General features: G+C 36.6%; 3 protein-coding genes across 3 annotated transcripts; all 3 read left to right on the plus strand.

Moving 5' to 3' along the window:
- Window positions 1-25,566: 25,566 nt before the first annotated feature.
- On the plus strand, window positions 25,567-27,725 carry LOC121240518 (omega-3 fatty acid desaturase, endoplasmic reticulum-like). Its single transcript, XM_041137973.1, has 8 exons — window positions 25,567-25,950; window positions 26,065-26,154; window positions 26,266-26,332; window positions 26,450-26,542; window positions 26,652-26,837; window positions 26,937-27,017; window positions 27,107-27,244; window positions 27,506-27,725. The coding sequence occupies exons 1-8, from the start codon at window positions 25,652-25,654 to the stop codon at window positions 27,695-27,697; spliced, it is 1,146 nt and encodes a 381-aa protein (XP_040993907.1). The 5' UTR covers window positions 25,567-25,651; the 3' UTR covers window positions 27,698-27,725.
- Window positions 27,726-34,548: 6,823 nt separating this feature from the next.
- Window positions 34,549-36,477, plus strand: LOC121240517. The gene is made up of 2 exons (XM_041137972.1): window positions 34,549-35,893; window positions 36,020-36,477. The coding sequence occupies exons 1-2, from the start codon at window positions 34,825-34,827 to the stop codon at window positions 36,382-36,384; spliced, it is 1,434 nt and encodes a 477-aa protein (XP_040993906.1). The 5' UTR covers window positions 34,549-34,824; the 3' UTR covers window positions 36,385-36,477.
- A 29,652-nt stretch (window positions 36,478-66,129) lies between these two features.
- Window positions 66,130-68,951, plus strand: LOC121240521 (receptor-like protein kinase FERONIA). The gene has a single exon (XM_041137975.1). The coding sequence runs from the start codon at window positions 66,292-66,294 to the stop codon at window positions 68,917-68,919; it is 2,628 nt and encodes an 875-aa protein (XP_040993909.1). The 5' UTR covers window positions 66,130-66,291; the 3' UTR covers window positions 68,920-68,951.
- The last annotated feature ends 3,138 nt before the right edge of the window (window positions 68,952-72,089 follow it).

The raw sequence follows: 72,089 nt of genomic DNA on the forward strand, positions 1-72,089 counted from the left end.
CTTGCAGTGGTGAGGCACGACTACCCCTCCCTTTGCATGTCTGGCCCCCTCTCATTTTCTCACTTTCTCTGACACTGTCCACATTTTCTTTTTGACACACTCCTCTCCATTGTCTCCTCCTTGTCTCCACTTCATCTCTCTTCTTTTGTCTTCTAGTAATAGTCATTTGGTGGACTAGGCCTAGTCTGCCTGGACTTGGGATATTTTGTCCCATCCAGCAACGTTGCACAACAATGTACCAGTTGGATTTTAAAATCATCATTTAAAGCGATTTTCCTTCGGGATCAAATCACAATCGTTGAGAATGGTAGGATCAATATATTTACGTTTTTATCATTTATATTCTCAAATGCTCGCTTGGAGGAGATGCATGCATGTGAATATTGCATATTAATAATTTTGAATGCCTGCATATATGCATGCATGAACGATACGTTTAAAATCATGTGGTGTTTTCAAAAGCATGGATGGCATGCAACACGTAATAAGTACGTATTTCCAATCTGAACGAATTAGAAACCAATCTTTGACGTTCAAAGGAACAAAAATATCTTTATTCAGAGCTACAGATCAATACATGATATACTCGTTCGATGAGTCTATTCAAATATGGTCAAAAGTCACTGCACGCATGCATGCTACAGACCAAGTGGCCGTTGTGATATTAATATCTCACAGCGAATCTAATCGAATATTGTAAAGATCGTCCCTCTTAATAATATATATGCTCCAAGATTTTATAAAAATAAATTTATAAATTAATTTTATGATATATTAATCAATCTTAAATTATTAAATACATTTTTATTATAATATATATGAGATATTTTAAAGAATTTGTTATATAATAAATGATTTAACTACAAATATATTATATTAAAATAAATTTATAAACTGACGTGATTTGATATGATACATTAAATTATAAATTATTTTTATTATAAAATAAAAATATTTTTTTGTTATGTATAAGAAGAGACGTCCCTATCGTGCTCATGAAAAGAGTTGTCATTTCCTACGATTCAGAAAGATTTGGTTGGGCTAGTGAATCAGGCATTAACATAAGGTTTCCATGAGCCTCATGTGGACATAAGTAGATCCTCTCAACCTACTGCCCGCAATGTTCCATCCTGTCTCTAATTTCCCTTCTCTTTCTATTTTTATTTTTATTTTTATTTTTATTTTTTTACTTGTTACATTTAATGTTATTTTTTTTTTTTTTTAGTTTTTAAACCTATAATAAGTTGTTCCATCTTTGTTGAAGATAAGAAGTTTTTATATTTGTGTATATATCACTACAAAAAATTTGACTTTTAGGGACAAAATTTGTTAGGGACGAATTTAATTTCGTCTCTAAAAGTCATTTTTGAAGACATTTCGTCTCCAAAAATACTTGAGCTACGAAATTCGTTTGAATGGAAAACTATCCATTCGAACAAGATATTTTGTGACGAACAAAATCGTCTCAAAAAAAGAAAATCGTTTGAACGGAATAAAATAGATTCGAACATGAAATTAATGTCCATTCGAATAGTATATAGTCTATTCGAATAATAATATTGGCCGGAAAATTAATTCATTTTTCCCGGGGAAAGTTAATAATTGTTCGAACGGAAATTTTTTCAATTAATTTTTTTATTAGTATGGATTTGTACATATATTTTTCCCATTAATTTGTTATCATTTTCAAAATATAAAAATGTGTATATATTATATATTATGATTTGCAGTGAGTTAAAATATTTATAAATTCATAAATTAATTTTATGTAATTAATTTCAAAACTTTATAGTGATTTCTTTTATGTTAAATTTATATAAATATAACTTTAAAGATAGTATCATTTTTTATATTATCATAAACAGCAAGTAAAATGAAAAAAAAATAAACAAAGTAGTAAACATGAAAAATAAAAACCATACATTAATTACATTTCAAATATATAATGTTCAATACAACATAAAAAAGAAAAATAACAACTAAAACGATCATTGGGTCCTTAGTAGATCAACATCCTCTTGCAACATTTTAATAGATCATTCCAGATCCCTAAGCTTCAACATGATGGGCTCAACGAACTCCACAAACAGAACTCGTACCTTATCCAAAGTAGCCCCAGGAGGCTGTCTCTCAACAGCAGCAGCACTACTAGAAGCTGGATCTATGGGAGGATCACTAGGCTGTTCTGGCGTAGCCTTCTGCAAGTGCCCCTTGCTCTTGCTGAATGTGATCTTGTTAATGGGCCTCATCTATGGTGACCTCCGCTCAGTAGCCGACACTGTAACCCCCGATCGGAATAGGAGTTTAGATATCAGCAGTGCAAATGGTAGACTACCTCCACTAGAAAATCGTGACTCCGATCAAATGCGGAGAAATAAATACAATGCCAGATAAATGAGATCCCCCTGTGCTATCCGCAACAAAAATCTGGCTCGATCGATCCCGAAATCAGTCTTGTGTTTTTTCGAATCGATGTTATAGCCAACAATCAAATTAAGCATTCTAAAAAATGCTATATAATCGACCTGTCGGATCACCTTGCTCCCATCATATGGAGGAGCTGATGGGTCTCGCACTAACTGACACACCTGATCGTCTGTGAGACCATCATCAAGTAGATCCTCATCCTCACTACCATCCGAACTAGCATCCGAATCTACATTCGGGGCTAGCGTGGAGGATGCGGCCGATGTGTCGGAATCAGATGGTGCAGCCGTTGGTCCCCGTCTAGCCACTGCAGGATATGCGTCGGCCACGCGCGGGATGTCAAGGAACTCAGCAATAATGCGGGGAGAGAAATTAATACCCACTCCCCAGACCGATAGGGTGTAGAACAGAGCATCAACACTAAGTTCTCCCATGACATGGTAGAACTCACCGACCATCTTTGGATATGCAGTCCCCCACTGTTCACAGATCAGTATCAATCTCCGCTCAGTGAAGATGGATTGTATGCTCCGTCCCTCCCATGAAAGATCGGAGAAGTCAGACAAAATGACTGGACGCTCGACAAGTATCAGCCTCGTCTCCTGAGCATGAGTTGCTCCACTGCTTTGGCTGGGCTGATCTCTCGCACGTTTTCTTCCGTTAGATGCCATTGATATACTGTTTAACCATAAGGAATGTAAGAATATAATTAACCATAATATTTAAATTATATTATTGAATAATTATAGTATATTGAAATGAATTGAAATAATTCATTTGAACGGGACATATTATGTTCGAACTAGTCAAATCTATTCGAATGGACTGTTCTGTTCATTCGAATAGGTAAAATTTGTTCATTCGAACGAATTTATGTTGTTCGAACATAAATAATGCTATTTGGCAACTAAGAATTCGAACGGACTAGAGTTAGTTCGAACGGGAAGAAGCCAAACAGCCATGGCTGAGTCGACTCAGCCTCGAACTGAAAAACTTCCTATCTAGATGTTATCCTTTATTTTAATCGGTATAAATGATTAAGGAGTAAAGCCTAATCATTTCTACCGATTATTTTGATATTATTTCTACAGAATACACCAAAATTGGTGGATTTCGGTTTTGAAATCCATACCCCCCAAACACAACCCATTTGTACAAAAAACTAAACAATAGAGGTAGAGAGTTGACCCATATCTCTTAAAAGTTTAAATGTGGAGTTGCTACGGCGGTTGAGTGTCAGTTTTCACGACAGAGATAAGGGGCAAACTTGAAGGCTCTCGGCGGTTGTTGGTTCGAATGAGAGAGTTTTGTGGAATTGTATTCGAACTACGTCTATAGCGACCGTGGCTTCTCGTTCGAATTGGATAAATATCCGTTCAAACGGTTATTATATTAATATATTTATAATTATATTACTAATAGTAGTGTATAATAATACTAATATTACAAAGTACAAAAGTATAAAAATAAAACTAATAATAGTATTATAATACTTTTAATTAATATATTTAGTATATTATTTGTAAATATATTTATTCTATTATACTAAGTACATACTAAGTACGTAGTAGATATAATTACAGTAGCTTAATTATATAGCTACTATATAGTTACTATATAGCTATAGTAGTTATTAGTTATATAGCTACTATATATAGTGTAAATATTATATATATAGTTACAATATAGCTATAGTAGTTATTAACTATAGTAGTTATTAGTTATATAGCTACTATATATAGTTATTAGTTATATAGCTACTATATATAGTGTAAGTATTACATATATAGTTACTATATAGCTATAGCTATTATAAGTTATGATAACTACACAAGTTAATATAATTAATATAAATATAGATATAGTATATATAGCTACTATATATAGTGTAAGTATTATATATATAGTTACTATATAGCTATAGCTATTATAAATTATGATAATTATACAAGTTAATATAGTTAATATATAGGTACTACAGTATAAGTATTATAAGTTGTAATAACTATTCAAGTTATCAAAAGTATTTGTAACTAGTTACTATTATAAGTTACTATAACTATACTTATTATATTTTATATTACAAGATAGTAAGTTATATAATATATAGTGCAAAATCAGGAGACCAAAAGTATATATATATATATATATATTAATAAGTACTATATATTAATAGTTAGTATATAATATAAGTATTATATTAACTATTAGATTTGTAGTACATTATATATTATCAATTATAATATAAAATAGTTGCTATAATATATATGTAAAAACTTCTCATAGTACTTCTCACGGTACTTGGCCTGTCATATTAATGCCCTATAACTTGTCACCTTGGAAGTGTATGAAAGATCTATATTTTATTATAACTTTATTGATACCAGGGCCAAGGTCACCAGGGAATGAATTAGATGTATATCTGCAACCATTGATTGCAAAGTTGAAAGAATTGTGGGATCAGGGTATCAGTACATATGATGCGGCCTCGTCGGGGGAGTTCAAGATGCATGTTGCAGTGATGTGGACAATAAATGATTTTCCAGCATATGGAAATCTGTCTAGGTGGAGCACAAAAGGTAAAATGGCTTGTCCTGTTTGCAATAAAGATACACAGTCTCAATGGTTGAGTCATGGTAGGAAATTATGTTTTATGGGGTATCATCGTTATTTACCACATGATCATAGATGACGTTCAAATAGAGCGATATTTGATGGAAGGGTTGAGCGCAGGGCATCACCTCTAGAGTTGTTTGGGAATGATATTATCGCGCAATTGAGGGATGTTTCAGAAAACAGATTTGGGAAAGATACAAGGATTCAAAAGAGAAAACGACAAGTAGTGGAGTTGAATTAGACAAAAAAAAGTATTTTCTTTGAATTGTCATATTGGTATACCTTGACACTGCGCCATAATTTAGATGTTATGCACATCGAGAAAAATATATATGAGAATATATTAGGCACTCTGATATCAATAGATCAATAGAAGGGAAGACAAAATATACAGCTAACTCTCGTAAACACTTAAAGGAGCTAAGGATAAGACCGGAGTTGCATTTGCAAGATAATGGGTCCTCAACTTATATGCCCATCGAATGGTATACATTTTCAAATGATGAGAGAAATAAATTTTGTGATTGGTTTATGAAAATCAAATTACCCGATGGCTATGCTTCAAACATGACAAGATGTGTTCGAACACATGATTGGAAGATAACTGGTCTTAAAAGTCACGATTGTCATGTATTTTTGCATCGTTTGTTGTCGGTTGGTGTGCGTGGAAAGCTTACTCAAGATGTTCGTACAACTCTCACAGAATTAGGAGGATTTTTCAAAGATATTTGTAATAGAACGTTGAAAGTTGATGCATTGTTAAAAATGGAAGCTAACATTGCAGTAATATTGTGCAAATTGGAGAGTTTGTACTCACATTCATCCTTTGATGTAATGGTTCATTTGGCTGTGCACCTACCTCATGAGGCTTTAGTCGCTAGCCCGGTTCAGTATAGATGGATGTATCCTATTGAACGATTTTTAGAAAAACTTAAGCGATCTGTGGGGAATAAAGCTTGTCTAGAAGGTTCGATTGCAGAGTCATATACTGATAAGTGGCATACCTTTTGTTCAATGTATTTTCGTGGGGCTGATACTAGATTTACAAAACCAAACCGAAATTATGAAAGTGGGCTAGAAATGGGAGTCTCATCGAAATTTACTGTATTTTCCCAGACCGTGAGTCCCATAGGCGCATAAGGGGGCTACAATCTATGTGGGCAAGAGTTTGAAAGAGCTCGATGGTATGTCTTGAATAATTGCGCAGAGATTGATCACTACTTGAGGTTAGTGATGATCATCTAAATCAATATTATCTTTAAGTTTATGTATAATAATATAGTAAAACTTCATATAAATGAAACATTCACATGAATATGCATAACGAACATATACAACTACTTCGCTCGAATGGTGTAACTGACGTAGAAAAGTCGCACGAAGAGGAATTTGTCTCATGGTTTGAACATACAGTATTACTATTAAGCCCCATTTTATAATATGAATTTCATACCACTAAATTCTCCTTTTTTCTATATAATATTATTTATTGATATTGATTGCATTGAAATATGGTGAAAAATCAGAAGAAATCTCACCAGAACTGTATGCTCTAGCATGTGGTCCGTCCAGGCAGGCCATCTAGTACTCAGGATGTTTGGTGCGTGGATATAGATTTCACACAACTGATAGAGAACAATATAGAAAAACTCAAAATTATGGGGTCGTAGTCGAAGGAAGCCATGAAGATGATAACATTGACTTCTACAGAATTGTGGAAGATATCATAGCGTTAAAGTACGTGGGGGGATATATGGTATGGTTGTTTAAATGTAATATGTGGGATGTCTCAAATCCTAGGTTGGGAGTGCGTAACGATGATTATTTTGTGAGTATCAATACATCTCGCATATGGTCTGAAGACGATCATTTCATTCTCACTTGCCAAAAGAATCAAGTTTTTTATTTAGATGATTTGGAGTACAGAAACCCATGGCGAGTAGTGGAGAAGTTTGCACCAAGAAATGTATAGGATTACATTCCAAAGGCAGATGAACCACATGAAGAAGTTGATAGTCTAGCAAATAAAAAAACATATCAAGAAAATGAAGTAGGCATCAATCTATTTGTTGATTTAAGCCAATATGATATGGTCCCATTGCATAGAGAAGATGTTCAACCCGAAGTAATTAAGGGTGAAATATCGGAAGAAGATGAATCAACTGAAGTGTCTAGTGAGGATGAGGGCGACTGGTCTAGCAAAACGAATAGTGAATGAATTTCAAATATGAATTTTTGTAAGTAATATTAACATATAAAAGTTATGATAACGTTTGATTGAATAATAATTTGTAACAATTTCACATAGATATACCTCCCAAACGCAAAGCAACACGTGTGCCACCCCCATCCATTATTGACATTCCGTGTGGTTCACCTGTCATGAATAGTGAGCCAACATCACAGGCCTAGAACAAGGTATTTTATCAAATTAACATATCATATTTTATTCTCAATTTAAGTAATATATCTATAAAATAAATTAATTTAATTAAAAATTTATGCTTTAATTACTGTATATATAGTTGTTGTAAGCAAGCGTCGAGATAAAGGCACTACGAGGGGTGTCTGCATAGAGAAAGTAAGGAAAGTTGGTAAAATGAAGGTTGATATTCCTGATGATCACACCGGTGGCTTTGGAGATTCAATAGCGTGGCTTGCTTCTTATGTCGGTACACTTACTCGCACGTATGCACCGATTACTACATCCTCTTGGTCTAAAATTTTCCAAGATGTGAAAGACCACATAAAAACTGTTATTTAGTAATAAGCAACATCTCAAGCAACTTAGTATATAACATGTTACTTTGTATTTATACTAATTGTTTATAATTTTTGAAAGGATGAGTTTAAGCTTAATTTTGGCCAAAGAGATGATCGATTAACGGTTGAGGAACTGATGTCAAATGCATTTCGGAGGTACAAAGATTGATGCCATGCACATTATAAGAAGTTCAGTACTACAATAGAGGCGCGCCAAAATCCATTCCAAGCAATTCCACCAAACGAATGTGAGAAAGTTTGTGATATGTTTGAAGATCTTGCTTATCAGGTAATATCGCAGCTATCTTTTTTTAATAGTATATCGCAGATGTATTAAACATATGGACTAATATTTTTTTAGCAACGGAGTATTGTGAACAAAGCAAATAGATCAAATTTAAAGATAAATCATCATGTAAGTTCTCGATCTTTCCATCGTTTGTCTAACAAAATGGTAAGTTATTTTAGTGCCCGTAAAATATTAACATATAATACACATTTTCTGATTTAAGTTATAATATACATTTTCTTTTTGCAGAAAGAAGAAAGTCACACTGACTATGATTTGACCCAATTGTATCCTAAAACACATAAAAATCGTGATGGTATTTGGGCTAGTCCCGAAGTAGAGGAAAATTATGTAAGTTTAAATTTATTTAATTTCATTGTCACATAATATTTTTGTTACTTATACTAACTTTAATGTTTTTATTTTTGTAGGACAAAATGATATCTCTTAAGAAAACTGTTACGGATCAATCTGATGCATTATCTGTCAACGATGCTCAGATCCTTTCTCAAATTCTTGGATCACGTTCTGGATATTTGAGGGGTTTAGGACGTTGCGTAAAACCATCATCATCATCATCATTATCATATTCTTGAGTCAGATCAAATGACGACAAGACCAAGGAATTGGAGGAAGCAGTACTTGAGATAGAACGATTGAGGTCCAAGGAAAAAGAGTTGCTGGCCCGATTAGATCTAGCACGGGATTTAGATGCGAGATTAGAAGAGAGGATGCAGTTGAATAACCAAAAAATGTTTGAACAATTCCAATCAATGATGTCCCAAAACTCTATGCCACCACCATAGTCTTCAAATTTATCTTTTCTTTCATTGTTATTATGATGTTCCAAAACATTTGAACGATTGATATTTGAATTACAAATTGTGTAATATTAATATGATATTCTTAATCAAATTTTGATCTGTATGATTAATACAGTTCGAATGGTAAATAACCAGTTCGAACGGTAAATTACCATTTATAATTTCATTCGAACCAAAACAGACCCATTCGAACGAAAACTAACCCATTCGAACGACAAAAGAGAAATACGAACGTTCGAACAATAAATTATTTGTTCGAGCAACAGTTATGTACAAAATCCCGTTCGAGCGGATATAATTTTTGAAAATAAAATTTCTGTTTGAACAGACATAATTTTTGTTCGAACACAAGTCGTTTGAAAAATTTATTAGTTCGAACGTATAAAATCTGTTCAAATACTCCGTTCGTTCGAAGAGAATCAAATATGGACATTAGTTCGAATGAATATTTCATATTGTTCGAATAAACATCTCAATTCAGACGGAAAAATATTCCATTCGAAAAATATATTGAGACAAAATTGGTTCGTCTCAAAATAAATTATCTGTTCAAACGGTTTCGACTGGATCTGCCTAATTTCATCTCTAAAAATGATTTTTTGAGACGAATTTTGATTTTCGTCTCTAAAAACCTTTTGAGACGGTCTTTCCGCGACAAATTTGAGATGAAATTTTTACGTCAAATATAATTTGAAACAAAAATTGTATTTTTTGAGACAAAATTTTGTCTAAGAAAACACAATCTCTTGTAGTGTGTGTGTATATATATATGTTTTGCTTTCTGGCCTACTATTTTTTTGAATTTTTAGGATTTTTTTAACTATACGTTTACAACTTTATTTTTAATTGATTTTTTATTTTTTTATTGGTTTTTTAAGATATTAGGTATTTTATATTTTTTTAAATTCATTTATAAAAATTAAAACCTAAAAACACTCGTATTTATTTTCTTCAGTGGTTTTTTTATTTAATTTTATTTTATTTCTAAGCGCTTTATTGCACTACTACAAATAGTAATTTTTGGGACATAATTTTTTCTAGTTAATTTTATTTAGTGGAAAAAATATTTAAATATTTAGCTCCTTTATCTATATATATATATATATATATATATATATATATTATACACAAAGCTTATAAAAAAGAGTTAATGTACATACAGATTCTATTTGGGGACTGTTCATGTAAACTCATACAGTTATGTTTTAAAAAAATTTAGATTTAAAATATTCTCCTTTTTAAAATGATATTTTTTCTTTTTTATCACATTTATCAATAAAACTGCACACGTAGTCTCCCGCTTAAGATTGCAAATAATTTTTCTTTATAAAAAAACACAATTAGTATCGATAATGGATGAAAGAATGGATCAGCTCATGATGAGAGCAATGGAAAGTTTTTCTAGCATCGAGTTTCCCTTTTTCACGTACTCAATCCCTATAACATAAAGACACAATATTCCATAATTTTGTCTCTTTTTTTAGCTATTTCACAAAAAGTAATTGAAAAATGCGTCGAATTAATTTCCTTTTTGTTTCTAAAACACAATATTCCCTTTTTACACCATTCCATCCTAGGATATATATATATATATATATATATATATATATATATATATGTGTGTATATGAGAATCAGAAAAAGCAAGCCGGAGCTGACTGAAGGAGAAGAGAAGGAAGGGAATGGAAGAGACAAGATATATTGCACAATAATTAAATTATGCAAGCACAAAATAAACAGGTGGTTAAACCAGCCATATGCATGTATGAGTATGCATAATCAATTGTAATAAACATATAAGCTTTTTTAAAATTAACAAGCTTAAGGTAATTACAGATGCAAGGTAGTGCAGATTTGCACTTACATAAATCAGGATAAATAAGGAGACTCAAGAACAAGATAGAGAGGGTTAGAAGTTTTCTCTCGAGTGAGTTCTGGTTTTTTGAGTTCTGCCTTAGCTTAGAACAAGGTTCTCCTTTTATAGTATAAGGAGTTCCTGTTTACAATTAGTAAAACAGTAAATCAATCCGTGAGTGAACAGTGAGAACTGTTTAGTCACGGGGCTCATGGTATCATCATTGTGTCTCTCCAGCTGTCCTCATGGGCAGCTGCTTTTGGGCGCAAGATGACAAATTAGCATTCGGTCGTCTCTATGTCTTCCAGCTGTCTCTGTGGGCGGCTGCTTTAGGCACAAAGTGATAATTATCTCAAAGAGGACTAAGGTCGGTCTTCTTTGAACTCAAGTAGTAGTCAATCATCTTCCAGCTTTGGAATGCCTTCTGAATTATGACCAAATATATTACTGTACGAAGCCTCTGAGGATGCTTCTGAATTCTCGTCTTTTTCAGAATTATCACTCGTAGACTTAGACAGTTGTTGCTCCAACAATTTTATTAAATTTTTTTTTGCCAAGTCTGTTGAGGATATTATCTTTAGCAGACTTAGAAGATTTCTTTGAGGATGAGCTGGTGGCTTTTCCTCTTGATAAAGCAGTTGGTGAATTAGGGGCCCGAACTATCAGGGGATATTCGGGGACTGGTGAACCAGATTTGATTGCTGGAAATTCCTTCTTGTCTTGTAGATCAGGAGCGACTTGAGGAAAATCTTTAATCATCTGGTTGATTACTTTTTCAGTATATCCAAACCTATCCCACCATTTTGTGAAATAAGCTCGGTCAATTATATGAGCATTTTTTTTCATAAGTCCATTTAAAGATCCACGGTAGTTTGTAGTTTTTGCAAAAATAGAGCTCATAAGGAAACATCTGTGAATGCCGGTTCAGTTTTGTACCAGCAACTTGTTGATAAAATGTAAAAGTTATGGCGAGCTGCTCAGGAAGATTCTGCGGAATTAGTCCGAATTGGTCCCACCATTGGAGAAACCAGTAAGGGAAAGTTCATTTGAATCTTGTATCAAAATTGATGAACCATGAATGGCTCATATCTGGTACCTGAAAGAACATGAAACGTTTCCAGACAGTTATGTAATCAAAATAATTATAACTCAGTGCAGAGTCTGAGAGTCTTTTGGGAGTCCATGGGTTTGTTCCGCATTCGGCCTCAATCATGACTCGAAGGATATAAGCACTGTGATAGATTAATTTGGTGGAATCATTCTTATCATAAATGGGTTTTATGACAAGAGAGTTGGTGAGAATCAGGATACTGGAATAATACTGGAGATTTTTGGAGGAATCTTCAGGTATCCAGTGGAAATTAGGGGGGAAATAGGAAGATGCTATTTTGAGCGGATCTGTTAGATTAGAACGGTTAGGTTCTATATGAAACAGATGAGTAATAAATGACTTCTTCAAATATTCAGATTTTCCTTTTGGGAGGAAAAACTGAGGAGTAATCAAAGTAGGACTTTTCAATGCAATTGCTTTCGCATATGGATTGAAATGTGTAGAAACCGTAGATGCGAAGGTTGCTGGTTGCACAATTTTACCAAGAGGTGTGAACCTATTGGCAATATCCAGTGCTGTTGAGGAGACACTGGGCACAATGGAGGATCCAGACTCATTCTTGATGAGTTTTATACTGGGTATTGGAGGTGGGGGGTTCACTCTCTGTTTCTCTTTTCCTTTCTTCTTGCTTACGCTCATGGTTGGGTGTCTGCAAGAACTCTCTGGTAAGAAAATCAGGGATAGAATTATCAGTGCCTTTGATGTATTCAATGTCAAAATCAAAAGCACTTAAAATACCTTGCCATCGTGCAAAAATATGTTTTGATGCAATGTTTTGAACATCTTGTTCTAAAACAAATTTAGCACTCATGCAGTCAATACGAAGTAAAAACTTCTTATTTAACAAATCAGATTGAAATTTAGAAATACATAGTACTATAGATAAAATCTCTTGTTTAATAGTACTATATTTTTCTTGTACAGGATTCCAGGTTCCAGAATGGAAGCGAACAATTTGTTCGGAAGAACCTGGTGAAACAGATTGTTTCAGAATGCCACCATAACTAATGTTTGAGGCATCTGTTTCAACGATTTTCAGAAGTGGGGATACCAAGGCACGGAAGAGTCTTGACATGTGCTTTGATTTTCCTCACTATTTTAGTATGGATTTCTGTCCAAGGAGGAGGATTTAAAAGAAGTCGTTTGAACAAAGGACGACATTATTTCCTCATATCTTTGTAGAAATCAGCAACATAGTTAAGAGACCCTAAAAATCTCTGTAACTGATTTTTGTCAAGGATGACATCAGGGAATTTGTCGGCAAAATCAATGGCTCTTTGAATAGGCCTGATTTTCCATTCAGAAATATCATAACCAAGGAATCTGATCTTGGTTTGGAATAGTTTGATCTTCTTTGCAGAAACGACAAGACCATTGAGTCTAATGATGTCTAGAAACGAATTCAAATGTTTCCAGTGTTCATCAATAGATTTAGAAAAAACAAGGACGTCATCTATATAGACGATGGTAAAAGCAGAGAACGAGTTGAAGACGTCGTTCATGATATGGTGGAACTCACTAGGGGCATTTTAAGACCGAATAGCATCACATTCCATTCGAAATGACCGAAGGGGGTTACAAAGGCTGTCTTGTACCGGTCTGACTCAACTATCTGGATTTGCCAAAAACCAGATTTGAGGTCAAATTTGGAAAAGACTACAACATCACTTAACCTATGAATTAAGTCATTTTTGTTGGGAATAGGGTACTTAATCCACTGTAAGACTTTGTTCAAGGGTTTGTAATTAATGACTAGACGAGGGGTGCCTCTCTCTAGTTCAGCATTTTTTCAGACATAAAAGGCTGGACAAGACCAATGGGACTTGCTTTTTCTAATTATGCCTTTTTTCAAAAGATCTGCAATTTCTTTTTTGCAGAATTCTAAAGTCTGACTATTCATCTGAATTGGTCTGGCTTTAGTGGGGATCGTGTTTTTATTAAAATTTTTGATATAGGGAAGAGAAACGATGTGTTTCTTCCTATGCCAAAAATCATTTGGTACATCTGAACAAACATCGAAAACAAGACGCTTGTTAAAATCATCAATTTTTGAAAGTAAAATTGGCGAAGATAATTGTTCAGAAATCTTTTTGTATCTTATTTCCTGTTGGAGGAAATTCAGATACTTTTGTTTTGCAGAAAACAAAGATTTCAAACTTTTATCTTGATCAATCTCTTGTCGAGATACAAATTTGAATTTGACCTTTTGACCAAAAGGGTCGGTAGTAATACCGTCTTTTTCAGTCAAAAAAGGGTATAAAGTAGAAATAAATGAAATGCCTAAATCACTTTGTCAGACATATTTTTGACTAAAACAGAAGGGATTTTAAAGCAAACATTGTTTTGACAAACATGAGCGTTGTTAAGCTCATATGTAATTTTCATTTGAGATCCATTTGCAGAAAATAATCTCTCAGAAGATTTTTCAAAGTATTTACTAGGAATGAGTCATTCCTGAATGCAATTCAGGTCTGATCCGGAATCAATCATAGCAACAACAGAAAATTGAAAATCATGGGCGACCACAATGGTGACCCTTGAAAACCATTTTGGAGGAATGGTATGATGAATTAAACAAATCTGGTTATCAGCAGCTAACTCATGTTGGCTTGAACCAGAATCATTTGTTTGCTCATTATCAGAAGGAATATCCTGATCAAGTTGTTTATCGATTTTAAACACTAAAAATTCTTGTTTTAAAATCTCATTTTCAGACTTAAGGTTATTTACCTCAAATCTGAGTTCAAAGATTTCTTTTTTAACAAGATTTATTTCGTGTTGTAAATCATTTGTAGAAATTTCTTTGGATTTTTTCTTTTGAAATCTCTCCAAGGTTTCTTGAAAACTAATCCTTTGCTTAGGGGGTTCTGGTTCTTGGCGAACCATAACCTTTCTTAACTTAAGAAGATATTCTTCTTTAAGCTCAGGATTTGTTATTTGAGAAATCAAGGTTAGCAATAGGTTTTCTTGTTCTTCAGATTTGGTCAAGGCATGAATTGTCTTTCCCTTAGTCTGGCAACAAGTATCATTACAATTGCAACCTAGCTTAGGACCAGTAGAATCTGGAGATTCAGTTTCTGAGTGATATTCTGAATCACTAGAACTGAATTCAAGGATATCAGATGATGAAGACGAAGTTATTTCTAGGAGTCGAAATAGTTCTTCTTTATCATTGTTATCAATATTCAACTGATTAAGCTTCTTTTTTAATTTTTTATCTTTTTTGGCTCTCTGAGGACATTTATCAGCAAAATGTCCTGGATTGCCATAAATAAAATATTTTTCTTGAGAAAAATCTTTAGATTTCTTTTTCTTAGAAAATGGCTTAGAGAATGGTTTTTTGTAAGTTTTCTTATAAAATTCATCACGGGGTTTTCTCCTGATACCACCATGAGATTTAAAAAACTTGTGCTTCCTTTTTGAGGGAGCTATAGCAGGAAGTCCAAATTGTTCACAAAATGTTCCCATTTCGTATTTGGCTTTCTTGCTATTTCTCATCTGCTCTCGAAGCATTCTTTGATCATTACACATACTAATACCAAGTTTCTTGATTACTACGCAAATATCACCATAGGTGTATGCGTCGTAATTAAGAGACCCAGTAATAGTAAGTTCATCCTTCACTTTGTAAGCAAACAAGCGAGGTAAACCATCAATAAATTTCTCCTTCCAATAAGGCTTCTGGCTATCATCCCGAAGCATTACTTTAGAAATAAAAACATCTTGGTACCATCTATAATCAGACATCTGATGACATCTAAGATTATTTAACTGGTCGCTGATGCGGCTAGTTATATCAGATGGTGTGCCAATAAAATGTTTTAAAATTGTATAAATCAAAGTATTAACTCCATCAGACTGAGCTGATCCAATGAATTCATCAAAAATAAGTAACCCTTCATCATTACACTTGACAGCGTTCTGAATGGTTTCCTTGGCATCTTTGGTTAGGTGTTTATCCCACCAGTTTCTTAAAACACCGGAAAATCCTTGTGTTAAAATCTTAACAATATCAGGTTGTCTGATACTGTTGTTCACATAAGCATTTGCTACAAGAGACATTTTATTCATGGTATTCATGATTTCTTGTTCAAAGAAACCATCAATATTCCACTCGTAAACCTTGTCGGCAGAGTAAGAAGATTGGCTTTGAAAAACTTTTTCTTCAAATTGTAAATCAGGAGGAGTAGGCCTGGAATACCAGTTCTTCGTCAGACTCATTGGTTTGGGTCCTTTTGAAGAGAATCTGGCAATTTCAGGTTTTAAAACAACATCTTGAAAATTCTTTTCAAGAAGATCAAGATCCTTTTCTTCAGAGGAGTGATCATTAGAAGACTCATCTGTAGTTTCAATCAGAACTTCTTCTTCTATTTCTTTGTTAGACAAAGCACTAGTAGAAGGCTGTTCTCTTTTTAGATCATTAAGTATTTGATCAATCTTATCTAAGGTCTTTGCCTGGGGATTTTTAAAATCAATTTTGGCTCGGCTTTCAGGTAAGATAATCAAAGGTTTTTCAATCATTTTCTTTGGTTGATCTGTATTCAAAACCAAAGGAATAGGATCAGGTTTTTCAACCTTTTCTTCAATCCGATCTAGCTGTTATCCGATCGTATGAAGAGCAAGATTCACAAAGTTATTTTGAGAAATAACCTTTTTTGTTTCTTTGAGAATCTTGTCCTTCTCAGGATCTCTGGAAATAATTTCCGAGATTTTGAAAGGTGAAGCAAATATCTCAACCCCTTTGTGGGTGGTGAGAACAATCTCCAAAGGCGGATGGCTAGACTAGACTACCATTTTGCCTTCTTCTTTGACAAAATCAGTTTTAACAACGTTCAAAGTATTGTTAGAAACATAAATATTTTCAACAAAATCAAAGAAAAGAATATGCTTTTGCTGCGTATTCATTTCTTCTTTCCATTTCCGTTTAACACGTTGTTTTTCTTTTTCAGAATACTTTGCATGATAGGCTTTTCGCCTAGCACTATTTTTTGAAAGTTTGGATTCTTCAAAAAGATAAACAAGATCAAACGTAAATGGTTTATTCAACACAGTTAAACTGTGATGAATTTGTGGTGCAACAAGAGCTATCATATTTGAAGCTGTAGGTGATAAAGATGAGTCATCTTCTTTATCAGCTTCATTATGAATAGGCTGGTCTTTAGAGGATCCAGCATCCTGTGCAGAGTAAAAAGCAGAAGTAACTTGAGAGGACGTAGAGAGTCCTTTCAATTTTAAAACAGGATTAACAGGTTGGGCAGTTTTAACAGAATCTTCCAGAAATTGTTTGAGATTTTGGTCTCTTCTTACTGGAATTTCTGACCCTGCAAAAGAAGAACTAAATCCAGCAAAAGAATTTCTTCTTAGCCCTGGAGATCTAGTCTGATCAAAACTGATTTTAATGGTTCCATCCAAATACTGTTGAATGTTACTTGGGTAACTGTCAACATGGTTTCGAGGGATTGGAGGAGCTTCTTATTCCAAAATCCATTCTTGGGGAAGAATTATGTCTTTCTAAAAAATCATTTTTGGAGTTGAAACATCCGCATCTGCGGTCGAACTCTGGATCAGAAGAGTTTTTTCCTGGATGGGTTTTGCAATTGCTTTTGGATTTAAACTCGTTTTTAAAAGACGATAATAAATCCTGTAAATCAAAGTAAGGGGTTTGCTACCCTTAAGCATATCATATCCAGAAGTTAAAATGTTTAAAGTCAAACATTTTGAAATATGCTCATCATCAATGGTAAGAGTTAAATCTGGGTAACAATTAAAATGGACTGGTCCATCCGTTAAAGAGGATTGGATCATTCCGAGAATACTTGTTTCAAAATTATTGAATCTGGCATCCCTAAGACAGAATAATACGGATGCATTGATACCTCTCCTTGTTAAAGGTTTGACAGCAATCTGGACAGATCCAATATGAATATATCTAAAACCTTGTTGCAAGAATTTTGTCATCTGTTCTTTTGGGAAGAGATAACATTTTTCTTGAGTTTTGGAAATAGCATAAGTTTGTTCAACAGTACGCACGCAAAATTGTATGTGTAGGGATCTTTCAAACCAATTGGTTCAATAGATCGTGCTAACATCAAGTTTTGAAATCTTTCATGATCCCAGCACAGCGCGACTCTGTTGCTTCAAAAGCACAGTCTTCCTCATTTACTATGTCAGGCGGCATAGCCGACCTGGAACTAATTGTTGAATTGGATCTATTTATCCAACTCATTTTGTCCTAGGACAACACCGACCATCGCATCTCAGGGGTCTGCGAACTTACCACTCTCGGCCCTCGGGTTTGAACCTATAGCTGCCCTACACTCGCCTCCCTGGCTTCAAAATGAGACTTACACCTCCGAATTCCTAACTTACTTGTCGAAAGATGATCCTGAACCAACCAAAGTAGAAACTCCGGGTGGGGGTTGTCAGAAAACAAAATAAGTTTAACAAAGAAGAAACAATTCACAATAATTATATATATATATATGTATATATATATATATATATATATAATACATGGCCATTCCATTGTTTTAATTGGAATTATATTAAATGGGTTTAGTAATCATTAACATACAGTACTAATTAAACAAGCTAATGTGAAGGATAAATCATCTACGTATAATATTATTCATGCAACCAAATTTTTGATTTTTAATATTTAAATTTTTTTTTTTGATTTTTTTTTTTTTTTTGCAAATTAGATCGTATTATGTCATCAGTGTAGAAGGTATGTCCTTTCACGTAGACTTGAGTATGGTCTTAACATTTTCTCAGAAAATCAACATCTAGATCTTCAAGTTTTGTATGGATTTGAAAGCTGAGATCTCTTTTTCCTCTTCAGAATAGCATCCAGAATTCAGATACAATTCTTTTATATACAACTGCCAGTGTGGAACCGATGCAGAACAGTGCCACGTCAGCTAATATTTTATTATTAAAAAATTAAAATTAAAATTAAAAAAAAAAAAAAAAGAAAAGAAAAGAGGGAAAAGGTAAGAAATATGCAGAATGGGAGGGAAATTGAAACTGAAATAAAAAAGCCCCTTGGTCGATCTGAACCCAGACCCAGAGACCCATCCTCCAAACGATTCCGTCCGTGGTCGCCGCCGTGGACTGAAGAACAGGTTGTTGCGGTCGCCGTTCGACACACATTCCGGATGTGAGCCGTCGACGTGGGTTTGCTCTTGGTCACTAGCTAAAGTTATCTCTTTGCGCGTGTATAGGGTATCTTAATTCAAAATTAGTGTATGGAGCTATCTTCCATTTAAACGGCTTTGAATTTCATTTGGTACCGAGAGGAACTGCAAGGGGTGCTCAAGGGAAGGTAAGAAATGATGATAAGAGATAAATCCGTAGATCTGCCGGTAAACAGTGACACCATTTTGATTTAAACGTTGTTTCAAACAATTGCAAAGTGTTAATGTAGAACTTACTGGTTTAAAACTTAAGCAGACTAAGGTGAATAGTTTGATAAAATTTATTGGGAAAGATTTTCCTTTCCTCTCATATTCAGAACGTAAAATAAATGATATTTGTAGTCTAGTTTGCTTACTCTACTATTCATGTTCAAAACTTACATGTGCTTTGACTGCTAGTACTGCTTCATTGAACAAAAATTGAGCCATTTCTTAGGGTTCCTAACCTTTGATCAATTTGCCATAAGAACCTAAACAGAGGAAAACAAGACAAGATTTTAACATCTTCGTCCTTTGTCGTATTACTTTGTGGATCTTGGATCCCTACGTGTGAAAACTTTAGGAGATTTAGTTTCCCAATCCTTTTCCTACCTTTGATTAGCAAATAACGCATTGAAGTTATTTCCATGTTGATGTTGATCTAACATTTATGAGGATGTAAATAATTGTGTAATTACTTTTATAGCTTACTAGAGATTGGCAGTTCAGTATCTACCATCTGCGCTCACCCTGTGTAACATGGTGTATTACACATTTCTTCCAAAATGATCACTTTGTTACATCTCTTTCTTATTCATCTTCATGCTTCATTAAACATTTTTTTTGTAAGTCATGCTTCATATATAAAGCATCTACAATCGTATGTTCTCAATTTGTGCGCACGTGTGTGTATCCGGTTCAGTTGCTTTCTTCTACCTTTATTTCCATTTGGTTTTTAAAGCTGGATGTTTTTCTTAGCTGTCTGATTTGTATCTATAGTGTTTGTTTTGGATTATTGTGGCCCAAAATTGTTATATTTTGGTCTTACATAGATTTTAATGTGGGAAATTATACAATATTGCTATGGACCAATGCCTGCGTGGTCATGGGTATGTTTTTATAATATTCTTCTTCTTCTTCTTCTTTTTCTTCTATATTGAAATTGAAGGTTGCCTTCCTTTTATGTCATTTACGTTTGTTTGAGAAGCATTTGAGTAGTTTGTGTGGTTGGTATTTTCATCAGTCCTACCAATCCTACAAGGAATTTAAGAAGTGCAAGGAATAATTTTATTTGAAAGTTCTTATATTTTTTTTAAGTGGAACAGATTATTTGATTGTTTCTAGAGATGAGTACATGGAATTTGTAAAGTTGATCCAAGAAGACTTGCTAGCCTTCTAATATGCAGGAGATCTCTTCACACTACAAACTTTAAATCATTGTCCTGGTTCCAATTGTTATTGCAGATTGATGCTGCTGAAATGATAGAAGAGGTTGAATCTGTTGAGCAGAAGTAAGTTCAGTTGTGTAAATACTCGGTTAGATTTTCACATGCTGTTGGTCTAGCATTTTTATGCTTAATGATCTCATTCCATTTCCTGCAGGGCCTGTAGAGAGAAAGTTGAAATGCTGAGGAAGAAGAAATTGGAACTGCAGGTTGCTAGGTCTTCCAGTGATGATGACAGAGATGAGAATTTTGCAGTTGGTTAGAGAGCTCAACACTTGTGAACAATTGGATTTTGGGTGTCACCGAACATAAAACTTTATTTTCATATAAATTTTAGCGCCTTTCATAGAGGAGTCAAACTATAAATTATTGTAAATATTTCTTTGAAAATGTGTAATTTCATGTTTGAATTTAGATGGATGACTCATTCATAGCCAGAGGTCTGTTTTACCACTCGAATTTTTAATTTTTAATTTTAAGTCGGTGGCTCATTTAGGTTTCAGCTAAAAAACAGAGTTTTCAATAGCCTTTGGCAGCTGCATTAATGTTACAAAGTGAATGAATATTGTGCTGCTTAATTTGCAGCTGCTGGATGTTTTTTGTTTTATTGAGCACATGAAGCTATATACGGGTGGTTTTGATTGGAGGAAAGATTGAATTATGGCTATGTATACGTATATGACAGGCTATTATGATGTATTTAGACTTATGGCAGTCTTAGAATTCTGGGCATAATCACTTCACCACACCTTTTACTAAATGATTGCACATGATACAATTATAACTTCAGGGAAAAACTAACATTGGGGGAAAAATTAGAAAAAGTGCAAGGTAGACTTTGCTTTCAAGAAAATTGAATCAATTCCAACACCTAACAGTACCAGTACCAACATTTCAGTTTGTGTTCCAACCCATGGAAGAAAATAGAATCAATTCCAACACCTAGCAGTTACAGTTCACATTTACACCACATAAAAGCCAATACAACACATTTCTGAATTCAGCAACTCAAAATCCAATGCTCATCAAATGGAAATTCATTCCACTACTTTTAATATTCATATAATTCTCTACAGGGATTTAAAGCAAAATTTCTTATCAGAGCCCAAAATAGAAAAACAAAATATACACAAATACTGTGTGCACGAACCACCTTATAAGGTAGATGGTTACTTAAACCAGCCAAAATAAAAACAATGCAATTAGCCACACTAGAGTATAGCCAAAGGTCTAAACAAAGTCAGTATAACAATTTAAGAAATCAATAAATCCAAACCAGCAAATTATACAGAGTCGTAGCTTCACCAACTTGCTTAGTGCGAGTTATGACTTCAAAGTCAAGTAGGACATCACAGCTGCAAATAAAATATAGACATCGGTCTTTAAAATTGAATAGGAAACAGGCTCTACATTGTTTTGAACACTTCGTAGAAATTGATAGAAGAGCTAATTTATAGATCACTGTGTACAACGACGCAGCACATGTAAGTGCCAACGTCACCCCAGTAATCGCTCCTGCTACTGCACTATTTTTCTGAATCAAATTAAGAAATATTAATTAATAATTAAGCTGAAATATATACAAAAAGAAACTGAAGGTAAGAAACCGAACTGCATGTGCAAAAGATCAGCCAATCCTTCTATATATATATATATATATATATATATATATATATTGGCCAAATTCCAAATGAACCAGAAAGTTCACTCCATAAAAGAAGAGTAATTATTTTAGGATGGAGGATAGATAGATATATATATATATTATAATAATAATAATGATATGATGCTTGCTGGAACATGCATGCAATTCATTACCCAATCATGAACTCCACGAGCCTCCTTTAGCCCATAAGTGAGACCTGAATACACTCCTCAACCAGTCCTGCAGGGTACAAAACAGCCACTAATCACTCCCCTCTTGTACGTACGCACATTGCATGCATGCATGGGCATCTATATATGAAATGAGCTAGGCGAATCAGAATAATTAACCAGCAGGTTACAATATGAGAGGGTGATCGATCTTATAAAATATTGATGATTTTCTAATATTATATTCAAGTAGAAAAGAACAATGGTTTCTTAAACAAAACTAAAGTGAACTATATTCTTATAATTAGTATGCAATACAGCCACTAGCAGCTTTTCCAATACGACAAACTCATCCAAATAAGTAAGAAGTTAGAAAATCATCAAGCATGTGCGTGCTTACCCCATTGTAAGGACTCTTTTCCGGCGTTCACCACCTGAGGATCAACAATAACGTAACAAATCAATTAAAATCAAAACATTGATACCAAGACACTATATCCTAGGGTGGGCAATAAATTTCCATTCAATCAATTACACAAGATCAGCAATATTCGGGTTAGTTCCTCTATGGGCAGAGGATGGACAAATTTTTTGAGGTTAGGGTTAGGGTTTCGAGTTAGGGTTAGGGTTAGGGCTTCACCATGTCCTACGATGCTTTGTGGGCTTCACATTGCAGATCTGGTGTTTGAGGACGACAGGGCTTCATGGGTTCAAATAGGGTTTGTGGTTCGGTGATGTGGTAAGAGCTTGAGATAGCAGGGTTTGTGGGTCTTGGGTTTGAGGAGAAGAAGAGTAGAAGTGCCTACCTGCTCTGTAGGCTTCAAATTTCCGATATGGTGGAGAAGACGAACCGGCTTCGTGGCTCTGGTGGAGAAGACGAATTGGGTTCGTGACTCTGACCAAACTAGAGCGGGTTCGTGGCTTAGTTCCTTGTTTCGACGCTGACCGAACCAGAGCGGAGGAAGACGATAGAAATGGGGAGAAGGGTCTGGATTGAGCGGGAGAACATAAAGGTGAAATATGAAAAGGCGAAATATGCAAGAAAACGAATTACGGGACTCAAAATGCAAACAACGCCGTTTTTGTGCCACGTAGGACACGATTCCACGCTGGTTCCCCAAACCAGTTGTAAGTAGATTTTTTGATGATATGCCATACATGCACATGGTTTCTTGTCCTCATGTTGAATGGCACTTCCTTGCTCTACAGTAAATAGTTGCCATCCAACTTTACTTTACCCAACTTTTTTGCAGGGACACACATGACCTATCAATCATTGATAATCAATGCAGCATGATTTGGTGGTTGTTCATTGAGCAGCATTACACTTATCGAAAATATGTTTTGAATATGTGTCTCGAAAAGTACACATTACTTTTTTCTTTTTCTTTTCTTTTTTTCATATATTTTTTTCATCATCATAAATATTTTTAAAAAAAATAAAAAAATTCACAACATCATTAAAAAATACTTTCTTAATTACTAAGTAAAAAAGTAAAAAGAAAAAAAGTCATTCGAGGCACTTTTGGAATTTCAAATTCGGGATCCAAAATATTTCTCTTGTTCATTACACTTCACCCTTTTTGTTTCTTTTTTCTTTTCCGGCCTTTTCTAACTCACTCTTCTTAATGGAGGATATTTTTTATAAAATAATTTATAAAAATATTATAATTTTAATATATGATTGAGTTGTAAAAAGTGTAACTGAAATTATTCCGGTTTTCCCATAAAATAAGCATGCACAATCCAGTCGACTGATGCAAATAATCCTCAAAGCAATTAACTTTTAAGTCTTGTTTGAATATAAAGATGGTTTCATCTCATCTCATCATTATAATTTTCTTAAATTCTAACACAAAATATAATAAACAATTCAACATTTTCAAATTACAAAATAATAATAATATTAAAATAATAATATCCTAATAATATTTTATTTAACTCATCTAAAATCATATCATTTCATCTCATCTTATTATTAAAAAAAGCCCTTATCACTTTTGGACTTGTTTGAAACGAAAAAGTGGGCAAAGTTACCATAAATATTGGTAGCAGAACAAATGGAAGGATTTTCTGTCAAAAGTGTAGAGACTTTGGATGGGAAATTTACACACCACAACATATTTGCCCATTTCTCACTAGATTTTTTTTTAGATGGTGTGAAATACCAACTACCTGATAGAACACGTCTGTCAAAAATGAATGACTCTTTTGTAGATGGTGTGAAATACCACAAATTCTCAGTTGGCTTGAGGTGGTAGCTAGTAGTACTACACGTTTTAAATTGCGCCGATTGATGGATATATAATACTTACCTCCAAGCTTTTGAAGGTACATTAATTAACGCTTACTGGCCAACCTTACCCTAATTCCACTTAATTAAATGCCCCGTTAATTAATTTCCTTCTCATGACCTAGGTTTTGAGATGTGGACCATGCAGGAAATAATATTAGGCTTTTAGAATTCTTTTTTGTATATTTGTGCACGGACCATTTAAGGGTACGTAGATTGAGATGTTTTCGTATTTTGATACGGTACGTTCGATTATAAAATTATTTTTATTGTGAATAAATCTAATGTATTATATAAAGTTATGTTAGTATGTGAATTTACTTTTATGAGATCTTTTTATGATTATAACACTTCTTTAAATAAAGTAATTACAATTACAAATCGATCTAGTTGTACTTTGACAAGTTAGTTTTTCTTTAAAAGATTGGAAATTAAATATCAGGCTTTGTACATTTTAGAATTCTTTTCGGTATACATTTTAAAAGATTGAAATGTTTTCATGACTTAACGTAATACGTTAGATTCTAAAAGTATTTTTATCGTAAATAAATCTAATATATTATCATATGACACCATATTAATTTATGAGTTTATTTTTATGAAATATTTTAATTTTACGAGTGTAACACTTTTAAGAGAATCATTTCAAACTGATCGAGTTGTACTTTGATAAGTTAATCTTATAGTCGATCATCAATTCCTTTTATATGACTTTGTGGACCATTTAGGGATGGCTTGAAATTTTGGAAGCCACATCTTTAAAAAGTCAATATAATTATGTCAACCTGCTAACGTGGGGAATCAGGTGTGCAATCGATTCTGTTCTACAACTTAACGGCAACTTGGGGCGCATCCAGAGATAGATTCTCGTGTCTATGAGTGTGCTGATCTCATGTTTTGCCTATAAAAGGGTATTCTTTATAAAGCATAATAAACCCTTGTAAATCTGCACCTCAATAGAGTTCGGCAAGCTAGCTTTCCGGCCTGTCTATTAATTTCTCAAGCCCTGCCAAGAATTAAGGAACCAGTTCTTGAAGAAATGGAGGGAGGAGGAGGAGGAGAGAAGAATGCAAGTGTGTTTTCTGGGTTTGGCCAGACTGATGTTTTCGACCCAAGTGCGCCTCCTCCATTTAAGATAGCTGAGATCCGAGCAGCCATTCCCAAGCATTGCTGGATCAAGAGCTCGTGGAGATCGCTGAGTTATGTTCTAAGGGATTTGTTGGTGATCTTTGCATTGGCAGCAGCTGCAATCTACTTTAATGCTGGGATCTTTTGGCCATTCTACTGGGTTGCTCAGGGAACAATGTTCTGGGCTATATTTGTGCTTGGACATGACTGGTAAATCGTATAATAATTGTACATTATTCTTGGCTTTGGAATTAGATTCGTGTGCTGTCATGGATGGTTCTTTTACACGCCTTTTACACTGCTTTTGGTTTCCGGATTGAACAGTGGCCATGGAAGCTTTTCTGACAATTCAGTGTTGAATAGTTTGGTGGGGCATGTCTTGCATTCTGCAATTCTTGTACCCTACCATGGATGGTGGGTTTGTGATAACTTTATCTGTTCACTTATCTTCTTCCAAATAATGGAAATATTTAGCTTTGAATTTTGCTATCATTTGATAAATCACACAGCTTTTGAATCCTACAGGAGAATTAGCGATAGAACTCACCACCAGAACCATGGGAATGTTGAGAATGACGAGTCATGGGTCCCGGTATTGTCTACTCTATTATTTTCAAAAGCTCTTATTAATTAGCCATGAAAATGGATACAACCAATAATATATAGAGCAAATTCTCAGTAATATGTCATGTTTCAATATCTTTACCAGTTGACAGAGAAGTTATACAAAAGCTTGGATTATAGTACCAAAATGCTGAGATTCACAGTGCCTTTTCCCCTGTTAGCATACCCTTTTTATCTGGTGAGAGACCTTTCCTTAACTGACTTATTACATTATGTTAGTTCTGAACTTTTGTGCTGTGAGGGTCTAAGAAGCTGAATCTTGTTCTTGCTGCTGGATTACATCTCAGTGGACAAGAGGTCCAGGAAAGGAAGGTTCTCATTTCAACCCAAATAGCAAGTTATTCGCCCCCAATGATAGGAATGATGTGATTACTTCGACTGTGTGCTGGTCTATAATGGTTGCTCTGCTCATCTCTCTTTCCTTTGCAATTGGTCCTATACAAATGCTAAAGCTTTACTGTGTTCCTCACTTGGTGAGTAAACTTTCATTTGCTTGATAAATCTATCAAAAGTTCTGTATAGTTCACTTCTCTAATTGTAAAGTGCTTATTTGAATCCACCATTAATTACAGATTTTTGTGATGTGGCTGGACTTTGTTACCTACTTACATCACCATGGCTATGAGCAGAAACTTCCTTGGTACCGCGGAAAGGTCCTGATGATAGGCTGTTAATCTGTATACCACATTTAAAAGTAGGCTTACTTCAAAACCTTAATCATTCTTTGTGTATGTTTTGACAGGAATGGAGTTATCTAAGAGGAGGGCTCACAACTGTTGATCGTGATTATGGATGGATTAATAACATCCACCATGACATCGGCACCCATGTCATACACCATCTCTTCCCTCAAATCCCACACTATCATCTGGTGGAAGCGGTACTTTCTAAATAGTCTTTGATCTACTTGCAAACCGGTGTAGAAGAAACACCTTCGACGCCGCTAATATGGCTAGATTTGAACTTTCTTTTACAGATCAAATCACGTATTATATTAGCAGTGTGGAGGGTGTACTTCCGATTGCAAATATATTTTTTCGTTTCTAAGTCACCCCAGAAAATAACATTGACTAGCAAATTATGGTTGCATTCTGATATAAGAGCAATTTCTGCTGGCTTGAATACCTCTACTATCTTGCAGACTGAGGCAGCTAAACCAGTGCTTGGAAAGTACTACCGGGAGCCAAAGAAATCTGGACCTATTCCATTTCACTTGATTCAGAATCTAGCAAGAAGTATTAAAGAAGATCATTATGTCAGTGACAGTGGAGAGATTGTCTACTATCAGACTGACTCTGAGTTGTATAAATCTTCTAGGGACAAGTCTAACTGATCCTAATTTCAAACCTTCTAAGCTTTATGTAACACCCCATTCCCGCTGGCTAGGTGTGTCATGTGTTTTTTATAAAATAAACTCGACAAGAGATCTCATATTTGATAACTGAAATTAGGATTTATTTTGTAGAAAAACTGTCTAATAAAAAATGTCTTCAAAAAATATTAAATGAATAATCTGAATAAAAATTTATGTCATCAAATAAATTTTATTCTAGAAGGTCTGAAACTAAAACAACTGCTCTTTCTAATCCTGGTCTGCCTGCTCATGATCATCAGCCTCACCTGGGTGATTAAAAAAACATGAAAAACAAACTAAAATGAGTTGAAGACTCAGTAAGAAATCCATCACAACGTAAACTTAATAAACATAAGGTTTTCATAAAAGTTTTCATGTGAGAACTTAAAATTCATGACTATTCATACTGATGCTTATGCTATACATGACTGATCTATCTGAAATAACTGACTGATTTGATTTAACTGACTGATCTAATTTAACTGACTGATCTGATTGGCCAACACACTTAACCCTATGTGCGAAGTTGTACACCGGCCCCACATCCTGCTGCAGCAAGGGGAGCCGCTGATAGTATTCTAGCATACTATAGTGGACCACGACTGAGTTCGTGGCTTGCACATCCACCCTGAAATTGAACTGCATTGGTACCATGCATCTCAATGGTCATCTTATTAACTGATCTGATCTTATCTTGCACTTTGAACTGAAGATAGCTTACGTGTCTTATACACATGAGATGCATGACATAATACGTACATAATTATAATTTCTGAATCTAAACATGATGCAGAATGACATGATCCTATGCTATGCTAGATGACATGTTTGCATATGACATGAGTGGTTTATAAATAATGGCTGTCAATGAACTGGCTTGAATAATATTTATATATAGGCTAAACTGTGATGATCCTAACTTATGATCAAATTACTTACCTCGCTATGTTTCTTCTTGAATCTCACTTCGTAGCTCGTCACCTATATGCAATATTAACTATCACTATTTTTTTCTAGAATCAACATGTACTAATATCCTACTTAATTAGATTCACAATCTAAAAGATAGTCAAATAAATATTTTGTTTAACACCATAATCGATAAATCCTAATATTTTAAATTAAGTCATAAAAAAAAACCTCAATTCTTAAAGTAGGTTTCGTTTCGTAACATAATTATTCAATCGTATAAGAAATCTAATAAATATTAATATTATTTAAATATATTTAACATATTCCTTATAAAATAGCCTTTAACTAATATATTTAATTAATTAAAAACTGACCTTTAAAATATTAAGCCCAATAAAATTACTAAAATTGTTGTTGAAATAAAATAAGATCAACCCAATTTAAAATACAAGTTCATTTAAAGATCATTAGAATTTGTAAGAGTTGAAATCTGGCTCATAATAATAATATTACTACATGAGCCCAACAAAAAGGATAAGGCCATCCCACGCACATAAAGGCCTAGGGCCCAAGGCCCATCAAGAAACTTAAGATTTTTCTGGAAGACAAGGCACACGGCCAACAAAACAGAGAGTTTGAGAGAGAGAGAGAGAGAGGAAGAGATCCTGCGATGGACTTACCGAGAGGGGAGTTGATGTGCGGCGGCTCAGGTGGCTGGCATGGGTCACGGCGGCGCGACAGGATGGTTCTCTGGGCAAAGAGGTGCGACACCGAGAGAGAAAGCGAGAGTTAGAGAGAGAGAGTGTGATCTGTCAAGCCGACTGGAATAGAGGGAGGAGGGTGGTGACAGTCCTGGGCTTACCGTGGCGGTGCGAGGCCGAAGGAAGTGAACTATGCGGCAGTTTCTGTGGCTTCTCGAGTGGTTTATCGGCATCCTGAGGTGGCTACCGTGAAAGAGAAGCAGGGGAAAGTGTTGTGTTTATTACTAGAGGGTCTCGGGTTAGTTCTATAGGCAGGGGAAAGTGAGGTATCGTGGTTCACAGGAGGGTGGACAGAGTTTGGAGTTGAGAGGCGTACGTGCATGTGCATGTGAGTGGACAAATAAGTTAGAGACGTGCATGGCTGAAATTCATAAAAGAAATTTTTGGTAGTTAGGAGTTTTATCTAGAATGCCAAAAGTGTTTGGAGTCTAAGATGAGTTTGAGGTTAGGATTATAAAATCAAGAGATGAGATTCGGTGGAGATAGAAAAAAAATTTTGATTTAAATTCAAACTAAAACTCTAGTAAAATATGATAAAATAATAATAATAATAATAATAATATTTGTAGTTATAAGAAAAAATTTACATAAAATTTATTTTATAGCCTAAACTTAGGATCGGGTTATTACACTTTAAGAGTATGATAAAAAGCCTCTGTTTGATTCATACTCAGATTCTTGTCTATGACGGCTAGGCTAGGGGGACTTCATGTTCTTTCTTTTAAGACTAACCTCTTCCCTACAGGGGAAGAAGGATTTATTGTTATGATATATATTCATTGCTCTAAGCTGCTCCTTCTGAATTATGTTATTACTAATGCTTGAATGGGATGCTGAAACATAATTGATTAACATCATGAATGCTAAATCAATTTCTATCTTTAAGATTAACAAGATAGGAATTATGAATTTAATCATTTGTTGATGAGAAATGCTTTAGCCAAAGATATTTTACAAAAATAAATCTCAAACTACTGATGTTTGACGTATTACGTCAAATTGTAAAATTAATTTTATTATAGAGTAAATATAATGTATCATATAAAATTACGTCAATTTGTAAGTTTACTTTTATAAATTCTTTTTGTGATTATATTACTTTTGTAAAAATTGGATTGAGCAATATTCGCTCAAAAATTGCTTAAGCGAAAAATGCGAGATAAACAATTTTTCAAAGATTTTTAAATTCTCTATGTGGCCTAATTTAACCGACCTAGCTAGGCATTAGTGGATGTCTATTGGCTTAATTAGTAAATTTCCACACAAAACATCTGATAAAATTCCGTTTTCATTAGCAATTTGTAAATTCAATTATTCTTAAAAAAAAAATCCTAAACCAGCATAATAGTTTTCTCTCCTCCGTGACAAGGAGATTGAGATCCTCTCTGATTCTTTTATAAATTGGATAAAAAGAGACATTACTCAAAACCCCCTCATAGAAAATATTATATATTATAAAGTTCACGGTGTGTACGACTATTTAATACGATAACTTATTTATCAATAAGAGAATTGAAAGAGATTTTCATGACAAGCAAACACAAACTACTTGGTTTCGTATATATTTATCTTTTCAATTTTCTCAGTGGTTGACATTCGAGAGATCCCATTTACACGCAAATGGGGCATCTAAGATGATGCGAACCACATCATGAAGGACAAATTATTATTTCTCTCCTGATTTTGGGTACCCGAGGAATAGAATATATTCGTTCCGTTTTGATGCAGAACGATCTCATCTTATTTTATCATTATAATTTTTTAAAATTTTTACATAAAAATATAATAAATAATTTAATTTTTTTTAATTTTAAAATAATATTAATATTAAAATATAATATTTTAATAATATTTTATTTAATTTTTAACTTTTATCTCAATTTATTATACAAACGAGACTTTTTTTACCCAAAAAGAATAAAAAAGAAGAATAAAAAAAAGGTAAGAATATATATTGGGCATATAATGAACACTTGATGTTGCGGTCCATTTGAACGCGACGAGTGCAGGCAGACTTTTAATACCTTACCAAGCCAGATGGCAGTATAGTTGTTCGGGGAGCAACATCGAGCTCTGGACACTCAATGAAATGAGATGAATTATAAATAATAATAAAATAATTTATAAATAATACTGAAATGTTTTAAATTTATATTAGGTTATTATTTTAGTTTTATTCAACTATGCTAAAATGGTATTGCTAGTAAATCTTTTAATTTATTTCCTTGATAAAAAAAGAGCTAATCCAATGATGGATAAATAGCTAATTTTGTGAGAGGGGTAAAATGAGGATGTTATTGTTATATCGTTGATGTTAGGGCGGAACTAATGTAGTGCTGGAAGCAGTGGCGGATCTACATAGAGCTTGAGGGGGCCATGCCCCTCCCCCCACCCCCATCAAAAATAAAATTATTTCAAGAAAAAATTAGATTTTTCGAACATATTATCCATCAGGGAACTATTACACCAATTAGTAAAGTAATAGAATTTACTGATAAATTTTTAGATGAAATAAAAGACAGCCCAAATTTTTTCCAAATTTACAATAGTCCCTAAATTTTATTCATAATTTTCTTATTCCCATGTACTTTTTAAAATTTTGTAAAATTTCAATATACATAGAAATGTTTCTCTAATTTTGTATAATTTCTATACATTATCTATTTTCAAGGATGTGGCCCCACTATAATTAAATTAGAATTAAGATTGAGAGAAATAGCAAACTATTAATATTGACCCCAAAGTTTTTTACTATACAATATAAGTTTCTTAATATAGAATCCAAAATGAAAATACAAGAAAAACTATTTAAAATTGATGATTTATATGAAAAATAGTAGAGATGATTTATCATCTAAATTTCATTGAGTAAGGAAATGTTTATTTGAGGTCTCAAATGTAGTATTCTATGCTTAATGTAATGCCAAAATTGATAGATTTTACATTAAATTTGATAAACTAGCTTAGATATTAGAATGAAAGATGACATTCTAAAATATCACTTGATAGCTTTTATGAATAAAACAATTTCTAAATATTTCATATTTATAAATATAATAATAGATGAATATTATTCTATGAAATATTATCGTCAAGAATCTATAACAAATATTAAGTTGTGTTTTTAAAATTTTATTTGTATGTTATTTGACAAATTATTGAGATTTAATTTTATATACAGTTATGCTTTTTTATGATTTTGTAATATTTTTTTATTTTACGTAAACATCGTGTGCGGTAAAAAGTTAGCCCTCCCAAAAAAATTGCTGGTTTTGCCACTGGTTGGTTCCAGTCTTCATCCCTTCAAAATTCCAAAAATCTATTAAAAATTAATAAAAATATTTTTTTGGCGCTATGTTATAAGAGAAATTCTGTAGATATGAGCTTTACCCTCTCGACTTTCCATAGTAGATTTTTCTAATTCCTCCTCTATTGATGCAGCACTAACCATCAACTTTTGAGTTTATTATTTTAAGAAATAAAGAATAATATAATGGTAGACAAATAGGGTTATATCAACACAACATCATGACATGACGAGAGTAAGATAAATTATTTCGTGTATGTATATATATATATATGAAATAATTTTTTTTATTATTGTTATCAATATTCAACTGATTAACTTTTTTTTTTAATTTTAAATTTTTTAAAGATATTTATCTGCAAAATATTCAGAATTGTCACAATTAAAATATTTTCTTTGAGAAGAATTTTTGGAATTCTTATTCTTAAAAAATGGTTTGAATTTATAAATTTTTTATAAAATTTATAACAGGATTTTTCATATATATATATATATATATATAGTATAACTCTATTAAATAAATTTAAAATTTTAAAAATATGTGCCCTCGTACAAGTAGGAACATTTTTGTTCAATGTGGAAATGATATCATGGCTTCCCAAAATTTAAAGGGAAATGATTTATACATCATATTTTTTGTCATATATTTTATAATAATGTATTAAATAAGAGATAATTTTATAAAAATAATATTATTTTATAAAAATATTTTTAGTCTATAATATTATTATAAAATATATTGTAAAAATGTGCGGTGGGTATCAATACTCAAACCCAAAAATAAATCCAACAGCTCACTCACTGGCAGTACCAATCGTCCTCCTTCAAACTCTCTGACAACAAATTGACATCTCCATCATCTCCGAACACAATTATAAATGAATAGAGCATGGACCATCCATTCAAAAAATTATACGAGTGTATAAATTTCACCTAATTCTTTTTAAAAACCGAGACACATTCGAAATAAAATATTCCTTTTTAATAATAGATTCTCATTTTTTAAAAGATTTAACCTTAAATAATACAATATTGTTACTGAATCATTTGAGATTTACCATTCATTTGACTCTCTACTCTCTAGACGTGGTGCCAACCACGTAGTGCCAGGTGCTTTATTAATATATATATATATATATATAAATCTATATATATTCAAATCAAAATGATGTTTGAATATACAAAAATAGGAAGACTAAAATTTTAAATTTTCTGTATCTCTTTTGTGTTTATGTATTTAGGAAAATGCGTCTCTACCGAATTCTTTTTTTTTTTTACGTAATAGATAAGAAAATATTTTTTAATGAGTTTGTGATTTTAAATAGGCCTCGTTTGAGAATCCATGTTAACCCATCTCATCTCATTTTTTTTTCAAACATAACTCAAACATAAACAGTTTTCAATTTCAAATCTTTAACTTTTTCATTTAATATTAGAATTTTTCTAAACTTTCAAACAAAACATAAAAAATAATTAAAATTTTCAAATTTTAAAATATTAAAAAATTATATTATAGTAATATTTCAACATTATAATATTTTTATTCAGTTTTCTCTTTCTCATTCAGAGAAATACTACTTATCATTTTCAAATTACACACCAAAATGTAATTTATCATTTTTGTTATTTTATCAATATGTGTGCTTAAATAATAAGATAAAAATAATAAATCACATGTTAGTATATAGTGTGAGAATATAAGTAAAATTTTTAATTTAGAAATTTCACATTTCATTTTCCGGCCAAACAAATAGCAGAACGTCATACTCCACGTACAATGAAGCTAATCCTAACAGGGAGTTGGGGACCATCTTCCATTCCTTTTGAGACGCCAAGAGCAATGCCAATAAGCTAACGCGCCCTGAAACCTTGCTGCATGTTTGAGCCATGATCTGCACTCTGCAGAACTAGCCAACAAATTGCTCAAATTGACTTCACAGCGCGCGTGGAAACATATTCCTGGACACTGCCTAATGCCTAGAGACTAATCGGCCACTGTCCATATTCAAATGCAAAGCCCGCCACCTCTCCTACTCTGTTTAGAGAGTACTACTCTCTTCGCTTTTTCTCTGTCATGGAAGCAATTCAAATTTCTCTGCTTTTTCCCCCTTTCCTTTTCCCTTTAGATGAACTTACTGTTCCTTTTGCAACTCGAAAGTTCAAATTCCATAGAGGAAATTCATTGTCTTCATTGTTCCAACATGAAGTCCTTATCTTATTCTCCTTCTTACTCATCATCTTCATCCACCACAACTTTCGATGCGACTTTGTGCAATTCTAAGAATGCCACCGTCGGATGTCTAGCTGGCATCCTTCGCCGAATTCTATGCTCCGGAAAACTTCCAAAACACCCTTCCGATCATATCAGAGAAGCTGCCTCGGTGGTATGCGATGAGGATCGGGAATTGAAGGCCAAGGAGAAAATTGAGACGGCTGCCACGCCTGGGATAGTAGCGAGGATGATGGGTTTGGAGTCGATGCCGGAGATTAATTGGGTGCATAAATGCTCAGACCCAAATTCGATTTCACGCAGCCGATCCATGAATTCTGAGAATCACTTGGCGGGATTTGATCCAATGCAGGGGCAGCATCGACGAGTCAAATCCACGTTGTCGTTTCGAGAAATTCCGACCTTCCTTGAACTGGAAAATGAAAACTTCCTTATACTCAGCTTCGAAAATGGAGGTGGAAGTAAAGAGTTTAGATCAAAAGGGAGAAAATCCGAACTGGGTTTGGGAGAATTAAGGCAGAGAAGAGCAGAAAGATGTAAAACCGTCGAAAATAAAGCAGGGAGGCTGCAGGAGATGAAGAACAACAACTGCTACAAAGGAAAGCAAGAATCCGAGAAGAAGGTCTTAGATAATTTGAAAGAGCGGGAGAAGTGCAGTAAGAGAATCCCTGATATGCCTATTGCTAAGGTAGGCAATAACGGAAAAGCTAAAGGCTCCACTATTTCTCCATCTCCTTCAAAAAGCTCCAATGAAAAAGCACATGTAGCCATGGAAGCAGTAAAAACGCCCATACCCAGTAACCACAAGGAAGTCTTGAACAGAGGGAGACCAAGAAAGAAAAAGAAGAAAATAAATCCTTGTGTGGTTCAAAAGGTGGAATCCGAGTTTAGCTCTGAAGATTCGAGCCCCGTTTCTGTACTTGATTCTGGTCATTTCCTTTTTGAACCTGCATTTCCAACATCAGGTTCGACATCTGGTCTCTTTAACTAGAAGTTTCTTTCTTTCTTTCTTTCTTTCTTTTTTTTGCATTAAATTTGGCAATTCAAGAACTTTATATTTTGAATTGCTGACACAAATTATGTGTTGACAGAACAAGATTCTACTTTGGCCGATTCAAAGTCCCGAAGAAAGTTGTCGCCGGAGCTTGAGAATTGCAAGCAACCATCTCCAGGAAAGGACACAACTTTGACTGGTGATGAGCCAAGAAAAAAGAAAATTGAAGGCAAATATCAAGGCACAAAGAAGAAAGCTGATCGTCACAGTGAAAGTGAAAACTACGAGGAAATGTGGGTTGAGATTCTGAGAATGACTGCAGCAGAATTGGTTGGTTCAAATTGGGAATACAGGGGAATGGGAAATCATGGAGATTTGGAAGGTATTGGTGCAAATTTTGAGCTAGAAATTCTTGATGAATTGTTAGTTGAGTTGGTAGGCCAACTAGCTCGACATCCATGAAAATTTTGAGTTGTGTATGACTCAAAACAGTTACAAACTTTGAAACTTTGTAAATTTCTCGCCTACAATAAACTCTGCAGAGAATTTTTCCTTCTTTTTTCTTTTCACTAAATTATTTTTTCCCTTTTATCAACTTAAAGCGAATTTTGAATTTGAATAATTTTATTTGAAGGTCTTTACAATATACATTATGTACGTAAAATAATTTGAATTTTTCTTATAAATCAAATTTTGCTTTATCATTGTGGTAGAAAGGTATATTTTTCATACCAACTTTCAAGTAAAATGACATGCCACTTGATTAAAATGACCTGCAACTCTTTTACAATATTTTATAACTCATTTTATGTCAATCAACGCAAACATGCCACTTGATTAAAATGAACTTCAACTTCACAAAATTACCTGTCATTTAATATAAAATTTTAAAATAATTATAAAAAAAGTTGTAAATTAATCATTTATCATTTAGTTTACTATTAAATACGCTTGTAAAGCCAATCAACTCAAATCTGATAATTTGGAAATGAAAAATTATTACATAAATGTGCACCATTGTGGGAACTTAGAAGAGTGATTATAAGACGATTGAGTCCAAAATCATTCATATAACCACCGAAATAGTGTTGTCTGAGCAGGTAACAACAGTAGGGGTAGTGCCCTGGTGAATGCTTCAACATGGTTTTGTTGGTAGAAATGGGGAATGTATGGTGCACAGGTTAGTCGAAGAGTAATTATTAGGCAGTTCCGAGCATGGACATGTGGTATTCTCAATGTTATCATCGTGTTTTGCATGCCTTTGGGCCAAACTCCGACAATTCGGGTCTTCAGAGTTGGGCCTCAATCGGTGTTATGTGGAACCCTCGGTAGTGGTCTAGTGCGACTGTACGGTGTCGGTTCGTACATCCATTGAGATGAACAGTATTTAAATGTAAAGAAAATAAATAGATAAACACACAAATTTACGTGGTTCGATACTAAACCTACGTCTATTGGGATTTGGGGAGGGGACTTTCTACTATAATAAGCTTGTTTACAGTTTCTCATAACCTCTCATTTCTCACCGTACAATGGAAGCTGTCAATCTATTTGCTAGAGAATAAGTTCTCTCTCGAGCCCTCAAGTTGAATAAGAAATCGAAAAAAATCAGAAGAAGTCGAAGTCGTCCCAAAACCAAAGGTCCGCAATCCTTAGGTTCCACTTACCTTTTATCTTTTGCCCCCCATTTATTTTAAATCACTTTCTTACTTTTCTCTCCTTATACCTTATTTTTCCTTACTTTATGTCAAAATCCCATTTTCCTCTCATGACATTACTTTCTCAAGCCTCGCACTTCCATCCCGAAGTCCATTCTTTTCCCTCATTTCTATCTAATACTTTGTCTTCTGATGAATCCCTCCCCAATAGATAGGTATAGAAAATTCCATAGGCCGGAAAAAAATCCCCTTACACTCAATATATCATAAAATGACATGTCATTAAAATGTCGTGCATACGCAAAAATTTTAATTGCATATCATTATTGGATTAGATGGAATATTACGTCATACATACTTATAGAGTATCTAATAATTTTCGGCTAAACCCAAGATCATAGTCTAGTCTTTCATATTTGGAGTGCTTGGTGCCTTCGTTTGTACGCATGATTACAAAAGTTGATTTAGGTCTTGTCTGGATTTAAAAAATATTTTAATTCATCTCATCTCATTTAATTATTTTAATTATTTTTAATTTTTAAATAAAATATAATAAATAATTTAATTTTTTCAAATTCTAAAATAAAAATAATATTTTAAAAATATTTGATTTAATTTTAACGGCCACCACCCGCATTTATATACCATAGAATCAATGTATTTCAAAAGGGTAATAGGTGGGTAACACAGACAAAAGACGACAAAAAGTACAGAACTGGAGGTGGAAAAATCTCAAGTTCCAGCTTGAAAGTTTAAAGAGTAAACTTGCTTTCATTTTCAAATTGGTTCCAGCTACTTGCTAGATATTTAGATTGAGGCAAATCGAGCAAGAAATCCATCGCAATGCCAAGAACAAAGTTAATTCACTGGTGTCAAGAATATGGAGAGAGAGAGAGAGAATCATAATCTGATCCAATAATCAAGGGGTCGAAGTAACAAGTAATAGTTGAAATAGTCATGCTACACCCACAGTGGGTGCAGCTCGAGGATGGATACCGATAAGGTTATTTAGCATTTTTTTTTCAATTTTTTTTATACCTTTAAATATTTTTTTTAAAAAAATCACAATATCATTAAAAAATATTTTTTTAATTTCTAATTAAAAAAAATTGTATCGGGGACCCATTCTCGAGACAACTAACATTATTCTATTTTTAAATTAATCCCACCAACAGAACATAAACTGATAAATTGGTAATGCCTACAATTTCCGATAACTAAACAAGGTAAGAAGTTTAATTTGATCAGCATCTCTGGCCTACACAGGAAAGATCCTCGAGGTTCATATATCTCTCTGCTTAGGATGAAAATGGAAACAATAATAAAGACGGCAGGGAACCAAGTCGAGAGAAAATTTGAAGCTTTTGGAGAATCGCATAGTTGTATGAGCACAAACTTTTCAGCCTGCCTCTCTTTGTTGTCTTCCCAGAGATCCAAACATATTCAATTGTTCGATTTGATCACCTGAGGAGGCAGTAAAAGTCACCTGAGGAGGCAGTAAAAGCTGAGGCATTGGACAATATCTCTTCCCGCCAGATGGTCTTAGGGCTGAACAAAAATTTGAAAACCCGACTCCGAATCAGGCTCTGCTACGAATCCAACAAACGGAGTCGGAGTCAATTTTTATTTTATTTTTTAAAATTTTGCAATCAGAGTCGGAGGTGTCACTGGAGCGACTCTGACTCCAATCCGATCTGACTCCAACTCCGACTCCGAGTTTGCCCTCCGACTTCGACTTCTACTCTTGAGTCCGATTCCGATATTGTACATATATTATAAAAATATATATTTACCTATATATTTATCGTTGTATAGTTATATAGTTATATAACTAAAATTTATATAGTTAAATTAAATAATATACTTGTATGAGCTAATTATTATAAAATAATATACTTCTACAATAATACAAATGGACTAATAATATTTTAGTATATGTAAACATCATAATATTACTATCATACATAGTTAAATATAGAAATAAGTTAGACAATAGTATTTAAATAAGTCTAATATAATAAGTTAATAACATATAATACTAATTTACTTATGTACAATAACATATAATTAGACACTAGAAATAAGTCTAGCGTATAAATAAGTTAGACACTAGTATAATATAATAACATGTAATATTATAGTATAATAATATATAATTAGACACTAAAAATAATATATAATACTATATTATGATAACATGTAATTAGAAAATATAGTATAAGTCTAGTATAAAAATAAGTATTGAAGTAAATTAGAAATCAATGATTTAATTTTAATTTTTAGCTTTTGGAAAAAATTGAAATTTGAAATCCCACAAAAAATTTGTTTTAAAATGGGTTAAATATGAAGCTAAACAAAGCCCAAAGTTAAAAGCTCAAATCCGATTCCGCTCAAAGTCAAAATTAGATTGAAGCCTATACAAGTCAGAGTCGTAGTCGCAGATCAGAGCCTACAGATGCGAGAAAGTACTTGAGCAAGGCTTGATCTTGAATGCATACATTTTAAACTCATTTGTGCTATATATCCCATTCTTGAAATCCAAAAGTGAGAGATCAACCGAATACTCTTTCTTCGCTGACACACCAGTTGAGATCCAAGGTGTCAAAGCCTCTCACTATTCTTGTCCTTCCATTTCATTTCCCATTTGATACAAGCTAAAGATAAGCTAATATATGGTATATTGTAAAAGTCAGAATGTAAAATAGAAAAAGTATGTTTTAGTGATGTATTTTAAAGAATATGATAACGAAGCCATTGAGAATGCTCTTACAGGTCATCAAATGTAGGGACACATATTCAATATGGACATACATTTAATAATGATTCAATAGATGCATCCACAACTAATTTATATAAATATTCATATAACACAGAAAAATTAGACTTGATGAAGTATGACAAGTGTCCCAAAAATAATATTTTAGTATTATAAAAAATAATTATTTTTTTCTTTTAAAAATATTTTTTCGGCTCTCTATCTCGACAAAAAAAAAATAATATATGAATCAACTTTACTAGGGGTGTAAATTTAAACCGGAAAACCGGATCGGACCGGACCGGACCGAACTGGACCGGACTGGTTGGTCCTGTTTTGAACCGGTCCGGTCCGGAACCAAATCCTATATTATGAAAACCGGCCGGAACCGATCCGGTTTCGGTTCCGTAGTTTCCGGAACCGGACCGGATTGAACCGGACTGGATCGAACCGGACCGGTTGAAAAAATATATATATATAAAAATTAATTTTATATATTATACAAAACATTTATATATATAAGTTTTATATATAATATATAATTATATATTAAATTTTTATAGATAATATATAATTATATATCATATATGAAATAATTTCATATTATAATTTATTAATTATAACATAAAATGTTAATCTTAAATATGAACATTTGTAATTTATAATTTATTTGATCATATGTTATTAATATATTTATATCTAAGATAATGTTATTATAATTTATAAAATAAAAGTTTAATCTTAAAGATGAAAAATTAATTGATCATATGCTTTAAACATAATGTATATATTAAATTATTAATAATATTTTATCATAAAAAGTAACATTTTATTATATATTTTTTACATTTTAAAAAAACGGACCGGACCGGAAACCGGTAAAATCGGATGTACCGGTTTAGAAGGGTAACCGGGACGTAATCGGTTTTGAAAAATGAAAAATCGAGACATACCGGTTCGGTCCTAGATTTTGTCCAAAACCGGACCGGACCAGACCGGTTACACCCCTAAACTTTAGACACTAACACAAGAGTACACATGCCAAACGTGTCAAAAATTGGACACTGGAAGATGTTGCACGCTCCCCCACACACCTCCTATGCGTGTGGGCTTCGTTTTGTCTCTAGAGGCTGTCTTGCCTATGCTTCACTTGCCATTGCGAAGAGTGTATATCACCTCTGCCTCTCACGGTGTTTCTCGATGTTCAAATACAAAATTCAGTCATCTTAATGTATATGTATGTTGATAAAGTGAGCAAAAACGCACACCAAGTGTAAGGGTGAAGCACGCTCTCCATGGCCGAGAGTGATATTGGTAAAACAATATTTTTTATCGTCTTCTTCCTCAACCCAAATTTTTGGTTTTTCTCGATTTCGACCACCTATTTTCAATCGGTCATAACTTAATCATCCTAAGTTAAAATTAAGCGTATGATATGTCAAATAAAAGCTTATGAACCCAGCTTTCTAAGCATATAAAATTTATTTCTAGAAAATAAGATTTGTTTGGCTAAACGTTGGCTCAAAATAACGGTCCAAATATGAACTTTAAAACTAGGGTTTCTGATTTCTTCTTCTATATGCAACGAAACTTTACCAAATGTAAGAGACATGTTTCTGACATTATAAGGAATGTTTCATGTAGATAATTCAACTTTAAAAATGTCATACCGTAGCCTCTAATGAAAAATCTGAAACATAAACAATCATGACAGATCATCAATTACATGCTTTTAAACTCATTCTAAAGCATCAAACAACATGTAATCATATTCATATGAGCGAAAACAAACAACATAAGCTCTGATACCGATGTTAAAAGAGGTTAATTCGAATTATCTCAATGAGCAAAATTCCCACAAGACAGGATCTTTGCTCATTTTACAGTTTACATCACTTTATTGTTTGCACCTCTACTTTGCTTGGGAGGCTACTAGAGTCTCTTAAAAAATTCTATACTTCAAGATCAAGAGATTTATATGATTTATCTAGAAAATTGTATAGAGAGAAGAGTTTTTTTCTTTTGTACGTAGACTTTATCTACACCTTTAATTTAATGTATATAAACTCTTATTTAAGGAGTTTTCACATGAGAAGTTAATTAACTTCCTTGAAATTGTGGCAGTGGCAAGAACTTAATTAATAACCTCTCCACCCCGTAAGTCTTTACGAAATGAGATCTAATAACAAAATAAAAATAAAAAGTTATCCAAAGTGAAATAATTGCTACCTGCTAAGAGTTTTAACCCGCACTATATATGAATAATGCTATTATACCTTTCCATTTTATCCCTTCATCTTGACCACTCATCTATTTAATTTTTTTTTTTACATTTTTAAAACATTTTTAAAAATACTAAAAAAATATGAATAAGAAAAATAAAAAAAAAATTAAAAAGAAAAATTTTGCCTAGGCGGCACTCTAGCAGCACTATATATATATATATATATATATATATATATATATATATATTGTTATCAATATTCAACTGATTAAGCTTCTTTTTTAATTTTTTATCTTTTTTGGCTTTCTGGGGGTATTTATCAGCGAAATGTCCTGGATTGCCACAAATAAAACATTTTCTTTGAGAAAAATCCTTAGATTTCTTTTTCTTAGAAAATGGCTTAGAAAATGATTTTTTGTAAGTTTTCTTATAAAATTCATCACGAAGTTTTCTACTGATACCGCCATGAGGTTTAAAAAACTTGTGCTTCCTTTTTGAGGGAGCTATAGCAGGAAGTCCGAATTGTTCACAAAATGTTCCCATTTCGTATTTGGCTTTCTTGCTATTTCTCATCTGCTCTCGAAGCATTCTTTGATCATTACACATACTAATACCAAGTTTCTTGATTACTGTACAAATATCACCATAGGTGTATGCGTCGTAATTAAGAGACCCAGTAATAGTAAGTTCATCATTCACTTTGTAAGCAAAAAGCGAGGTAAACCATCAATAAATTTCTCCTTCTAGTAAGGCTTTTGGCTATCATCCCGAAGCATTATTTTGGAAATAAAAACATCTTGGTACCATCTATAATCAGACATCTGATGACATCTAAGATTATTTAACTGGTCGCTGATGCGGCTAGTTATATCAGATGGTGTGCCAATAAAATGTTTTAAAATTGTATAAATCAAAGTATTAACTCCATCAGACTGGGCTGATCCAATGGATTCATCAAAAATAGGTAACCCTTCATCATTACACTTGACAGCGTTCTGAATGGTTTCCTTGGCATCTCTGGTTAGGTGTTTATCCCACCAGTTTCTTAAAATACCGGAAAATCCTTGTGTTAAAATCTTAACAATATCAGGTTGTCTGATATTGTTGTTCACATAAGCATTTGCTACAAGAGACATTTTACTCATGGTATTCATAATCTCTTATTCAGAGAAATCATCAATATTCCACTCGTAAACCTTGTCAGCAGAGTAAGAAGATTGACTTTGAAAAACTTTCTCTTCAAACTGTAAATCAGGAAGATTAGGCCTAAAATACCAGTTCTTCGTCATACATATATATATATATATATATATATGCAACTGTTAACTCCTACGAATTGGCTCAATTGGTGATGATTTTGGTTTTGGTGGCATGACTATAGAAGGAAAGTTTGGATAGTGAGTTGAGATAAAAGTTGAATAAAATATTATTAAAATATTTTTTTTAATATTATTATTGTCTTGAAATTTAAAAAATTTAAATTATTTATTATATTTTGTGTAAGAATTTAAAAAAATTATAATAATAAAATAAATTAAATTAAAATATTTTTTTTATCCAAACCTCCATATGGTTTGAATCATCTTGACATAAATAATTTTTAGAAATTATCAAATTGGTGTAATATTTTCTTAAGTTATTTGAAATATAATTATCTATTCTCAAACACCGTGCTAATGGAAGAAAAGGAAAATGTTTTGCAGATAACATTTTTTACAATACTTTATATAATAATATTTTAAATGAGAAATATTTTTATAAAATATTTTATAAAATTAATTTTATTTTATAAAAATATTCTCATTTTATAATATTATTATAAAATATATTGTGAAAATGTATTATGTATCTATTATTCGGAAGAAAAAAACTGCTGCTTGTCCGGCATACATTGCTTCAAAGATTTGTCCGGTTGTACCTGCCAAAGGCCGCGTGGCCTTTTACCAAGCTTAAAATATTGTTATTATTCATCTTTATTTTATAAATTTATCAAATAAATATTGTTCGGATCAATTTTTGATATAAGAGGAGGAAGATTCGATTCTTGATTTTCTTAATAATTTAGATACAATCGTGGAGTGTGTACGTGCATCACAATTCTTTTAAAAAAGAGTTAAGTTTACTATTAAAAAATTATTTTTTTATCAAATTAATTTTATATTTATTTTTTTTTTCAAAAAAATAATAAAGTACTTGTGCATTTCACGATTATAAATATAAAAAATACTACTTTGCCTATTCATTTGTCCATTTTGACAACTCATATATTTTATTTTTTTTTAATTTTTTTTTTACTTAATAATTAAGAAAGCGATTATTTATGAATTTGACATAACGATCTGAGTGGACTACTCTGTGCGCGACTATGTAAATATTATTTCTCATTTTCCAGTAAACCCACCTATAACTTTAAAAATAAGAAAAAATAAATTTAACGTAAAGTCGTAGATGGTCAAGCAAAGCATACCTTGCTATGCAAGGCGTGGATCACGTGAAACTTTGCAGCTAGCTTAAGCAGTATTCGTATCCCTTTCCATAATTTTTTTTATATAATTAGATATTTTTATAAAATGATATTATTTTTTAAAAAAAAATTGTACTGCATCACACATTTCTACCTAATTAATATGGGACTTGTTGATGTCGTGTTTCGCAGTTCAAGCACTTCCGTGATAACCAAACTCACCCCACATGCAAACAAGGAGAAATGGCTCCAGTGACATCCGGGGTCACTCCGATGTCAAAGTCAGTGGACGATTCTCTATGAACAACTCTAAAAAATAGTAAGAACAATCAAAAGTTGAGAGCGAGCTCCCATAGAAGGGATGCCCGTTATTTATACTTGATACGGGTCTTGCTACTGAGGGAGGTCGTGGCGTGTTAGGTGTCAGACATGTGACCACTCATTTCCTGATGCCATAGTGTGTCATCCCTCGGCTCGGGCGGCTGAGGAGATCGTGGCGTGTCAGCTGTGCTAGGCCTGTCCTGCTGCTGGGAGGTTGTGGTGTGTCAGGTCGTGGGCGAGTCGTCCTTTGTACGTGGGGTGCGCCGTTACGTGTGGGGTTTCCTGACACATGCATTCGAGTACGGTATCCCTTGAGTCTGACGAGTCTGTGACTAAGCACGTTCAGCCGTCCACGTGCAGCTGGGTGTCTTGCCCGGCGTCCTATGGTAGGTCCCGGTAGGCTTCTGAGCCCCGAGACAATCTCATTGGTACATCCGTACTTGGCGCTAGGGCTGAGCTCCGACTCTAAACGAAATTGGAGCTCTGAACGGAGGTCGAAGCTTCGACCATCTATTGGGCTAAATGAATGCCCTTTTTTAACTTTTGGGCTCACCAAAGCGCAAGTCCGAACCTGTAAAAAAAATATTGAAAAGATAAAAAAAAAAAAAAAAAACTTAAATACAATAGTTTAAAAACTAAATAACATGTATGATGTAGCCATAAGTTATAACAGTCCCATTTATAACATAATAACAACATTGACTTAGCCTTGAAAGATAACTACATAAATATTAAACACAGATTTCACTTAAATCTTAATGATCCATTGGTCATGCCTGAAATGAAGATAAAAAGTTGCAATCAATAAATGAAAAAAACTGATAATAAAAAATTGAATACGGTAAAAGTAGAATTTGATTCTTACCAAGAAAATGGGTTCTCCATAGTCCATAGTCTCTCAACTCCATCCCAACTCTCAAGGGGTGTCCGTCTCAAACTCTTAGTCATCTGCAATTATGTTAGGGTTCATAATTAGGTCTATAAAATCATAAAAAGTAGAAGTTAGAAACATTAAAAATAATTAAATAATCATTTAAAAGCATATAAAGTTACCTGATTCAAACCTATAGCTCTTGGCATCAACGCCAATGGTATGTAGTCCAATGGGCATTTCACTTATCGAATTCTGTGTGCAAAAGAGGGCCTCCTTGGTTGACGGTGACAATGAACTCCGATAAGCATCAAACATGCGACCTCAAGTGCTAAATGCTGACTCTGAGGCAACTGTAGTGACAGGAATGGCTAGCACATCTCGGGCTATACGGGAAATGACTGGACACTTGGTAGAATTAACCTTCCACCAAGTTAATAACTGAAATACACCACTAGATGCCTAGACGACTTTTATAAAATATTGTTCAACCTCAGATGTACATTGCATAATATTCCTCGTTGCAATGAGTTGATGATATTGCTGCATAATACGATGACCTGTAACCCCTACGGATGGGTCATTATCATCTAAGGAAGCTGTTGACCCCGTCGGCCTCGAATGTGAGGAGCTACCAGCAGTGGATGAAGGTTGACAACTATTGCTGTAGTGACTATATAGGTCATTAATATCACTTTTTACCATTATAATAAACTTTGCAGCCTTCACTGTCATGAGGATGAAATTTACCCAAAATTTTAGAACGACCAACTTATATCGAGGGTCAAGGATCACAACCACAAATAGTAATCTATTTATCTTTTCAGTATTCTCCTAATATTTATCATATTTAGTCTTCATCCTCGTAGTCATAGTAGATAACAATTCCCTAGAATCAGCACAACTGTTTTGCAAGTGGAAGTGAAGCTCCGAGAGCTCGCTGAAGTTCAAGTTCACAGTCGTATAGTTAGATCAAATATCCGCATGGTTATGTCATAATTTTTTTAAAAAAAATTGAACAAAGTACCTTATACTAGTCTAATTATGTGCGTCTGTCGCATTGAGCCCCTGTCCTGCTGGCTCTAACAAAGCATACCTCAGGACCCCATCCTTGAGCTCCATTTGCTCGAACGCTCTTTGGTACTTATGTGCCACATCTAACATCATGTATATAGAGTTCCATCGAGTCGGAATGTCCAAGCACATCATATTAGAATATCCAATCTGAAGGTCTTCTGCTATTGCCTTAAACTTGACAAACCTTTGGGGGGAACCACTCACATATCGCACAATGTTGCAGACTCAGGTAATAGAATTATCAACCTCTTTTAACCCCTCAACAACTATGAGGTAGATGATATGAGCATAGCATCAGACATGAATAAACTCGTGGGCCCGAATGACATCATTTTTCACCATCGTGTTCTGCTTAAACTAATCAATTGTTGTTTCATTGGCACTGGCATTGTCAACTGTAATACATAGCACTTTTCGAATTCACCAGTCCTTTATACAATCATCCATTTTCGCCCCAATGGATGCACCTTTATGATTCACAATTTCTTTGAAGCCAATAATTCTTTTATGCAAAATCCAATCACTGTCAATGCAGTGTGCTGTGATACACATATAGTAGACATTCTGTATGGACGTTCATGTGTCAATCGTAAATGACACGCTCTGGCCAGTGGTAATAAACATCTTCCTCATCTCCACCTTGTCCTTTGCATGCCTTTTCCTTTTCATACAATCTCGCATCACCATATACTGTGATGGAATGAAAAATCGTGGCTCAACAAAGTTTAGAAACTTTCAAAAGCCTCTTTTGTCAACTGTGGTATAGGGCATCTCATCAGTAATTATCATCTTTTCAAACATGTCCCTCAACATCTTCTCACTGTATTGAGGGATGACCAATTTCTTAGCCTGTGTACCATCAGTGGCCGTAGAAATTTCGTAACTGAGGTTGGTTTGATTAGTGGCCGCCAATCCCTTCACGATCTGATATCGTTGGCAACCATTTAGATGTGCTATTAACACACTGGTGCCTTACTTATTTGAATGGCATCCACAAAGTTGCCCACAGTGGTGGCATCTTGTTAGCGGGTTCACAATATCACCAGGAATTTTGGTGAAATGCTTCTATGTCTACGACATTTTTTTAGAAGGCTATGGTGGTTGATCGTGCTCAATGGGCATCTCCTCCTCTTCGTTGAACATATCCTCATCCTCTATATTCACTAGGAGTGGAAGTCGACTACTAGCACAAGATGTAGCTGCTCTAGATGTGGCTCTAGGGGTAGAAGTACCCACTGGTATAGGTGCTGTAGCATTGGCATCTGCCATATCCCCTTGTGGACGATTGTCTCCACTAGATTTAGGATCCATATCATAATCAAAGAAGTTGAAAAAATAAATTAGAAGCAAAAAATTAGTTTAAAAAATAACTACGCTATATTAAAAGGCATCAACTCATTTAAGATGGAGAAAAATCTAAAATCTAAAATCCAATTAATATATACAAATAATTATGATGATCATGTACGTAATCACATATTGGCCCCACAACATACATATGTTGCAAATTTGCAACCAACCAAGCAGGTGCAATCAATGAATTAAAAACAATTCATCAGGATAACAGTTGTCCACCACTATCCACAAGAATAGACAATACTCAAACACAGTCCAACCAAACAAAAAGGGAGATACCGAGCACATAGGCTACAATCGAAAAGGAAATAACAACTGAAAACACTACCAGAACTTAATCAGATCTGAGTTAGTTTTTAGCATAATCAAGATTCTTGAGGCTCTACTACTGAGCTAGATCACAGAACAAACATACACAATATAGTAAAAACACGTTCAATATGCTACAGCGTAAGCTTAAAATTCGTTAAAATTCAACCAGTTCACATGTGACATAGTCGAGACCACATGATCTAAGAAAACTACATTACCAATTGCTTTCTAGATAGCTTTTAACTTCCTTATGAAAATTAAAATCATGCAGAGAAATCTTTTATACTTCACAGCAAAATCATACCTTTTTAAAAAAAAAAAAAAAAAAAAAAAAAAAAAAAAAAAAAAAAACTCAGACCTTTTACAATTTTTGCAAGAAAAATGATCACAACAAAACCAAAAACATCACCACCAGCGACAGCAGAAACAAAGCAATAAAACAAAAATCATCCATAAAATCTTATAGACATTTTATCAAACACATTGTATGCATACTGGTTTGCACAATCCGTTGCCATCAACCATATTCAATTTGTGCTACATTTCCTTACTACAACACAACTTCACAAGAATCACAACAATTAATCCCAAAACAACTAATTCTAGGCAACCCAACAACATGGAAAAAAAGAAAACATAAAATTAAATCAATTTTAGGGCTCGGAATTGGAAACTTACTAGAGGCTACGAAGGCTGGCTTGAGAAGTGAATGGGAACAGAGTGTTTCGCACTACGGAGGCGCAAAGAGGAACATCGACAACATAGAGGGAATAAGGAGGCGAGGCAGTGAGATCCGAGAGGTTCACTAGTTCAGAGAAAAGAAAAAGGAGAAGAAAGAAGGAAGAAGGAATAAGGGAAGGGGGGTCCTGCGTTTTGGACCCCCTATGTGATGAAACGACGCCGTTCCACATTAAGTGGAAAGACATCGTTTAATATTTTTTTTTTAAATCCAGATGTAAAACGAAGTCATTTAACATTTGGATTTTTTTTAAAAAATCGGAGTCGGAGTTTGAAGTTCGGAGCTCCAAGCAGCTTCGAACTCCGACTCCTTATTCGAAGTTACTCCGATTCCGACTCTGATTTTTTATCACTCTGACTCCGTCGGAGTCAGAATCAGAGCGAAAATCTGGTAGAGTCGAAATTTTCAGAAGTTTGCATAGCCCTACTTGGCGCTAAAAGGCCTTCTCGGATAGGTTTGCAGTCACAGGCTTAGCATGTGATTCTCCGGCCTGGACTCTTAGCTCACGGAAGGGTTTTGTCCTTGGGCTTGGCCTCTTCGGGCCTGGGCCCTTCGGGGATGGGCCCCTCCCTCACAGTACCTCACAAATTCCTATCACATGCGCGTGGTGGGAATTCATAATACCTTTAATTACGTTGCCGCCTGTTCGGCTTCCTCTCCTCTTCTCCCGAGGCCGTCCCATCTCCCGACGATTGATTTGACGTGCTAGTGCCCTTCCTTTTGTATCCTGGGACCTTATTGGTCCGTGCTCCTCACTCTTTTGACACTACGCCTTCCATTCCTGCCGTCACTTCAATAATCGTGCGCCATATGGCGCTGGCTGACGTCGCTGTTGTCAGAGCCGCTTCATTTCCTGCACACTCTCCATCTTGCCTTCACTATATAAGGCCCACCCCCTGCCTTGCTCACCATTTCCTTCTGCCTTCCTCTTTCGTGTTTCCACCATTTTCTGTTTTCTTTCTCTCCAGCCTGTCATGGCACCCAAAGTTGATCCCGTTCTTCCGTATTTTGGGGGGAAACACTGGGTTTCGTCCGTCTCCGGCGATCACCTCAGGGCGTTCCTCTCCAAGTACAGGATTCCTTCTACCATCGCCAGATATTCCCTGTGGTGAGCATGCGGTGAATCTTGACGGAAAGGCGATGATGGTGGCTCTCTTCCATCTAATGTTCGCCAATGGTCTTCGCAGCTCCACCCTAATGCGTGGCGGCTCCTGATATCCAGTTGCATCATTTTCCGGATGATACTCAACAAGACTCCTGAAGAATACCCAGACCTGGCAGCTCGGGAGTTCTTGTCCGCATATCGCCTTATCTACCGACCGGGAAGCATCGTCAGTTTCCAGGCTCGATTTCCAGGCCGCAAGATCTCCTCGCTCGAGCAGCGTCATTTGAGCATAAAGGATTGGTCCTGGAAGTTTTTTTTTTGTGTCGGGTCTGGACTGGGAGTACCCCGAGGGGGAGGCCGCCCACAAGGAGTTCCTTATTCAGGGAAAAACCGATTTGGTCTGCGAAGAGCCTGGAACTTACCCTCAATCAGAGGGAAGAGGCTTAGTTGGAGTTGGTGACAGCTTGAGTGCGAGCCCACCCTTACGAGTCAAAGACCGATTTGGTCCTTTCTGACGAGAACATCTGCGACTACCTATTTACGTCTGACCATTTGTATGCTATTGGGAGGAATTTCTTGGGTAGCATTCCCCCCAGGCTCGGCACTCTCCCCGGAAGCGCACTTCGACCTCTTCTAGCCGCTAGGCAAAGCGACTAAGGGTATGCCATGATTCTCTCCCACAAAGTGGTGAGGCCGGGGGTTCTTCTCCTTCCGGCGATTGTGCTTGGGAGCTGGAAGCCGATCCCAAATGCCTCGTGACCGGGAGTTCGCGCGAGCAGAGATTCTGGTTCCTTCGACATGGGGAAGCACGACCTCATTCCCTAACGGTTCAAGCCCTACTGTCGGGCCCTTTACTCCGACGAGCTCTCAGCCAGCCTCCGTCAAACCTTTTTCGGACCCGTTGCTACCTTCCGCAGAAGAATTGGATGCCTGCAATCTTTAGGCAACATTTTTTGCTTCTCTAGTGCATTCCCTGCCTCGAGAGCCTAATCCATTCGAGCCCTTCACCTCTTTCGAGGATACGCTTTTGGAGGAGATGGCCCGCAAGGTTCCCCAGGCAGGGCAGCCTCCTTCCCAGGATACGAGCCATGGAGGTGTTGATGAAGAAGAGACGGCCCGGGACCGGATCGCGGGAGGCAGGGTCCAGCCCTTCCCTTGCCTCAAGTCAAGAAGGGACGAGGCGCAGTTCATCTATCAAGACGAGAAAGAAGACGAGGAAGAAGAAGATGAAGAAGAAGAGGAAGAAGTTAGTGGAGGAGGAGAAGGGCTGAGACCCGAAGCTCCTCTTGCTGCAACTTGGAGTTCGGACGAGGCCCAAAGACCTACTTCTTTGGCTGTGGGGGTCGTTCCCCCTTCGTTTGCAAGGCCTAGCATTACCAATTGCGGCCCAGATTTTCAAGATCCTCCGGTTTTAATAGACCTGAGTGATGGTGACGACTTTGAGGCTCTATCTCCCGTGGTGCCCGAGCCCTGCAGCGAGACTTGGGGGTCCCTTTCGAATTTCTCTTTGCAGTTAGCTGTCACAGGTCCCTCATCTTCTTCCGGGGCAAAGGGGACGCAGGCCCCAATCTCAACCTTGGACAAGGCTTGCACCGCCGCCACTGGGCGTGTGGGCCGGATGTTGAGACCCTATTTGACCATGTATCTTCCTTCGTTTGACATATTTTGCCAAGCCTTCTCCAATCTTCTATTTCTCATATATGTACATATTTTGCAGGCCGCAACCCAGTTGGCTACAATGATTGGTGGGCAACTGGAAGAGCTGGAGGAGGCCAACTGGGAGCTCGGGACTTTGTCACGCTTTGGATATTTCAGGTTGAAGATGGTGGCCCGAAGAATAAAGAACCTCAAGACTGAGCGGAAGGAGCTGATCAGTGAGGTGGTGTACGTGAAGGAACAAAACCAACACTTGGAGGGTCTATTGCGCGATGCGGAAGAGCTACGAGAGCCTAGGGAGGCTGCTCGGGAAACGGAGTTGGAGGCTACTTGGGAGCAGTTGGAGCCCGCTCGGAAAGAGCTACGAGAGTCTAGGGAGGAGACGGAGTCCACCGGAAGGGAGTTGGAGGAATCTGGACGGAATCAGGCTCTAGCTGTCGGACAACGTTCACAACTGTTGTGTGGACATTTTAGGCATTCTTAGGAGGCTCAGCAGTTAAGAGAGCAATGTCGACAGGCAAAGGCACATATCTGTGAGCTTTCACAGTCGAGAATTCAAAAGAACATTGACCTCTTATCCTGCAACAATGAGATCGTCGGCGTGAAGTCTAGTCTGGAGGATGTCGCCAAACATTCCAGGAAGGTCCGATCCCCAATCGCGAATGCAAATGCCATCTGGGACGTGGCCTGGTCTCATGACTATCTAGAGGGCCTCGATCGGATGCACAGGCACTTGTTGCAGAATCCCAAGCTGGACTTGCGCACTTTGTCGCTATCCTCCCTTCCAGTTTCGAGGTGCAAGCTTACGTTAAGAACTTTGGGAAGCCAGGATATCCCCCATTCCCCCCGAGCACTCCTCAGCCTTCTCCACCCCAGTGATGGACTCGGCCTACCCCCTTCATTTTCTCGCTTTCCTTTTTAGTATTTTGTAACCTCGCATGGCCCTCCCCATCTTTTCTTGTAACTATGTATGCTTGATGATGAATGAAACGAAGACTCTTTTCTTGTAGCGGTTGTGTTCTTTTGTTTCCCTTTCCTCTCCCCCTTTCGTTTTTGTTGTTGCGGTTTCGACAAGGGTTTTGGCTTTACTAGTCGGGGGGGGGGGGGGGTCGGGGTCCAATTCTGAGACTTGGGACTTGACCCCGCAGTGAGTCAAGGGACCTGTCTTCTTGCGAGTGTAAGGACTCAACTTAGTTAAACGGGGGGTCGGTACCCAGTCTAGGACTTGGGACCATACCCCACAGCGAGTCAAGGGACCTATCTTCTTACGAGTGTAAGGACTCAGCTTAGTTTGACATAGGGTCAGTACCTAGTCTGGGGACTTGGGACCTTATTCCACAGCAAGTCAAGGGGCATGTCTTCTTGCAAGTGTAAGGACTCGGCTTTGTTGGACAGGGGGTCAGTACCCAGTGCGGAGACTTGTGACTTTACCCCGCAGCGAGTCAAGGGGCCCGACTTCTTGCGAGTGAAAGGACTCTGTTTTGTTGGACGGGGGGTTGGTACCTAGTTCAGTGACTTGGGACCTTACCCCGCAGTTCGTCAAGGGGCCTGCCTTCTTGAGTGTAAGGACTCGACTTTGTTGGACGGGGGGTCGGTATCCAGTTTGGAGACTTGGGACCTTATCTCTTAGGCTCATTTTTGTTTATATATGTATTTTTTAAACAATAAGAGATTTGAGGTGAACATCCAAGCGTCCTCATTCATTCATGGTCGTTCGTACAAAGCATCACAATATATTTCTACACATAATACTTCTTTAAGTGATCGACGTTCCGCGAATGGGGTAGCTCGTGTCCTTGGCTATTTTTTAGGCGATAAGAACCGGGTCGGTTGCTCGCAGTCACTATGTACAGGCCTTCCCATCGTAGTCCCAGCTTCCCCTCTTTCGGGGTAATTATTCCAGTCTGTTGTAGCACCAGGTCGCCTACTTGAAGGAGCGCGGCCTGACCTATCTGTTGAACTATTGCTCAGCCTTTCGCTTGTTATTTGCCGTCCAGACTATTGTTTCTTCTCTCCTCTCTTCCAATACATCTAAGTTCTTAGCTAACCTTTCATGGTTAGTGTCCGGGTCGAAATGTTGGACACGGAATGTGGAGAGTCCGACTTCAACGGGGATTACTGCTTTGCTGTCGTAGGTGAGGCTAAAGGGTGTCCCCCTAGTGGGGGTCCGGATAGTGGTCCGATATGCCAACAACACACTTGGGAGCTCTTCGGCCCATGCTCCTTTGTATGCCCCAATTTTTTTCTTGAGGATAAAGAGGAGAGTTTTTTTGGTTGCCTTGATCTGTCCGTTGGCTTGAGGATGTCCTAGCGAGGAGTACTTCACTTTAATTTTGAGCTCTGCGCATCATTCCTGGTAATGTGTGCAGTCGAACTATCTTCCGTTGTCCGATATGAATTTATGAGGTATGCCGAATCGGCAGACTACTGACTTCCATAGGAATTTCGTGATGGTTCTAGAGGTGATGCTTGCGAGAGCCTTTACTTCGACCCATTTTGTAAAGTAATCGACCGCAACAATGACAAAATTGGCTCCTCCTCTCGCTGTTGGGAATGGGCCAATCAGGTCTAGGCCCTATTGGGCCAAGGGCCACGGGGCCATGATTGATGTCAGCTCCTCTGCCGGGCAGTGAGGAATCAGCCTGTGCTCCTGACACTTTGGGCATTCCTTGGCAAAGTCTTCCGCATCCTTGAGGGAACGGGGCCAGTAATATCCAGCCCGGGTCACTCTTAACTCGAGCCCTCCCTTATAACTGGCTTCCACAAATCCCTTCGTGAATCTGTGCTAGCACGTATTGGGTTTCATCCGGTGAGAGGCATTTAGGGAGTGGCTAGGAAAAACCTCTCTTGTACAGAACTTCTTCCAACATGGTGAACCAATCCGCCCTGTTCTTGATCTTTCGTGCTTCTTCTGGGTCACTAGGCAGCTGCCCTTCCTGCAGGAACTTTTGGATATCTGTTGCCCACTCGGGAGGTGCTGGGGTCATAACAGACACTTCCATCCCAATGGAGGGGGCGTCGACCGTCCTGATTATAGCGTGTTTCAGAAGCAGGAGTTCTTCCTGCCCCGACACAGCACTCGCCAGACGATCTGTCTTCTAGTTTTCTCCTCTTGGCACTTGTTGGATGCTGAAGTAGCAGAAGCGGTCATACTTGTTATAGACCAACTGGAGATACTTCTTTAGCCTTTCCTCTTTTGTGGCGAATTGCCCTAGTACCTAGCTAACTACCACTTGGGAATCCGCCTTCACTTCTATTTCTTCAACTCCTAGTAACCGTGCAACTGTCATTCCGGCCAAGAGCGCTTCATACTCAGCTTCATTGTTGACCGTTTTGAAGGCTAGCTTGACTGTATAGTTGTGCTCATCTCCTTGCTTGGTGACGATGTGCACCCCTACTCCCCGCCAGCCTGGCAGGATAAGCCATCTATGTAGACCTACTAAGGCTTTCCTTAGGGTAAGTTCGGAACTTCTTCTAGGAAATTGGTGAACTCGGCAACAAAATATGCCAACACTTGTCCTTTGATTGCGACTCGAGGCTGATACTCCATGTCGAATTTGCTGAGTACTTTCATCGGGTGGGCCTAGAAATACGACCTTAATCGTCTGGCCACAACGACTAGGGCAAATACTAACATCTCTGTTTGGGGGTACTTTGCTTCTGTTCCATGGAAGGCCCAGCTCATGTAGTAGACGAGCCGCTGCCCTTCTTCCACGTCCCGAACAAGTATGGCTGATACGGCGTGTGGTGATACTGCTAGGTATACCGTCAAGGTCTCCCCAAGTCCAAGTCTTGCTTGACTGAGTAGTGGGGGACGACTCAGATACAACTTCATATCAAAGAAGGCTTTTTCGCCGGTCTCATCCACCCCTGGGCTTTCCTCAGGACTTTGAAAAAGGGTAGGCACTGGTCGGTTGATCGAGCAATGAAACAGTTCAGTGTTGCTACTAGCCTAGCCAGCCTCTGGACTTCGTGAAGGTTGCGAGGGGAAAGCATTCCTATCAGTGCTTCCACATTTTTTGGGTTCGCCTCAATCCCTCTCTCGGAGACCATGAACCCTAGAAACTTATCCGTCTCCACTCTGAATGCGCACTTCAACAAGTTCAACTTCATCCGGTAGTGCCAAAGGATGGAAAATGCTTCTATTAAGTCTGCCAAATGCTATCGAGGCTCTTTGCTCTTCACCAACGGGTCGTCTACGTACACCTCCATATTTCGGACAATCTGTTGTTTGAACATTTAATTGACTAGCTGTTGGTAGGCGGCCCCCGCATTCTTGAGGCCGAACGACATTGCTTTGTAGTAGTAGAGGCCTCGGTCTGTCACGAACGCTATCTTCTCCTTGTCATCCGTGTTCATCCTGATCTAATTATACCCAGAATAGGCGTCCATAAAGCTAAGGAGAGGATGCCCCGTTATCGAATCCATGATCAGGTCGATGCGTGGTAAAGGGAAGCTGCCTTTCGGGCAAGCTTTACTTAGGTCAGTGAAGTTGACACACATACGCCACTTCCCATTGGCCTTCTTCACTAGAACTATATTAGATAGCCATTTTGGATAATGGACCTCCCGGATGAACCCTGCCATTAGGAGAAGGTCCACCTCCTCAGCTATCGCCCCATACTTGTCAATCCCTGGCATATCCTCATGGCTCCAAGCGAACATGTCCCAGTGTTCTACTAGGAGGGATATCAGCGCCGCTCTCATCTCTAGGTCCATCTTAGTCCCGATCGAAACCTTTCGCTTTGTGTCAACAGGTCAACTGCAACCAGCTCCAAGGGCTCATTGGGTTCTGCTTGTCGAAGAGCCTATTCATCACGGATCTCTTCATCCCATTCGGTCAGGGGCGGAGGTGAACCTGGCTTGGGTGCTTCTTCTGTTCTTTCGACTGCCACGACTAATTTGACCTTGTGCCTTAGCCCTTGGTCGTAGCATTCCCGGGCCAGGACTTGCTCGTCGCGGACTTTGCCACCCTCGAGTCGGTGGGGAATTTCATTTTGAGGTGGTGAGTGGACGTTACTGCCCTTAAATTATTCAGGGTGGGGCACCCCAATATGGCATTGTATGAGCATGGAGCCTTGACGACTAAGAAGTCGGACATGATGGCCGCAGTTTTGGAGCCTTCCCTGCCAGTACTGAAAGGGTGATGGCTCTCATTGGTTGAACAATGTCTCCCGTGAAGCCCATGAGTGGCATTGGAGTAGGACGCAGTCGATCCGAGCTAATTGCCATCTTCACAAAGCCTTCCCAGAACAGGATGTCTGCCAAACTGCTGTTGTTGACTAGGATCCTCCGAGTTTCGAAGTTTTCCACTTGCATTGTTACCACCAGTGCGTCGTCATGCTGACGGAGGATGCCTTATTCTTCTCTTGCGTAGAGGGTTATCGTGGGGACTTCGGTGCATTGTAAAGGCCTATTTGCAACTCTTTCAACGGCAAACATTTTCTCATTCCGCGCCTTCCGGGCATGTGCTTTCTGGGCTGATGAAGTTGTCCCACCTCCAACATACCTCCCGGTGATTGTGCTGATCTCCCCAAGTGGCATGTTCTCCGCCGAGGGACTCTTTTGTGTTTCATCCCTCGTTCCCTGCCTTCTTGGACTTGCACCCCGCCGGGGACCTGTGTGCCTTCCTCCACGCCCATCTACACAATCTTGTTTCCTCATCCTCTTTAAGGCGTAGCAGTCTCGAGTGTTGTGCTGGTTATTCATGTGGAGCTCACAATATGAGTGGTTTTCCTCATCTCGGGGCTGCTCTGGCTCGGGCGCCGATTCCCTTCCACGGCCAAGTTTGTGTGTGCGCGGCTTCCCCTTGGGGCCGAGCTGGCATTTCTCCCCTGCTCTTCATATCTAACGCTCCCCTCTTTCCCTAGTCGAGGCCTCTTAGCGGGCTTGACACCTTTCGACCCACTCGCTCCATCTCGGACCGTCGTGGGGCAGTCAAGGCCTCGAGTGTATCTTCAGTGTTAATGAATCCATCTGCCTGGTCCATGAACTCCCTCAGTGTTGTTGGGATCTTTCATGCTATCTCCACCATGAACGGATTCAGAGGTCAGATTCCTTCTAGGTAGTCATACGCTCTGAATTGAATCGCGCGAGATATGACTTCAGGTTCTCACCATGACGCTGTTTGACGATCAGGAGGTAAGCTGTCGAGCGTCTCCTTTTCTGACTTGCCAGCAATTGGGTCATGAAGAGGCGAGTGAGCTCTTCGAAACTATTTACCGTTCCTGTTGTCAGCGACCCAAACCAGATCAAGGCGGCACCTCTTAGTGTTAGTGGGAAGGCTCGGCAGGCGACTTCTCCTGGAAAACCATGCATGGTCATGTGGGTTTTGAACGTCTCTAGGTGCTCCAGTGGGTCTTTGGACATGTCGTACATTTCCATCTCGGGGACTTTGAACTTGGAGGGAAGTGGCACTGCCATGACTTCACCGCTGTACCGGAGGTTGGTGCTGACAAGTAGTTGGTTAACAGTGGATGGCGTGTCTATCTTTGTAGCCATCTCCGCGCATGTATCCCCAAGCTCTCGGATTTGAACATGCATCTTGCATCTCTCTTCTTTGGTCGTGGCGTCCACAGGGACCCGCCTCAAATCCTCATGTTCGTTGCCACTCGGTTCTACGCCTCCCACTAGCTCTTCGTTGGTGCGTTTGAGGGCCGCATTCTCCTGTCGTAGCATCCCAGCTTCTTCCGTCAGTTTCCTTACTGTCTCCTTCATGCTCGCAAATCTCGCTTCCATCGTCCCTTCCTCGTCGTCCCCCCTTCATGTAGCTTGGGACTGCGTCGTTGCCGGCATGCGAAGTATACGCTTTTATGAAAAATTCATCCCACAGATGGCACCACTGTTGATGTCGTGTTTCACAGCCCGATCACTTCCGCGATAACAGGCCCACGCCACCTGCAAACAAAGAGAAAGGGCTCTGGTGACGTCCGAGATTACTCTGATGTCAAAGTCAGTAAACGATTCTTTTTGAACAACTCTGAAGAATAGTAAGAACAATCAAAAGTTGAGAGCGAGCTCCCATAGAAGGGATGCTCGTTATTTATACCTGATACGAGTCCTGTTGCTGAGGAAGGTCGTGGCGTGTCAGGTGTCAGACCTGCTACCACTCATTTCTTGCTGCCATAGTGTGTCAGCCCACAGCTCTGGCGGCTGAATGAGATCATGGCGTGTCAACTGTGCTAGGCCTGTCCTGCTGCTGGGAGGTCGTGGCGTGTCAGGTTGTGGGTGAGCCGTTGTGTGTCGAGTTTCCTAACACATGCATTCGAGGGCGACGTCCCTTGAGTCCGACGAGTTTGTGACCGGGCACGTTCAGCCATTCGCATGCAGCTGGGCGTCTTGCCCAGTGCCAACGGTAGGTCCCAGTAGGCTACCGAGCCTCGAGATGATCTCATTGGCACATTTGCGCTAGGCACTAAAAGGCCTTGCTGGATAGGTTTACAGTCACGGGCTTAGCACATGATTCTCCGGCCCGGACTCTTAGCTCACGGAAGGGTTTTGTCCTTGGGCCTGGAGTTCCTGGGCTTGGCCTCTTCAGGCTTGAGTCCTTCAGGGATGGGCCCCTCCCTCACATGACTTATCATTTTTGTCATTTTATCTTAATACTTAAATATGTATGTGTTTAAATAGAAGAACAAAAATGACAAATTATATATTATTTAAAAAGAAAATATATTTACAACCGTAAATTGTGCAACCGCCGCATAATTTTAAAGAAAGTGAATAAAACATGGGACTCTCATGAAAAAATTAATTAATTTTTTAATAATGAACCCTACTCTTTTTCAAAGTGATTACGTAGCGTCTACGCACTTCATGGTTATATGTAGAATTACTCGTGCCCCCAAGTGTATCGATGTGCATTTGCTCTTTTAAAAAAAAACACATACAAACACAAAGGCTAAAAAAAATGACCATCATTTAAAATAAATCATAAAAACAAAAATATCTGGTTATTATATTTAGCTATTGGAAAATTTAAAACATGTCTTATAAAATATGGATAAATAATTTAAAACGTGATTATGTAAAAGATTGTGAAAAAATATTGTATGTTTATCATTTTTTTTTTATATTATAATGCGCATGACATGTGTTATACACTCTTGATAAATAATCATATATACTTACTGTTCATTTATTTTTATACTAAGCTTGACAAGCAATTACCTTGATAATATCATTATTAAAATTTCTAATCGTTTTATGATTTCATTTAAGCCAATCAAATGAAAGTTCTAATTAGTCTCGCTACTAATTAATTAATTTGTTCATACTGTTTTGTGGGATCCATATTTAGTGAGATATAACTTCCAACATGATATGAATCTGGCTGTATCCAATGGTCTTTACTAGTTTATCCACAAAGGGACCCACGTGAATATTGTCCGACACCATACCAAGGGATAAAGACAAAAAGGAAAATAAGAAGAGAAAAGGATAGAAACGGAGTAGAAATTGGGCCAATTTTTTTTTAAGTACGGTATCCAATTTTATTAATATTCTTTATTTTTTATGGAGGAAAATTATGATTATAATCAGACATCTCATCTTGATAATTTTAAATAAGAAAAATTAATTTTATCCATACGGAAAAGGCTTCTTAACTGACTAGATAACGTATCTCTATCATCAATTTATTCTGTATTTAAACTCCTAGCAGCATGCTTTGCAAGAAAATCAATCACAACATTACACTTGCGATAAATATGAATAATTTTATAGTTCATGGGCCACTTATAAAGCTAGATTTTGAAGATAATTCACTATGTCAAATGGCAAGCTATTTGATGTTGGATTAATTTCCATATCACTTTAATTTGTTTTCTATGCTCTTTGCCTCTCCAAATCCGTTTTTAAAATGTGATGTCAAGATTGTTAGATTTCTTTGAAAATCAAATCAATCTTCTTCCACATGCTACAATTTTGGAGAGCACAAACAAGATTTAGAGAAAGAAAGAAAAAAGTTTGGATACAAAAAGCCTTTTAAGTCATCCCATCTAATTTTATCATTACAATTTTTTTCGAATTCTCACACAAAATACAATAAATAATTTAACTTTTCAAATCATAAAATAATAATAATATTTAAAAATAATATTCTAATAAGATTTTATTTAACTTTCAATTTTCGTCTCAACATATCTCATTTTAACTCACTATCAAAAACCTTCCCGAAATAGCTTAATGTAATTTTTAAAAAATTAAGTATTTTATATTTTGCACTCAAAACTATGAAAATAATACATTGCAATCTAAAACTTTTAGAAATTGAGAAATGGCACACAATGCCAAGATTTTATAATCAACATAAGTATCGAGTATGGTATTAAGTAATTTTAAAAAAATTTATTATATCGTCGAAAAATGATAAATATGACATGCATAGCCGCATATGATCCAATTCTTCAAATGAAAAATAGGGATTCAAAACCCTCCACCCCTCATATAAAAAAAATGATAAATATGAGATTTAATCAAACTTTCCAGAAAATAAAATCATTCAATGTCTTATAATATTTTACATGTAAAATTATGTCTATTTCATGATTAATGTGCATTGGTTTACCGGAATCATCACATCATATCTTTCAGATCTGATTTTTGTGGTTGAAAAGAAACAAGTTTGTTGCCTTCATGCGATGTCACAGATTCCGTAGTCTACTAGAGTTGATCCAAACTATAATAAATTTTTCTTTTCGTTCTTGTTTTCCTTATTGTATAGTTAAAAATAAAAAAAGAACTTCATCTCTTGACGGTTTGTTTGTAGAGGTTGAGTCCTCTATTTCTATGAATGGTGAGGTTGAGTCTCTATTTAAATAGAGTACTGTCTCTTGGACGTTTTTCTATAGAGAGTATTAACAGTAGTGTACTGGTGAAACTCCAAATGGTTGAAATGAGAATATCTTTGCATGTATCTGGTCATCGATGTAACTTTCCTCTTGAAGAATGAATGATGAGATTTCCATTAAAAACAAAAAAATTCCAAGAAACCAAATCAATAACAAAATATACAAATCCAACAAAATATATAAAAGAAAGATCCCAACTATTAATGCAACCAAAAAAAGAGATTAAAAAACAGCTGTTTTTTTTTTTTTTTTTTTCATACCGAAAAGAATATGTACCAAAACGTACAAAAAAAAAAAAAAAACTGAAAGACATGATTGTTTTCAGAAATCTAGAAATCAAAATAATCACATCAAACAAAACACAAAAAACTTACTAGATCAAGACACATCCAAGATCATTATAACAAAAAAGACAAACCAAACAAAGAAACCTAATTGATTAATGCCAAAAAAATGAGTAAATCAAACAAGTACAAATCTCAATGCAACGTAAACATCTAGCCAAAAAAAGCAGACTGCCTACAAAAATCAAACGAACAAGTTTTTGTAATCAAAACCCTTTAGGTATTGTAGAAAATAACTCTTGTTCTCAAAGAAAAGAATAGGAATGAAGAGGAGATTGATAAAATGATGGAGGATTGTTATAACAATAACTCTCTTTTATTCAAAGATGGATTACAAGAAAAAAAATCAATTCGAAGGATTTCTTTCACAATTCTCTTCTAATAGATTTCTTGTTTTTGTAATCAAATCCCCATCATTTTATCAAAATCTCATAATTCAAATTCTGGAGAAAAGCAATATTCAATTCTTTTGTTGCATCATCACAATATATCAAAATAAAAACTCTATGTGCCATCATTTTTGCGTACTCCTTGCGTACTCTACGGATATGATTGGCGGCCTCACATTTTTTTAATATAAAATAATTATTTTGGCAAATCATATCAGTGGAGTGAGCAAAAATTACGCAAAAGTAATTGTATGCAGCATAACTCAAATCAGAAACTCATTAATCCAAATAGTATAAATCGATTTAGTGATGTTCTTTAATTCCAACTTCTAAAATACCAACATTCTTCACCAATTGTATAATTTTTTTTTTCTTTGTTTTTTCCTAACATTTTTTTTTTTTTTTTTTGTAAATCCCTTAAATATTTTTAAAAGATAAATAAAAATCACAAACTCATTAATCCAAATAGCATAAATCATTGTAGTCATTTTAAAAAAATTGCAGATGAGAGCTCAATTATAGAAAACACAAACCGAACCAAAAAATAGAATCAATAAAAAATATACAAACCCAACAAAATATATAAAACAAAGATACCCACAAATTTTAAAATGAAAAACAGCAACTTTTATCAATGCAAAAAACAAAAGTAATCACAAAATAAAAGAGTAAAAGCCATATTATTTTTTTCCAACAAGCCACAAATCAAAACCCAATAACAGACAAGACAGAGGAAACCAAGATACCAAATCAATAACAAAATATACAAATCCAACAAAATATACAAAAAAAAAAAAAAAATATACCAACTATTAATGCAACAAAGAAACGATAAAAAGCGGCTATTTTTTTCATACCGAAAATAATATCTACCACAACATACCCAAAAAAAAATTGAAAGATATCTTTTTTTACAGAAATCTAGAAATCAAAATTATCACATCAAACAACAAAAAGAAAAAGTCGGACACAGTAGATCAAGACACATCCAAGATAGATAAAAAAAGAAAAAAAAAAAAAAAAAAAAAAACCAAACCAAACCAAACCAAACCAAACCAAACCAAATCAAACGAAGAAAACTAATTTTTTAATACCAAAAAAAAGTAAATAAGACAAATACAAATCTCAAAGCAGCATAAACTTTAATCCAGAAAAAGCATATTCCCTACAAAAAATTAAACGAACAAGTTTAAAAACAAAATAAAAATTAAAAGGCATCTTTTTTCTTCATATCTAAAAGAAAATCTACTACGACATACAACTTCAAAACAGCATAAACCTCAAGCCATACAGTCCAAACCTCTTGCAAAAACCAAACCAATAAATCGGATCATTTAAGGGAAAAAAAATAGAAAGATCAGATGTTGGGTCATCTAAAACCATCTAAGAAATCAGATCATTTAAAGGAAAATAAAAATTAAGATCAGATCTTAGATCATCAACCACGACATGCAAAAAAATGAGAAAAAAAACCATCTATTTTTTTCACAAACAAAGAAATTGGATCTTTTAAAGGAAAAATAAAAATAAAAAGATCAAATGTTGGATCATCTACCATGACATGCAAACAAGAGAGAGAAAAAAAAGACCATCTATTTTTTTAAGAAACCTGGAGATCAAAACATGAAAGAAATTGGAATATTTAAAGGGAAAAAAAAACAAAGAAAGAAATCCATCTATTTTTTTTCAGAAACATGGAGATCAAACCATGAAAGAAATCGGATGACAAAAAACTCACTTAAATGGACACAACACAACACAACAGAGGGTAAAAAAGACATAACGCTAGAAAAACGGATGAACAAAGATTACTTACTGTTCATCACTGTTGATAAGCGATAGACGCTTTTTATCACAGAATAGATAATGTAAAATTTTGTAATCCTAGAACAATATTCCGGTACTTAATAATGAAATATTCAATTCTAGAGTCCAAGCTGAAATGATCTTCATAACTAAATCCAAAACATTGCTTATTGGTCTCAATTATGCGATGCAAATTACTTTAGTGCAGGGTAAACATATTGAGGGCTGCTAGAGGCATAAAGAGATCTCACATACTGATGTGACACACTGTCTCCCTTCTCTTTTTTTTTCTCTCTCTTTTCTCCCCCTCCCTGTGCCTCCCCTCCTCCCCCTTCGCTCTCTCTTTCTCTCTCATTTCCCTCCCCCTTCCCTCCTCGTTGGTGTTGTCTACCTTCCCAGGGTGTTTTCCAACCACCATAGATGGCCAAAGGACAAGCCATCGGTTCAGATCCCGCCACCCCAACCACTTAGTGGCGCGAGGTCAATCACGCACACAGTGTGCAAAATGTGGTCCCCGGCCACAAACTTGCATTGCGAGCAGCCTTGAGCTCCACGCCAACAGTGCCACTTCGACTGTCCGTGTCTTTTGCCCACCCTAAGGTAATCTCCGACCACCATGGCCAGCATAGAGAAAGGGCACAGGGAGAGGGCGGGGTGTCAGCACGGGGGGAGGGGAGAAAGAAAGAGAAAAAAAATAGGAAGATACGTAACAGACTAGCAGTGTGCCACATCAATGTGTGAAATCTCTCTGTGTGACTCATTTTTGTCTATAGTGTGTTCCATACATAGGGCGAGGTGTAAAAATTAATCGAAAAATCAGCCCGAACTGGTGGAATGGGTCTGGTCCAAGATCGATTCCCTTAGTTCCAAAACCTATCGGTACCTGTCCGGTTTTGGTTCTATGCTTTTTAGGACCAGACCGAACCGGTTCACTATATTATATATTTTAAATTAATTTTTTAATATTATATATAATATTTTATATGATTATATTATTATAATTTTTATATATAATAACATAAATTATAATTATATATAAGATAATGTTATTATAATTTATAACATAAAATTTTAATCTTAAACATAAAGACTTATTTGATCATATGCTTTAAACATAATATATATATATTAATAATATTTTATGACCTAATAAATTTTCAACATATCCCTTTTAATAAATACATAATATATTAATATATTAATTACATCTCGCTTTAATTAATTAGTAAATGGGATCGGACCGCCTTATCCCTACGTATTAATTTGTGAAGTCTTCCGTGGCCATAGTGTTTTGTAGCCTTTTAGGTCAAACTTTGCTATTGACCCCTTGTCATGATAATTGATATTAATTGGCGTCCTCCCCCTACGTACCCACACAAAACAGAGAAAGGAAAAACTCAGTTCAATTACCTGATCTTCTCACTTGTTTCTATCTACCTCGATGTGGAATTCCTTCCTCCTACCTCCTTTTACACCTCTCTACCTTGTCTTGTCCTTCTTGCTGCACCACCTTATCTGCATGGTCTCCGTTAAATCGTCGTCACCTTACACACCCATCGACCAAATTCTCCTCAATTGTGGCTCCTCTGGCAACTCAACGGCCTTGGATAATCGAACCTGGATTGGAGATGCGAATTTAAAATTCCTCCCTCTTGAACAACCGCTGAATAACCACCCATCTCTGACCCGTATTGCAGCTAGACAATCCTCCACTGCCGACCTAGTGCCCTTTGCCACAGCTCGCATCTCTCTCTCCACGTTCACCTACGATTTCCCCGTCACCGCCGGCCAAAAGTTCATTCGACTATACTTTTACCCAGCTTCGTACTCCGACTTCGATCGCTCTAAAGCCCTCTTCTCCGTCAAAGCTGGTCCTTTTACTCTTCTTAGCAACTTCAACGCTTCACTCACGGCAGATGCTGATGGGGATCCGGGCGATACCATATTCAGAGAATACTGCGTCAACATCAAGGAAGATCAGAGGTTGAACATAACCTTCACTCCATCTCTGACCGTTTCTGATTCCTATGCTTTTATCAACGGAATCGAAATCCTATCGATGCCTCCAAATCTCTATTACACTCCGGAGGACGATCAAGGATTTTCTTTTATCGGCCAGATCAACACGTACAGCATAAAGAACAGCACTGCTCTCGAGACAGTATACAGATTCAATGTTGGAGGGCGCTCCATCTCACCCACTGAAGACACCGGAATGTTCCGGGCTTGGAGCCAGGACGACAAGTACTTGAAAGAATATAAGACACTTTTTCTACCTCTCAACAACACCATCAATCTAAGCTTTACCACAGTACCTCCGTACGCTGCACCGGAATACGTCTATCGGACTGCCCGAACTCTGGGGAACAACTCTGATATCAACCTGAGCTACAATCTAACCTGGGAATTCCCCGTTGATTCTGGGTTTTATTATTTCATAAGGCTACACTTTTGCGAGATTCAGCCAGAGATTTTCCAGGCCTCTGACAGAAAGTTCCATATTTTCATAGCAAATCAAACGGCTGAGGAAGGTGCCGACGTGATTCTCTGGAGTGGTGGAAATGGTGTGCCCGTATATAAAGACTACGCGGTTTCGATGTTCACTAAAGAAAGAGACAAGAAGGTGAACCTCTACATTGCTATAGGAGCAGAACCGCAGAGGTGGAAGACTTCTTACCAAGATGCAATCATGAACGGCATCGAAATCTTCAAAGTAAGCGACACTTCCAACGGCAATCTCGCCGGACGCAACCCCGACCCAATTCTGGTGACCCCTCCGACGATTGAGCCACCAAGACAATCGACGAACTCGAAGAATAGTAGAAGAACGACCATTTTCGTTGCTGCTGGTGGATTAACTGGATTAATTATGGCGTCGGTTTTCGGATTCTTGATTTTCCAGACTGGCAAGAAGGACAAGAATTCGGGCTCCGCCGATATAGGAAAGTCCAAACGGTCAAAGGCCTCGTCGCTGCCGGAAGAACTATGCCGCCACTTCTCACTACAAGAAATCAAAACAGCAACACACACTTTCCACGAAGAGTTAATTATCGGCGAGGGAGGTTTTGGCAATGTATATAAGGGTCTCGTTGACGAGGGTACCAAGACTCTGGCGATCAAGCGCTTGAACCCGGAGTCAAAGCAAGGTCGTCACGAGTTCTTGACAGAGATCGAAATGCTCTCTCAGCTTCGCCATGTCCACCTCGTTTCTCTCATCGGATACTGCAACGATGACGGCGAGATGATCCTCGTCTACGACTACATAACCAACGGCACGCTCCGCCAGCATCTCTATGACACCGATAATGCCCCCCTCGATTGGAAACTGAGGCTGGAGATTTGCATCGGAGCGGCGTGTGGTCTGAACTACCTGCACACGGGCATGAAGAAGCCAATCTTCCACCGTGACGTGAAGACGACCAATATTCTGTTGGACTCGAAATGGGTGGCCAAGGTTTCAGATTTTGGATTGTCCAAAGAGGGTCTAGAAAACACCGCAGTCAATACCATAGTAAAGGGTACGTGGGGGTATTTGGACCCGGAATACGCAAGACGGCAACAACTGACTGAGAAATCCGATGTGTACTCCTTCGGCGTGGTTCTCTTGGAACTTTTATGCGCCCGAAAAGCACTAAATATCAAACTGCAGGATGAGCAATGGAATTTGGCCAATTGGGCCCGAAAATGCATTGAGAATGGGAGCATGGGCGAAATCATAGATCCCTATCTGAAGGGGAAGATAGCTCCCGTGTGTTTCAAGGTGTACTTGGAGGTGGCGGAGAGTTGCGTGCGCGAACAGGGGATCCAACGGCCTACCATGAAAGACGTGATGGAAAGGCTTGTCTTCGCATTGCAACTACAAACGGAAGCAGATGACACGATGGAGAAAACCAATCCCGACGGCGAGCATACCTATACGGAGGTGTTATCATTCCATGTAGCCGGAGACACTCGGTTCAATAACGATCTTAGTGGACACGTGTTGGAATCGGACAGTGGGACCGAGTTAACTTGGACTCATGATACTCGGTTGAGCTACCCAAGTCTAGGTTCTGATAGTGTTAATTAAGCTGATGTGCCCTTCTATGCTTTACCAACGTGTGATATGATTGATTAGACTGGTTTTTTTTTTTTTTTTTTTTTAAAGCAAGCTAATATATTTCATTAAAATAGATAATATAAAAGGAGGAAGTGGTATTCTCAACAAACACTTCAAAATAATAACAATAATGTAAAGTGGTAGATAAAAAAGAAAAAAATAAATTTTTATAATTATTTTCTTGGTCGTCACCTATGTTCTACCAAAAGGATGTCGTTTTAAAATATGGAAATAAATTGTTCGCAAAAAATTAAGAACAATGGAACCACTGTCGATAGTGGTGGAATCTCTGCTAAAAGCGGTGTGAGTGACAGATGCACTATTATTTGTTGTCTTGAGATGATTTTTAGAGAGATCTCAGTCCCTTCTTCAAGATCATGGTTTAGGGAAAACGATAACATATGAGAAAACCCAGCATCGAATGGATTGATCTGTCGATCATCTGTATTCCCGGGCGCCTATGATGGCGCGTGGCAGCCATGCACTTGTGGGTGGCCCAGATCTGGAAGATCTCGGCTAGACGAAGCTGCTGGTACGATGCTTGTAGCCGTTTGCAGCGTCGTTGTCCGGCGGCGCGTGGGGAACACACGCAGAAACAAGCCGCGCGTGAGGTCCACGCGCAGACCTTTTTGGAGCCACTCCGTGCCGTCCCAGTAGATCGACAGCTATAGGATGAGGTGGTGGGACGCGTGTAGGTGGATGGCAGCCGGAGAGCAGCAGATCTAATAAAAAATGAACCGGTAGAGGCAGGAGAGAAAAAACATTACTATAAAATGTTGAAATGAAAAGAAGAATGAGAGGAGGGTGAGAGACACAGCTCCACTCTCCTTTTCGACGATGGCTCTCAAGGAAATGGGACGATTCTAGAGAGAAGGCAGACCTTCTCACTCTAGAACGGAAATGTTTGCTGCTTAAATTCTTTGATTAGGCCGAGTTATTGTAATTATTAATGGAGAACAGAGCAAAATATATAAATATAATATATATATATATATATATATATATATATAAATTCAGATCCTTTATTTGCTTTCTCGGTAATGTAAGGAACTTCATATTCTGTACATACCAGTTAGCGTGGTTTGTAAGTGCTTGATAAATTATTTGTATAGTCTTTATAATATATAGGCTGAGACAAGAATTTTCTACCAATTTTTTCATCCTTTTTCGTTTACATAGTATTTAAGTCATCTAATTCTTTTGTTAACAAAGCTGAAAAAAACTATTTTATGGAAAATTCTAAATTAACTAATTGGATGGTCACATGATCTTTGTGTTGGGTTGTATGTGGAGACTGTTTTATAAGCAGAAAATCGAGACAGAGAGTTACTCGACTGTCGCTCGACTTAGCGCTTAAGCGAAACTCAACCCATGAGTTCACTCGAGGTGTGCTCGGCAATGGGCTCAAGCGAAAATTAACCCTTGAGTTCGCTCGAGTCTCGTGCAACAGTAGGCTCCAGCGAGATACAAACCTTAGTGTTCGCACGTGTTGTACCCGACACACCGCTCGAGTCAATATTGATCGGTTGTTCACTTGAGTCACGTTCGACATGCCGCACGAGCGAAGGACATATTTTTGCCAGATCAAGGTTTCCAACGCCGTTTTCTATAAATATGTAATATTTTGACTTCTTGTACACGATTTTCAGTAGTTTTCAGTGAGAACAAAAGAGTCAAAGTGTGTGTGCATATTGTGAGAGAGAAAAAGCTCTAGTGTGTGGTTGTAATCTCTTCTGATTAATAAAACTTCTATAGATTTGTGGACGTAGACAGGTTGTCGAACCTTGTAATTGTGTGTGTCATGTGATTTTGATCGTTGCTTTCATTTGTTTGCCATCGTTAGTGCTTTCATTTGTTTGCCATTGTTGGTTTGTGTTTTTCACAACAACTGGTATCAAGAGTCAAGGTTCGGGTCTAAAGGAGAACTATGGCTGGAGACAAATTGAAAACACTCGGGATCGAGAAGTTCGACAGCACTGACTTCGGGTATTGGAGGATGCAGATCGAGGACTATCTTTATGGGAAGAGGTTTCATCTTTCTTTGTTAGAAAAGAAGCCGGAAAACATGCACGATGCTGAGTGGAATTTGTTAGATTGACAAGTTTTGGGGGTTGTTCGGCTGACCCTTTCCAAAACAGTGGCGCACAACGTTAGTAAAAAGAGAACCACGATGGATCTCATGCCGGCTTTGTCAGGAATGTATGAAAAGCCATCGACAAATAATAAGGTGCGTCTGATGAAGAAGTTGTTTAATCTGAAGATGTCGGTAGGTATGTCTGTGGCCCTACACTTGAATGAATTCAATACGTTCACAAATCAATTGTCTTCTACAGAGATTGAGTTTGATGATGACATCAGAGCGTTGATTCTGTTGGGATCACTACCAAATAGTTGTGAGGCCATGAGGATGACGGTGAGTAGTTCAGCCAACAAAACGAAACTGAACTATGACGACGTACATGATATGATCCTTATTGAAGAGGTATGTAGAAGTGACTCTGGTGAGTTCTCGAGCTCGGGATCTACCTTGAACGTTCACAATCGGGCAGAAGATATTACAGGTCAAGCTCCAAAAGCAGGGGCAAGAGCAAGACCAGATCTGGGTAGCAGATCACATGCTAGAGTTGTGGCAAGCCGGACCACAACAAGAGAGACTGCCAGAATCAAGAAAGAACTGAGAACGACACCGTGAATGCAGTGGCTGAAGAAATATAGGATGCCCTAATCCTTGCAGTGCACAGTCTGATTGATGATTCGGTGTTCGATTTAGGGATTTTGTTCCATAGCACCTCACATCGAGAGATCATGTAGAACTATGTTGCTAGTGATTTTGGAAAGATATACGAGGCTGATGGAGAGGCACTGGATGTAGTGAGAATGGTGATATGTGCATCACACTTTTGAACAAGGGCGTGTGGGCCTTAAAGTTAGACACGTCCCAGATCTAAAGAAAAACCTAATCTCTGTTGGACAGCTTGATGAAAGCAGTGATGCAATAGCATTTTTTAGAGGGTTTGGAAGATCACTAAGTGTGCACTGGCCTTATCGTATCGTAAGAGATTTTAACTCTTTGTATTTAACATCAGGATACAATGATGTGCAGGAAAATATAGGGGTGCAAAAAGGCAAGTTTTGTCCTG

This window comes from Juglans microcarpa x Juglans regia, chromosome 7S (genome assembly GCF_004785595.1).
Source record: "Juglans microcarpa x Juglans regia isolate MS1-56 chromosome 7S, Jm3101_v1.0, whole genome shotgun sequence".
In the NCBI taxonomy this organism is placed as follows: Eukaryota; Viridiplantae; Streptophyta; class Magnoliopsida; order Fagales; family Juglandaceae; genus Juglans; species Juglans microcarpa x Juglans regia.

Coding starts and splice junctions, on each gene's coding strand:
- LOC121240518 (XM_041137973.1), top strand. CDS start 25,652: ATGGAGGGAGGAGGAGGAGGAGAGAAGAATGCAAGTGTGTTTTCTGGG. Junction 25,951..26,064: donor TTTGTGCTTGGACATGACTG/GTAAATCGTATA, acceptor CGGATTGAACAG/TGGCCATGGAAGCTTTTCTG. Junction 26,543..26,651: donor TAGCATACCCTTTTTATCTG/GTGAGAGACCTT, acceptor ATTACATCTCAG/TGGACAAGAGGTCCAGGAAA.
- LOC121240517 (XM_041137972.1), top strand. CDS start 34,825: ATGAACTTACTGTTCCTTTTGCAACTCGAAAGTTCAAATTCCATAGAG. Junction 35,894..36,019: donor ACCTGCATTTCCAACATCAG/GTTCGACATCTG, acceptor ATGTGTTGACAG/AACAAGATTCTACTTTGGCC.
- LOC121240521 (XM_041137975.1), top strand. CDS start 66,292: ATGTGGAATTCCTTCCTCCTACCTCCTTTTACACCTCTCTACCTTGTC.